The sequence below is a fragment of the Glandiceps talaboti genome, chromosome 2 (genome assembly GCF_964340395.1).
Source record: "Glandiceps talaboti chromosome 2, keGlaTala1.1, whole genome shotgun sequence".
In the NCBI taxonomy this organism is placed as follows: domain Eukaryota; kingdom Metazoa; phylum Hemichordata; class Enteropneusta; family Spengelidae; genus Glandiceps; species Glandiceps talaboti.
Genome location: NC_135550.1, coordinates 32,525,976 through 32,590,874, shown reverse-complemented (window position 1 = coordinate 32,590,874; position 64,899 = coordinate 32,525,976). Strand labels below are relative to the sequence as shown.

At 35.4% G+C, this 64,899-nt stretch overlaps 2 protein-coding genes across 5 annotated transcripts; one reads left to right on the top strand and one right to left on the bottom strand.

Moving 5' to 3' along the window:
* Positions 1 to 4,442: 4,442 nt before the first annotated feature.
* On the bottom strand, positions 4,443 to 7,995 carry LOC144453476 (lysophospholipase-like protein 1). Its single transcript, XM_078144787.1, has 5 exons — positions 7,899 to 7,995; positions 7,474 to 7,573; positions 6,640 to 6,809; positions 5,173 to 5,288; positions 4,443 to 4,728 (listed from the first exon to the last, which is right to left on the bottom strand). The coding sequence occupies exons 1-5, from the start codon at positions 7,993 to 7,995 to the stop codon at positions 4,510 to 4,512; spliced, it is 702 nt and encodes a 233-aa protein (XP_078000913.1). The 3' UTR covers positions 4,443 to 4,509.
* Positions 7,996 to 8,103: 108 nt separating this feature from the next.
* LOC144448786 (tubulin polyglutamylase TTLL5-like) lies at positions 8,104 to 64,015 on the top strand. Of its 4 annotated transcripts, none has more exons than XM_078139087.1 (29): positions 8,104 to 8,263; positions 12,368 to 12,683; positions 20,541 to 20,647; positions 21,338 to 21,420; positions 21,914 to 22,020; positions 22,687 to 22,750; positions 23,156 to 23,222; positions 23,701 to 23,783; positions 25,150 to 25,219; positions 25,637 to 25,721; positions 26,139 to 26,240; positions 26,578 to 26,669; positions 26,946 to 27,053; positions 27,377 to 27,458; positions 27,802 to 27,863; positions 28,140 to 28,228; positions 34,005 to 34,216; positions 34,738 to 34,800; positions 40,143 to 40,315; positions 41,101 to 41,488; positions 42,139 to 42,250; positions 44,314 to 44,460; positions 44,995 to 45,110; positions 45,492 to 45,697; positions 49,416 to 49,490; positions 50,577 to 51,289; positions 52,433 to 52,554; positions 55,192 to 55,313; positions 63,478 to 64,015. In XM_078139087.1, exons 2-29 carry the CDS (start codon positions 12,484 to 12,486, stop codon positions 63,498 to 63,500), a joined length of 3,873 nt encoding a protein of 1,290 aa, XP_077995213.1. In that variant the 5' UTR covers positions 8,104 to 8,263; positions 12,368 to 12,483; the 3' UTR covers positions 63,501 to 64,015. The 4 variants fall into 4 exon arrangements, with proteins under 4 accessions (XP_077995213.1, XP_077995230.1, XP_077995205.1 ...); XM_078139104.1 differs by lacking the exon at positions 49,416 to 49,490 and adding an exon at positions 48,239 to 48,436 and having other exon boundaries at positions 50,577 to 51,010; XM_078139079.1 differs by lacking the exon at positions 49,416 to 49,490 and adding an exon at positions 48,239 to 48,436.
* Positions 64,016 to 64,899: the final 884 nt, after the last annotated feature.

Sequence of the window (64,899 nt, the reverse complement as noted above, 5' to 3'; positions counted from 1 at the left end):
TGCCAAATGCTATATTTCTTTTTCAGAGACGACGTCGTGCGATACAAGATTGGTGAAAAATGACTTATATTGGTTCCCTAGGCATCACTGAACGAATACAGTTAGAAACGCAGCTAAGAAAAAACAAGCCCCCCACCACCACCCCTAGTTTTAACGGGTCTATCCAAACAAGGAACGAATAAAAATTGTTTATTTGTTTCTTCCCATCTCTTCCACCCATCTTCTGATAATTTCTCCTAATAACCAATTTTGAAATTAGAACAACAATTATCGTACCTTATAAATTTGACTACTGGCATTTACTCGCAATCACTTATACATATATTTATATACATGGTAGTGTACACAATGTATTTGGCATGTCTTTTGTAAAAAAAGAAAAAGAAGTAAGTTACGTAATCAGATGACGAAACCTTATTCCTTGAATGTAACACATTGTTAGTAAATCAAAATTCTGTACAATGTGGAATAAATGCCACGTCGTCCGAGATCGAGAATGTTCATCAAGAACGTCCACATCGATCTACAAGTCTTAGATCTAGGCCTAATAGCTGCATTCTGGTTCTGGAGATGAAATCATCTCTAGTTCGTCGAAGTCTACGAATGTGCCGTTGTAATAGTAACCACATCTTGAGGGCGGTCTTTCCGTAGAGTTGATGTCTGAGTCGACCTTATGTGTATATCCTGAACTTCTTGATCCGTCAGTGTGTTTCGTATTACTTCTGTTTTCAGTCGTCGTACGTTTTCCTCTGTGTCGGGACTTCTTATGTGACCGTTTACGTCTGCGGTCAGCACCAGATCCATTCTCTTCGTGCTTCTCCTCTAGGGTTGTTAGTGTTGCGAAGAAGCAATGATCTGAACGAATACAGTTAGGGGATCTTAGTCCAAGATCTATTAAATCCTGCTGTGGATCATACCCCAAAGTCTGCCCACGTGGACGAAGACTGTTAAGTCGAGGGGACTCAATATGTGCAGTGCGTCGCGATTTCCTTGACAATGTCTCTTTTTGACGATATTCTGCGCCCGATTCATTTCTAGAACTCAACATGTTGTCGTTTTTAGCGATTTCTTTTAAAGGTTTTCTAGCTAATCGTGCTAATGTGGCCGCTTCTGACTTTACCTCTTTCATTCTGAATGTCTCCATCCGAGCTACTCTTTTGTTAGCTTCTAGTTCCACTTCTAGACGGTGCTCCTCCATCTCTCTATGTCTGCGTTCCACAAGTGACATTTGTGACTGGAAGTTATTCTCAATAGACTCTTTCAATTTCTGAAGTCGCCGCTGTTCTTCCCTGACGGCCGATGCCGATGACAAATTTAATATTTTCGGCAGCACCGGTTTATGTAAATTGTTAAAACCATCCTTTGGACGATTGCTTTGCTGATCCATCTTGTCGTCAGAAATTGTAATACTTGTTTGTTGGCCGTCAATCGTATACTATTAAATGCATTATTATATGTTCTACACACTTCGTTCGGTCTTCGAGTGTAGTGAAGAACATACGCGTGTTCATGTCACCATGGTAACAATTATTCGACAACGAGAATATCGCGCAAACCTCCGAATGGCGCGGCATAAGCCTACTGGAAAGTTGAGCGAAGTGGTGTAGCCTAGCACATGCTCTGGCACTGATGTCTTCCGTACATGTTCTAGTTATCTTTTACCCCCCCCCCCTCAGCGTAATTGTTTTGTTTAATTAAATACGTTTATCATTATTCTTTGTTTTTAAAGAAAGTGTAGTTTGTTGTTCAACTTATTTGTTTACCTCCTATAAGGGAAGGTTATGTTATGTTTTTGTCTGTCTGTCTGTCTGTCTGTCTGTCTGTGGACGTACCCGATATCTCAAAAACTACTCATCCGATTATTAATGAAACTTGCTACACATCTCTCATATAATGACAATAACATCAGATTTTGGTAAACATCCAATTAACATTAATTACTCATTTGCATAATTATTAGGCTACAACTTAGCAATGCATACTTCAAATTCAATATAATTTGGTGCAGAGGGTGTCATTCAACTAATTAAATGTAGAAAAGGGTGTCATCCTACTGTTTACACACCAGTATTACTGTAAATGTTGTCATTCGTTTTAGGGTAACTTTATTTTCAAAAAGAGTGCTCACCGTTGGCTGGGGACACTCCCTAACAACTTCCCCGATCATGGCGATGCTGTTTATCCCCAAAAACAAGATTAAAGGGTGGAGCCCTGCTGGCTACGGATGGGGTCAGAATTTGTGGAGAGGGGGGGAGGGGCGTGAAAGAAATTGAGGATTCAAAGGGGGCCATAAAAATTCTGGTGGTCTGAAAGGGTCCTCAAAATATTTTGCTCTTGATTTGAATCAAATTAAACCTCAGGAGCGATCGTTTACCTACTAAATTAAAACAATCCTCGTGGTTTCACCGCAATACCTTCTAAATCCTATATTCAGTGATGAGTTGGGTGATGGCCATGCAAATGTATTTGTGTATGCATTCCTCTGTCTGTCTGTGTCTCTCTCACCCTCTCTTAGCTCTGGGTGTATATGTTGCAGGATTTTGACACGTCTTCTCCCCTCCATGTCGAAACCCCCGCAGTATATACATCCAGAGCTGTATATGTTTGTCTGTCTCTGTCTCTCTCTCTAAAATGTAGGTAATATAGCCATACAGTTGCGCCATGTATAGTAATGTATTGACTTGAGTAAAATTGGGGTATTGAAGACAATTTTCAAGTAGTCTATGGCTTTCGATAATGTGTATGGTTTGAAATTTTACGCCATTAAATGGCCTCCTACATGTCCATATATATTTTTTTTAAGTGCATACTGTGGGAGGGGATACCCCCTCCCCACTAGCTATCATGGGGGATTCTGCTTCTGCCAAGAATCAAGATTGAAAGATAAAATGCTGCTGCCAAAATATCTCAAAGTGCAATCCAATGTGAACCTTTTTCACAAAGCCTACATAGATTTGTAAAGAAATCTTTCATTGTTATGTATGGACGCTGAAGTTGATTTCCACTGTTAGTTTAATGTAGTGTACATATACTGTACATCTCTAAAGTGGAGGGGGGGGGGGTGCTGATGAAGACGACAATGATGATAACAATATATCAGTAAAATCGCTGCTGAAAACACATCATCATCTGAGCAATTCATAGAAAGCACATGACATGTTTTTATTTCTTTATCTTATTAGTATAAATTTTATTTAAATTATTATGAGACATTGTACAATTATTGTATCATATTTTCTTTCTTTTTGTTGCCCAGTTACACACTTGTATTTTTCCACTGTACATTTAATTGTCAGGGTCACAGACTAGACTAGTTCAGATCGAATTATTCCTGTGGCCCTCACCAGATATATTCTGTCAACCTCCTTTTTTGAAATGTACATAATTGTTTTTCTTCTGTTTCGTATCAGGTGAATAAACAATTCAATTCAAAACTTTGATATGACTTTAACTGTATTGGTAAGTTCTTCGTAGGATATTTCACTATCAAGGTAGTCGCGATCCAGGTCAGTAAGTGGTGATAAGTTTTCAAGCAGAGTATTCTGGGTGATTGGATCAGTTGGTTCGGGTATGTATAAGTTCTGGTAATAGTTGTATATGATGTCTCGTATTTCGTGTTGGTCTTCTGTGATGTGTTGTCAGTGCGTTTTAAGTGGACAATGGGTCTTGATTTCCCCTTGTCTTGTTCGAGAGTGAAGAAAAATGTACTGGGCATGTCGCTGTCTTGGAGGAATTGATGACATGATCAGACGGCTGCATCAGGTGAGTAGTAAGCTTTTCTTTTGGTTGTATTTATTTCGTAAGTCATTGTCCAAGTGCATTCTTTCCTCAATGCACTGGATGTCTTTTTCCAGTTGTAGTTTGGGAGGCTGGCATTTTGAGTGGTTATTGTTCTAATGCATGTTTTCAAGCATTTATGTATATAGATTCTGTTGAGTCATGCTTTTGTATTGTTTCTGTGCCAGTTGTAATTGCAGTTGTTGTTATGGTGATGATGCCAGGTGTCGATGAACTTGTGTTTACTTATCAGGTTACTGAGGCCACATACTGTATGGTGATCTGATTCACTCATAGACCCTCCACCCTTGGTTGAGGGTCTATGATTCATTAACTGCACTGTTGTTAGTCGCGTTCTTGATATAGTGTACAATTAAAGTCCCCTGCTAAAATAATAGGATCTTCATTAAGTTTTGGTGATAATCCAATACTTGTACTTGTTTTTCTTGATACCTTGTTTATGTGGTCTTTCCACGTGCTGGTCAATAGTAATGCCCAAAAGTCTGTCAGATTTGAGCTGTTATTGTAACTTACATCAAGGGTATCTTTAGGAAGTCTGGCAAATCTTTGTCTGGTACCAATTAGCATAGTCTTAGTTTTATCTGCATTAATCACCATTTTATCTATTTCTTACTTGTTATATATATTTTAGCAGCATTCTATTCTCAGTGAGACACAGGACTAAATAAGGAATTACATTTCGGCAAGACATAGATAATATCTCTCAGGTCATTATCGAGGTAGATGTGTTAGGATCCACTCTTTAAGTTTTACTATTTCATCTGTGCACATTTCATGAAACATGTTCTTGTAGACATGGAATTGAGAAGTGACACCTAGTTGTTTCAGCTGCGTGTGTGTCAGTTCTGCCCATTCCGGTAAAACCAATGGATCTGATGTTCCTTGGCACTGGAATAATGGCGGTGATGATCCTTGATGTTCTCTCAGTGCCTGCAATATGCAAATGACCAGTTCAGATAAGGGGATTGAAATTCAGGTTTTGAAATCAGTTGGCTGGTAGAAATATAGAAATACCCCGGTAATTGGTCCAGAAGAAAACAACTATCCTATCTATTCCACTGGTATGAGAACACTAATATGAGAACCTGGCAATGAATCATGGGCCTTTAAAAGCATCAAATCTGGACACTTTCAAGAACACATTGAAGACATGTCTGTTCAAACAAGCAACTGAGTAGTGGATTTGACCCTTTTAGTAGCATTCACTTTCTAGAACTGTGCTTTAGGAGTCTGGCACAATAGACATTCTTTTTGATGGATTAATTAATTGATTGAATGACTGTAAAACTCATATGACCATTCTTTTGCAATTTTTTTAATTGATCTAATGATTTTCTGTTTGAGTTGCATTGTAGATGTTGTTTGCTATTTTACCTTGTAAACCACAGAATTGATGTTGAGAAAACTGGACAATGAAAAAACACCAGCCACATCAGGATGGAAACGATATCCTAAATGCATGGCCATTGTTCCTCCCATTGAGAAACCACCTAAAGAAAGAATCAAGATAGTAATTTAAATGTTTTGAAACTTTCACAACAGATAACACCTCCTACAGAAACTAAAATGGTAATGAGCAGTTCATATCTTTTAACAGAAATTACAATTTTTTCAACAGAGTAGAAAATTAGTCTATGTACATTTCTCCAATGACTTGTTCAGTAGTAGTAGTAGGCTAATAACATGTGCTATATAGCTTTCAATGATTTGTCATAATGTTGCTGTATGCCCAGCTCATGCTATTGACAAGAAGCACACATTTTTCACATACTTGAAAGAAATTATGTTTCCAAATCATTTAGAGATGATGCACACATTTGCAGGGTTAGAGCATATACCCTCCATCCACATGGTGGGAGTAGTGCCTGTATCTTCTAATGATACCCTCCATCCACATGGTGGGAGTAGTGCCTGTATCTACTAATGATACCCTCCATCCACATGGTGGGAGTAGTGCCTGTATCTACTAATGATACCCTCCATCCACATGGTGGGAGTAGTGCCTGTATCTACTAATGATACCCTCCATCCACATGATGGGAGTAGTGTCTGTATCTACTAATGATACCCTCCATCCACATGGTGGGAGTAGTGCCTGTATCTACTAATGATACCCTCCATTCACATGGTGGGAGTAGTGCCTGTATCTACTAATGATACCCTCCATTCACATGGTGGCAGTAGTGCCTGTATCTACTAATAATATAGTATGTTTCCATAACAAAAATTTGTTTAAATCTTTTTACAAGAAATAATAAATCAGAAAACCATGTAGTATGTGACTAAGGCAGTATAAAAACAAAAATCAATATATTTGTACTTGAAAAGAAAAGAAAGCGTGTGTGTATTATGTATTCTGTTAAAATAGATGGATCAACTATGAGGATGACCCTATTTCTTTCAGTTTCTCATTACTTTTTCATAGCAACTATGGGTTGGTCAGTCAGTTTTAAAAAAAAGTAAGAAAAACATCTGAGTCATGTTTCTCTGCCTCTCCTTTTCTTCCTATCTATCTTCTTTTTACTTGATTCCTGGTAACAGGCCCTATACTAGCTTCTTTGGCATATTCTCAGCACAACTTGATATGCAGTTTTAAGTTCATCTCCATCATGAAAGAAATGGTTTGTTTGTGAACAAGCATCGCCACCACTGCCATGTCTGTAGATGACGTTGACAATACAAACACTTGCTTATTCTTGCCAGAAAGGGTGCTGTTCCACAAAATATTAGAGGTGGATGAAAATATATATTTTGGGGTTTCTTTTGAAGTAGAAGCTGAAAATTTGGGTCAGTTGGGTAATGAGAAACAGACAAAAAATAGGGTCACCCTGAAGGATTTACCAAGGATAATTCTTTGTTTTTGAATTCCTTCACTGACTTCAATATCAATTAGTTCTCCCAGTGTCTGTGCCATGGTATCAATTGTTTCTTGATTTTCTGGTACATTATTGGCTATTCTAAGCCTATCAAACCAAACTGTACTCATTTGTCCCATCATTGGAGTGTATGGCCTATAAATACAATATACAAATGTACATTTAAGACAATGTGTATTGGTATCCATACACATATCTACTTCCTCATTCACAAGTTACTCTTGAATAATATCTGTTTGTGGCATCTTTTGTTAATCAATCTTTATACATTGTAATTAATTGAGATAATATCAGCAAATATTGACTTATTGACAATTCAACTATACTATCAACAAGTGGTATCATGGTTGAAAATAAACAGAAATAACTTAAACTTTCTTTTTCAATTTATAGGGGCAAATTTCCATATTCTTGTTGATGGTTTAAAGTACCATGACTAGATAAAATATATTTTTATATAACTACATTAAATCACTGCTCAGTAATACTGTGATACCTGTATTATAATCCATGACTGTTCTATAAAGCTGAGTGCTAAGTATTGACATACAAATATTTTTGTCTCATTTTTTAAAATTGTATTTTTATTTCAATAACATTCAGAATGTTTTACATTGGTAGACATTTCACTAGGCAGTATAGTTAATATACATTGTGTTCAGCTCTATAAATCAGTCTTCTCTTTACAGTGCTGGCTTATAGGGCAACAAGATGCATCATATCTTGCACACTAGATTATACATTGACAAATAGTTCGAATTTCTAAGACTCTCCGAAGTTTCAATATTATGAATTTTACCTTGTTGGTGCAGTTGGATAGATTATCTTAATGTGTGGAAATGCGAGATCTTCCCCTAAAAGTTCCCGCAGCCATGCTCTCACGCCATCCCCGGTGTCACCTTTAGTGAAAGGAAAGGTAATAAAAACAATAGGTCATATTAATATGCTGTTTGGTGGCGCAATTTGTCCTCGGGGACAATTCATGCACATCATGTCAGCATGTTGGTTATCCGCATTGACAGTAGTAGCTAACACGGTGCTTTTTTAAACAAAGCAGCAGGAGTAGAACTTGTCTGTTAAAATTAATAGCCTGCTCTTGGGGAAATAATCGCACACATGCAAATAACGCATGAGAGCCCGCGCACCCACAGCTAGCTAGCCCGGGAGGTTATTCACTGAAATGTGTGATCCTTTCATTATAGTTCACAGTTCATATTTAATTACCTGATCCATGGAGAAATATCACAGAGGCTGTATGCTTTCGCTGTGTTTGTGCGACAATGCTTCTCCGTAAAATATTAGACTGCACGGAGGCTGCCATGTCCAGTCTGACGTTAGCAACACTCGAAGTTTGCGAGATTACAGTGCGAGATTTTGCGGGATTTGTCCCGTCTTCAATGCGCATGATCAACAGCGTCCGTAACAACAAATTGGTAACCGAGTGAGACGAGGTCAACTGTATAGATTTTCCATATTTATTTGCTGTATTTTAAGTTTCTGTTGCTGTGATACTGTTTTCTGATGTCTACATTCCATGTTTGGTCCAATTTAGTGTCGGGATTTTCAACGTATCTCTGCGAATTTTCTCGGTAAGTTTCTGTCCCAACAAGTGAGCTCGGTATTCAAACTTGAAGTTCAACCGGTGCTCGCGCCTTCCAGTTCCACCTTATGAATTACTATCGCCTCTGATTCGGTGAATGAATCATTGCCTTTTAAACAATTTGGACACATAATGGCTGAAAATTGTCATAATTTCTCGTTGTTCAGCAATTTGATAATTACCTTCCGTATTCATCTAAATTGATTTGTCTGTAGTCAACATGCCGAGCACGTATTTTACCATTCATACAAGTCACTACGTAATGTTGTTACTGTTAACGTTAGTCGTTCACTATTTTTAAAGCTTGAGTGAGCTCGTTCAATACTTGACTGTAATGCATTAAATGAACGTTTTAACATAGACTCGATTCCTCCCCAAAAATACAGCAAACTTACCAATTATACTATAGAAACTGTAACGTTATCGATCTGATGTTGATACTTATAAATATATATATACTTTACTTATGCCATACCGTCTTGATAGGTCTATGTTTTATCCATTCTAAAATATGTGCTTTGTCAGAACAGTTATGACGTGCATCATTTGAGATTGGCAGTTGATGGAATACCCCACCCAGCATATGGCTATACAACAGGGAAATAAACAACAGACAGAGGGGTCCTGATAATTTTAGGGTTTTCTTTATTGCTTTGTTATTGTATACGTTTTCTTCATTCTATTGAAAACAAGTGTGAATTATAAAAGTAAACAAAATTCCAAACTTAATCATAATTCATATTCATATGAGCAATTCACAAATGGTAATGTACTTTAGTGCTGTACCAGCTTGAATATAAACTCTTTAGGGATTGATTTTTTTTTCAAGATGTGAAAGTGGACATGCTTATCAATGATACTACTTACTAATTGCATAGATGAAAGGATATAGTGCTCATCTCAGCTCACATTGTTGTATTCAAATTTCAATTGTGCATTGTGCCTGTTCAGATTTGAGAATAGTCATGATTATTCAAAATAGTAAAAAGGATACAGTGACATGATGTATAGTATTGGTATTTTGTTGGAGTTTTTGATGGTTAAGTCTCCATTACTTACATCTATTGATACTACAAGTAGATAGTGCCTCTGAAACCTTGTCATATTAACCTACATGTACATGTAGATCAGTGTCAGTGACACACTTATTACTTGTAATGCTGATGGCATTTTACACAGCTAAATTTACTGTCATGAGAACAATACCTTAACTTGAAAGTTTTAGGAGTCCATTGGCTATTGAATCCATAAACTTAAATCAGTAAGGCAATGGCATTGTTCATCACATCAACAATCACAACACTAGTATCTAATCATGACATTGCCTATTGTAGAACATCTACTTAATGCTAAATTGTAATGCTCATAAAATAAATTCAACTGTTCATGTTCATTACCCATGGGGCCCACAGACTATCAACCTACTAGTGTAGGGAGATACTAGATATCATACATAGGTGTAGCTACCTGCATAGCATAGCAACTGCAACTAATCAAAATCTAACACTTGAGTCAAGAACTACCTGGTACTTAAAAAGTTCCTACTTCAAAAAAACCTATGAAACTATATAGTTATCACCCTGGACAAATCCTTCTAAATTCTATAGTATAGGTGTAATCCCAGTCTTTTCCAATATGGTAGACTAAAGCATTGCTGTAGTTTTGATTACATGTATGTGGAGAGGTTGTGAGTGTCCTGCAATTGACTGTTTCATTTTGATTCCACCAAATAAATATGATGCACTGTAGAATGACTAGAAACAGTGACAGCTAGGGTTACAATTTTTGTGTAACAACTTCATGATTGAAGTAGAGGTACAATATACACCTTCTACAATGACTGTTACTACAATGACTTACTAGCAGTCAGTCAAGGTTAACAGCTCTTATTGTTTATGATACTGTAACTTCACAACCCAGTGAACACTTGTATACACATTAAAATGTTCACAACATACCAGTATGTGATGCTAGGCATTTGGGATTTAAACACAGTTGTCGATCAGCTGTAATTGTATGGACACTTGAATGCCATTGCCAGTCCATTTGTGTGTGTGTGCATAATTAACACATAGTGTAAAATGTTTCTCGTATACATGTTCCAAAAGAGATATGGTGACCTTTTGTAGGATTTTCAATTACCGTATCAAAACAGAGATGCAAAGAAAGTGTATATATTACAGGTAATTGTTTTGAAACATGACTGTAGCAAAAATGAAAGGAAACGAATAATAGAAATTGGGAAAAGAGATTGCACAGCAAAAACAAAATATTTTGCTGAATGCAAATGTTAATTTATAATATACATATATATGTGTATAAAATCAACAAGTTTTATACTTTGAGGTACCGGGACTGTATTCTGAGATCAGTTACACAATGTAGGTTAAATAGCAATGAATAATCAACACTTTTACAAAATTAATGTTCCTTTTGCTATGATGTTCACATTGGAAATCTCTTGTAAGCTGAAAATCTGGACAACTTAACATTCCAATGCAAGATTAACCTATATCCTGCCTTTTTAACTATGTGAACATAACACAGGAATCTTGTTTCTAAGAATCTTAACAATGCACTTCATTATGAAAATCCTTGGGAAAGAATCATTTATACGATAACATAGGCATGTGTGTTTTAATTATATGGCAGTTAGTAGTATATGCATACATTTACATATAAATAACTGTATTTGTGATGTAAATTAGTAGTAAAGTAGTGAAACTAAGATCTGTCATATTCATTGAACCATTGCTAGTCTATACAAGTTGAAAACCACCTGTTGATTTCATGGTACTTCTTTACTCTCTCAACCATATTACTGTGTAACTAGTCAGTGTACTGTGATTTAGTGTGCCATACACTGTGGAGGTGTACATGTAATGAAGTTTCTGTCATTGGTATTATAGCTGCACAAGCTGTAACTGGGGTACTGTTTTCTTGACCAGATGACCATCAATACATTTGTTAAAATACCAATAGTTAGACATTGTACGTGTTATAGTAATTAAGGGTAAATTGTATCCTAAAGTGTTACAGCAACAGATCGAAATTGTGATCATGTTGGGAAACTAATTTTGGGTGTGGACCCCAAAATCAATTTGATTGTACCATTCTATGTGTACAGCTGCTTACCTTAGATACATTTACCCGCAGGTGATTCAATATTATTCAGGGTGTACAACATTATGAGTGAGTCTTTATATTTTACAAAACAGTTTTTAAAAATCGTTTCAGTTGCAGCTAGTGCAGCTTTAAACTGAAGGATTTAAAAAAAATACAAGTCAAAACATATTATTACTAGTAGTATAATTCAAGGTTTTAGACAACTATTCAAGTTTTGCAATGAGATTATTTTATAGCCAGTTTCACAAATACGGTGAACCAGAAACTAGTGTGGATATAAACCAGCCTTTGCACAAAATATTTATTATGTTTGCAATAAAAATATCCAATTACAAAAAATATTGACTGTTTGCATAAATCAATTTTCATAACACAGTTATCAAGAGAGTCTGTTGTAGGTAATGACAGATGTATTTCATCAGATATTGACTGATTTACATTAATTGTAACAATATGAATAACATTAGGTGTAGAGTTACAGTGTTACTATTTGTGTTATTCTCATACTTTGTATTAAGTGTTCAATTCCTGTGAATGATATTTCATACATGTAGGTATGACAACATGTTTATGTTTTATGTAAACAAACTGCATAATGCAAATGTTCCTACCATTGAAAGCATATTAGTATATTTGTGGTATCACACCTTTTCTTGTTTAAATGTATAGTGTCTATAAAATCTGCCAAAATCAATCCTCATGGGATAAGGAATTGAATTGATTATATTGAGTTGCAAAACTGGCCTGAATAGATCAATGTCAGTGCTTAATAGCCTCCCTCTCACAGAAAATGTTCATGTATTGTTGGACAACTTTATCTCGCTTTCTTGATATGATGACAGAGCTGATCCTATCGCTTGCTCTATAACCGTCAGTTGTGAATGCTGACTGTTGTGAATAAACCATTCAAAGTAGAGAATTGGTTTTGAATTGTTCATTCTATATGCCAAATTCTTTTCTATTACAGATGAATGTACCTCAGGTATTCTAGTTACCACTGTTTTACCTTGAGGCATGACATTACAATACTCTGACAAGAAAAGGTAGTAACTGCACATACAAACAACTAAATACCACCCTTATATGATGACTTCAACGGGAACTACACCCGATATCAGTAGTGCATCAGACTCTGATCCTGATGCTGTGTCTACGGCAAGTGATGTTTCCAACAAGTCCAAGAGTGATCACTCCGATGACAGCTCTGACAGAGGAAGTGATTCTGATAAAGATGACAGTGAAGAAGAGGAGGAGGAGGAAGAAGAGGAAGAAGATGATGTAAAGTGAGTATGATCATTGACAAAGATTTTGTTTCAGTTGCTACAACAATAAAGAAACAAGAAATTAATGGTTTTTAGAACTCTACTGTTCTGCTTGTATATTGTATATACTTGATTATTTATGTATGTGACCTCTATGCAATGATTTATTGGGCAGTTGATACATGTATGCAAAACTTACTATTCCTAGGGAATTTCCAAGGGAGAAAATGGCAGCTCATTATATTTCTATTAATATTTAAGGAAAGAGATTTTAGGTTTACAAGTTAGAGCATAGATTTTGGTGGGGACAGTCTCCTCCAAGATCTATGGTTTGAACAACCAATAATGTAGACATTTATTCCAGGATTAAATTTTGTGTCTTTCCAAACTTGGGTCGGTATTTTGTTCAGTAATTTTCAAATTTCCTGAATAAGCAGTAGAATTCATATGAATATACACAGACATCATACATGATTGATAGTTTAAGGGATATTTAGAGATGTTATTCCCCAATATTTTTCTTCATTCAGCCAAGGAAAATATGAGTCGTAATGGGGCCTTGTCACTACGAGTCACTAGACGAGTAGTGACAAAATCCATGTCATGAGTATTTTCTGGCTGAATTTAGAAAAATATTGTAGAATAACATAATTATACCAGACACAGTAATATCAAAGAAAAATCAGGGAAAGTAATGGCAATTTTGAACATTTTGACTCATATTTCAAACACAGCAGAACCAGTGACATAGACACGCATTGTTGTGTTTAGACGTGTGTTGTCGTAACGTAGAACAACCAGGGTATTCAAGTTCCATATTAATTTGTTCAAGTTGGCTTGTGGATGGTATGATAAATAAATGTTTGATTCATGTGACTGTAATCAGGCCATAATACTTATTGTAGCAGGTGATGTTGATGTTGATGTATGACTGTCATGGTGGCACAGTGGCACAGTAGTGTTTGACTACAGTCTAGACATACAGACTAGGTACTCTTGTAGAAGGAGTGTGTAAACTACTTCACTAGTTTCACTCCAATCAAAGCAATAATTAGTCTACTTTAGATGTGGAAATTTATGGTAAATAGGTTTTCAAATTAGTTATCTTTAAATAAGCAAAGCTATTGTAACTAACTTATGAGTCAGGTATGTACTCTAAGTCTTGAAGAATTGTCAGGGGGTACATGTATATATTATAAATGTCAAGTTTCTAACCAAATTACCATGATGATCATAGATCTTGTCTATTTCAAGATGCAGTGTGTGCTCCACAACAATAGAATTCTATGATTGTATTCATTCTGTAGGTATAGGTTATCATGCAAACACTACTTCAACTTGTCATCTGACTGTACTCTGCCTGGATAAAACATGTCAAGAGGCTTTGACTTTGTTAAAGATGGTTGGTTTTTCTTTAAATTAAATAACAACAAAATGTGAACTATTTGATATTGGTTTCTGTTTATTGATCATTCATACTGTGATTTTGAATGTGATATAATCATGATGGGTCAAGTAATTGATGGGACACATCATCTCTGCATGCTACATGTATGCATTTTACAACATACGAAATGATAGTTCTGAAGTCAAAGTAGCTAAATAACAGTAGTTTAAAGTTGCTGATAAGTGCAAGTGCACGCATAATAATTTCATTTGTATACACATGAATATGTAGGTTTCCCCTGTAATTTCCCAAGGCACCACTCTACACACACACAGACACACACACATGCAGATACATACATACATACATACATACATACATACATACATACATGTATGATTGGATGTATATCTGGTAATATAGATAAGGTTGCAATAAATTTATTATTATTATTATTATTATTATTATTTTATTATTACATACATACATACATACATACATACACAAATATAGATAGTATAAATTACATATCTGCTCCGTCCAAGCAGTCTTCTCACAAAGTGAACAATATCCTAGTTCTATCAGTGATTAGTTTGATAGTGTATTTAGACACAGATCTATACTACCTTTATATTTGTATACAGGTGTGTGCCACGACCTACAGTGACCCCTAATGTCAGCTGCTATAGTAACTGACAACATAACAGTGGGCAACATACGCTGTTTATACATCAATGTTAACATGGCCTTACATGGTATAAACGTTTCATGTAAAGTGTATTTAGTCCATTAAATTAGCATTGGTCAAGTAATATACAAGAATTGACAGTTTATAATAGGTATGTTAATTGCAGTATCTGTTATGAACTCTAGTCTATCAGGGTTTGATTGAATTGAAATGACTCTCTCCTGATAGGTGTTTGAGGTTCTGTTATGGTGGGATGCATATCATACATGCAGACAACTGTATTGTATTCTTTAATGCACAACTTTGTAGAACAGTTATTGAATTTCAATATAGTACTGATTAATAATTTCTAATTTAAATTTTTGCTGGGGATGGGATGGGTGGGAGTGGGGTGTAATTACTGTGTAAATAACCAAGTTGGTTGTCTCTATTGAAACATGACAACAGAGAATGCTGTAGAAAACGTAATTGAATGAAATAATGTTTGCCAGGGAAGCATTATTTTTCCAATCATTTCCCCTTTGACTGTCATAGTTAGAAAGTAAATAAAAGAGATTTGAGATCATCAGAAATCACTTTCATTGACCAAGACTTGTATTATTTGTAATACACAAGAGAATACAAACATTGAATAGTAAATTCTCAAAAAAAAGTCTTTTCACTAATATATTTTCTTTCCCCATCACCACAATAACATTGCACATGTATGTTTGGACTTGATTCATTGTTCAATGATACTTGTAACCCAGTGTTTGGCTTTTGTCTTTTCTCTATTGTTCTCCAGAAAGGCAAATCGGAATGATGTAAAACCCAAACGGTACTTGTCAGGCTAAGTAACTTAAACTCCAATAGTGAAGTGATTTCTTTTCTGAAAGTAGAATAGAGTATGTAGTGACTAGACATTGAATTGATTCAAGTAATAAACTGACATTTCTTATATCTTTGGTTATTACAACCATGAGATACTCCTTTTCCGACAAGTTGTGAATCAGCAAATGTGCAGTACTAATCATATTAACATTATCTTTGCGTTCACTCTTTTCTGTTAGGTTCACACTTTAACAACTGTGTGTAAATTTAGTTAATCAATCCCATACAAGTTGAAGTCTATCTTTCTATCTAAATTTCTACATTGTAAATAAATGTGTACTACATTGATCAAAACGTATGATTTAAATCATGCTATATTCATGAAATGGATTTACAAAGTGTGGTTTGCATTCAGTTATATCTTTAGTCATGGAAGTAAACTGTTGTACAGTGATCAATTTTGAAACCTTACTACAACATGGACATCAAGACATCCTACTAGTTTTACACACTGTGATCACAGGAACACTGTACTGTGTACACCTTATATGTCTAAAGAAAAGGGTCAGTCATACATTGTTTGATTGACAAAGACCGTCAATTTTGTAAGACGAAGTGCTTCAGAATGAATTTCTTAGCCGATTAAAATGCTCTAATGGTACATCTGATATACTGTTATAGCATGTTATTTGCTTAAGAAATTATCATATGTTTTCATGTGTAGTCTTATTTTTCAATGTACATGTTGCCTCATGTCCTACAGTAAGTCATCATATATCATACACTTCCTTATCAGAGAGGGTTAAACAAACAGACTGCAACACAAATGACTATATTGTCCCTATTCTAACCCTAATTTAAAACTGTTTGTGTAGTCAGTATTGTGTGTAGACTATCAGGCTACTGACTTTCTTCATAAAATTGCATTTTTTGTTTTGTTTTGTTTATTTCCCACCTACAGTAGATACAGATGTGATTACATTGTCAGGTAAAGTTGTGTGGTGTGTCCAAACTGAATTTGTTTTATAAGGTTTCATGTGGTTTGAAATCATTTAGGGTACTCAAGTAGAAGAACACTTATATAAAATCACTCTGCAGTGTTCATGCTGTATTTGTGAGAGTGTATTTACAGTCAAAATTTACAATTGTACAAGTACATGGTGGTTTGAAATTAATCAAAATTGAAGCTGTAGTCCTAAAGCAGAGTTCATCTAAGTTTATATTTGTACTGGCATTTTCACTTCTGTATATTGTTAAATGTACCATATTTTAGAGTTCTCAGGTCTACAAAAAATACTTCTTTTGCCATTCAATATGGTGTGCCTTTGGATTTCACATGTATGATGTAAGTTTGTAGTGATAGCAAATGTTAATTTCATTGAAAACAATGTCCCCTACAAAATACATGACATATGTACAAAACACATGTATGTTTTTATTTTAAGTTAATAAAAGCACTTGTACAAAAGTTGTACATGTATGCTTAGCTATTTTCCCAACAACAGTCTATCAACTTTGATACTAATGGCAATATCCAGGCCTGTTGTCAAATGCTTCACATATGTGTCATGTTTATGTCACCGTTTAGTTCAAGTATTAGTTTTCTGATGAACTTTTAGAAATGTGTCAGCAAGAATCTCAACAGGTTCACTAAGTTGATACATCCAAATAGTGATGTTTTACAGTACTGATGCTGAAGCCAGTAGTTCAGACTGTATTCTTGGCATGTTACATGCTCATTCAGGATTGTCATTGTGTTCATCAGACAAAGTCCGTCAGAGCATAACAAGTTGACACTGGGGTTATATAAAACAAAGAACACTTTGGTCATTGTAACATGTATCTAACCAGTAGCTTGAAGGCATACATGTACACACAAGATAGAACCTAAATAGGGCTGATACAATAATGTACATGTATAACCTCAAAGACCACTATGTCACCACCAATCACTACAGTGGCAAACTTCTTACATCCCAACAAAACTTTTCTCTTTTTATTTCATTCTCATGTAGAGATAAATAACATGTATTATCATACACTTTGTTTCTATTGAACCTTGAGTATGTGTATAAACAAGTCTTTAAAATAAGAATTCTCTCACAACATTTTAGATTGACAGTTGAAAGATGTTAGATCTGAATCATCTGATCATAGTGTAGTCAGAACAAATATCATTGTTAGATTACTGTTAATACAAAATAGCACATCAATAATAGTGGTACATAACAATATAAATATCTTTGTAAACTAAAGTAGAAGCATAAATCCAAGGGATAATACAAAAATACTTAGTGTCTGAATGGTGTCTGAAATTGGAATTTTGACAATGTAACTGTGATGAAATAATTTGTCAATCTTGGTACATGTACAGGTATGGTTAAAGTGATAACACATTGCATACACTGCATGTACAAAAGAATATTAAACTACTACTAGTTTCTGAACTAATAGGGCCTAATAAACAAAATTGTGTGGTTCCGATTATGCTCAATTTTAGAATAGGTGGGGTAGGTACATTTTTTATTTTATTTTATTATATTTTTTTCATATGTGAGTGTCTAGTTCAGGTAGTTATGTTTTCCATTGTTTCTAAATGGTCTCTGTGTTATTGGTTTCTTCCAATCAGATCACTATTTCTGGCGAGACTTCACCATTTTCGCGATTTTATTATTTTTTTCTCGAATATGTAAAAGAAAGTTTAGGGTCAGCAGTGAAAAAGTAGGTGGGATCGGGTATTAGGCCTAAGTGAATATGTGCACTGAAAGATCACTTCCTATGGACTAAATACAATTTTAAAATGTCTCAAGAAACGTGATCAGCTTCTTAAGCCTAATTCCAATGCTGTATCAATCACCAGCTTTATAGAAAGTGTTTTAGGCTAACATTTATTTGAATTTCAATTAAATCAACTCCTAGCATTAATATAACACCATAAGCCTTCATAAATTAGAAGATATCCAACTGTGATATATTGATATAAAAATTTTATAACCTTCATTCTACAGCCTCTCTTTTCACCATCTAATGGGATGATGAATTTTAGAGAAAGTGATAACCTTAATTTTACGATCTTTCTTTTCACTATATCCAGTAGAGAGAACTGTGGTTGGATATGATTTCTCTTATACCTCCTGGGGCCATAGAATAAAGCCATTCATTTTAGAATAATGGATCTATTTGAAAACAGTTTGTAGTTATTAAGATGGATAGCCAGTGAAATTGAGTAAGAAGAACGGATATTGAGTGATTGAGCTAGTTTCATTACACCACCCATGTATACACCACAATGCTATTATGTTTCTTAAGTAAATGTACCCTGTCACTGACCTTTTTAGAGTGTCACCTTGGAAACAAGTAATATGCATATGAAATGTATGTTGTCTGTATGTGGTATCATAGCAACTGTTGCTATGCACAGTTGGTTGCTAGTGATGAAGGGTAAGAAGAATTCTCTGAAGGATGGCGAAATGATCCTGATAAAGTATTTGTAAGATTTTCCTCAGAAAATAATTGTATTGTATTAGTTGAAGCTCTGATAGCCAAAATCTTGAAGGATATGCATAAAAAATAATGTTTTTCCCTGGCCCATTCTCAATAACTGTGTGAAGTATAGTATTATTCAAAATAAAGATATTTCTCATGAATAGTCTACTAATTCTATCAAATTATCTTTGCATATATATATGTGTGTGTGTGTGTGTGTGTGTGTGTGTGTGTGTGTGTATCAAGTATTACATTACAAAGTCAGAGTATTATATTAGCTATTATATTGATACTTCAGTAAATGTGAAATGAAACTATCAATTGAGTGGCCTTGATCAAGTAGTTAAAAACCAATATTATTTTTACTCTTCTAAGTTGTAAATTATTCAGTATAAAACTAATCAGAAAGGTAAATGAGGTAAAGGAAATGATAAATATAATTTAGATTAATTCTGCAGACTATTCAACATCTCCATGCAGGTTTGGTATTGTAGTGGGTTTTGTATTCATTTCTTAGCACGCTACCTATTCTCTTTGTACCACAGGTATTGTGTGTCAACATGGTTTTCTTAATTAGACCAAGTGTTCTGTATACTTTAATGTGCCACCATTTACATTTTATCCCTGTTGATTAGATTTAGGTGAAATTAGCAGGGAAATTACCATAATCAATAAATTTCCACTCCATTATTCACTCATTTTAACATGTCAGCAAACCATATCAGTTACACCTGTTCTACAAAACATGATTTAATAGCATTTAAATGTCCAAAAGGAACTCAGTTGAGGACTATTATACCATTTTTATTCTCATGGTTCATCTTAGCTTTTCCAAGACTTTCTGTAGAAATAATCAAAGCTTTTAAGTGTATCTTGAGAAAAAATGTCAAAGTAATAATGTACAATGTAAGAATATTCCTGAGAAATTAAAAAAAAAAAAATAAATTGCAATAATGTAGTAATCACCATATGTACATGTACATGAAATATAATATTAACTGAGTGAATGTAAAATAATCAGAAATGTCTCCCCTTGAACAAAGCAACAAGTGTATACTATTGTTCAGTTATTTGCAGATAAACATCTATGATGAGCACAGAATTGTAGGTACATGTATATGTACATGTAATATACAACAACAAAACACAATCACATAAGTAAAAGTGCAAATTTCCATAATAAAATATAATGGTAAATATATATTGTAATATGGTGATTTGTGTGTGGGTGGAGATGGAGATGGAGGGGTGGGGGGTTGTTTTCGTAATGTATGTTCACTTTAAGTATGATGTACTGCCTCTTTATAGACAGCTGCCATCTTGTAATTACCCTCATTAATGTATTCTGCCATATATTACTTGGATACTAATATAGATAGAGCGTACTAGACAACACAATGTGTACATGTACATTATTCTCTCCTTGTAAGTTAGAATTTCATAGGATGGAAACTGAATTATTCAGGAGAAAGCTTGACACACTTTTATCATTTCTCTATGCTTGCAGTGATGACTCTCACATTATCTGGTCAGGACCAGGCAAGAAAGTACCAATCATCAGTTTCAGGGCAGATGCACTATTTACCAAAGTCAAGGGTCTATATCATGTTGGAGGTCAGTATTATGCATGAAATCAATGGTCACTAGCCCCATCTACACATAGGTCGTCCTACCTGAGGCAGTCCCAAGTCCTACCTGAGGTAGGATAGATTTGTGTCTACACGTAGGAAGGTTACAGCGGAGATGTCGCACCTTCCGTCCTGACAGTACATAGGACGAAGTCAGGAGGGTTTCAGGAAACCTCTCAAAGGTGTCCTAAGTCAGGACGGTTTCAGGACAGGTTCAGGACTCGTTTGCATCTACACGAGCTTCAAACTATCCTGAATCCTACCTCAGGTAGGATTTTTAGTGCCGTGTAGACGGGGCTAGTGTGAATTAACTCTAGTAGGTAAAGTTCTGAAACATTTATACATGCATATACTTGTAATGTATATTGATAGAGGACCACAATGGTACTCAATGGTATTCTAAGTATACATGGTACTCAATAGAAAATGACCTTTGGATTTTACTCAATTATTGCTACAGGAGAAACTTTAAGACATGTTAAAAAGGTCATTTTGTAAAAAACATTATTTTTTGAAGCCTAGAGCTTCAAGATTTAGCTGCATTTGCATATGAGTATGAGTACACATTGTAAAACTAAAAGTATTTTGTTATTGTTCCAGAGGTGTTGAATTTACCTGTTGAATAAGAAACAAAGCTTTCAAAGGTCACTCACTTTGTTCTTTTTTACTGCTACAGATAAATATCATTTAGCATATAAAATGGTGAAGACAGAATGCAGACTTATACGACAAGTTTTAGCTAAACATGGCTTCCATGAAGTAAGTACTAGTAGTTGATTGGTTGTGGTAAGCTGCATATTAAGCTGTAATGATTCAAACTGAAACTACACAATGTATACCCCAGTGTGTTACTAAATCACAAGTTTTATGTAGCAAGGACAATGTTTAAGTATTTGCTTCAAATTGCATGTAAAATTTGTAATTTTAGTCTCTTCTTTCCCCTCCTATGTTTTTGCCAACGATGTGGAAATTGTCATAGTATACTGTTACATATTGTTTATATCTGAATTTAATAGCAATAAGGCTTATTTAATCATTTGGTACCCATTTTGGTGAAACTGGGACAAATATTTAACTGTAATGTTAAATTGTTTGATATAATGCATCATATGTTATTGTAAGGCTTACATGTAGATTATAATTACTATTACGAATGTATGTTTGTAAAATACATTGTATCTTTAATGTGAAATCTTAAAGATAAAATCATCTGCATCATTCATGTTTGTAAATCATCTTCTTTTCCCCTCAGGCTCATCCAAATAGTTCAGATTTTAATCTCATGTGGACTGGATCCCACGTCAAACCTTTTACATTACGTAGTCTTACAGAATTCCAAAAAGTTAATCACTTTCCACGGTAAGCAAATCAACAGTTAACCTATATTGTTATCTAAATTATAAATATATAACACAGTACTATGTAGTATGGGAAAAGAAACTGCATTTTAGGTTCTATTATTATCAACAGACATTTTCAGACTTGTCAAAAACACAGTTTGAATTGTAACTATCTATTTAATGAAGGAAAGAGCTAGAAATACAATTAACGGATATTTCAAGTCTATAGTATATGCTGTGATATTATTAAGGTTAAGTAGGTTTAACTGTATATGGCTACAGATAAGTCACGTCAAGTTAGTTTCAGCTTTCTACTTCAGAACAAAGCCAATAGGGTGTCATATCATTATACAGATGATAACATTCATGCAGCCAAAAATTCATTTGAATTATTTAGTAAATTTTATCAATGTAGTAAATATAACTCTTAAAATGTATTCATTGTGTTCTTATGCTAGATTTTTGTTGTTGTTGCTATTTTGCTAGTTTTTCTCATTTTGTAATGTTCAGACCGCTGAGACATGTTTGTGTAGTGGTCTTTAAACAATAAATTAGTATTATATTATTATTATTATTCCATGTCATTCACTGTATGTGATACATACATAATTTATTCTTCCTATTGTATACTATTTTTAGACTGTCTTTGCCATAATAATGACGGTTTTTATTCATTCTCCTTCAGGTCGTATGAACTCACAAGAAAAGATAGACTTTATAAAAACATACAAAGAATGCAACATTCCAAGGTAAGCACGTCAGAAAAGATGTATTAAATGTATAATGTCATCATTTGAACATCATTGACTTTCAAATTTATATAAAATCATTTATTTGTGATATACATTCATAACATTCTTTATGATTTACTTGTTTCTGCTAGCTAAGTCATGGATAACACTTCAGCGGTTCTTTTATTGAAAGTATTTATGGGAAAGATTAGTTACATATACATGTATGTGAGACATAAATAGCTCCTAAAGGAGCCATGTTCTATAAAACTAGAAAGTGGTTTTAATGAACTTTTACATTGTCATGGTTACAGTCCTGCCATTAATTAGATGTTGATGAATAATATACTGAAAGTGAAAATAATTATAAAAAGATACATTATTTTCAGTTTCTGAGTTTTGTTCCTGTTCTTGTATTGACAGGGTATGAAGCATTTTGACTTCATTCCACAGAGCTTTGTCACACCTAGTGAGTACGAAGACTTTCATGGTACGTATTATCCAAATCAATCATTACCACTGACACTTTCTAATCAGTTTTAATGGCTATCTTTTAAATGTATGGGTATTGGAAAATGAAAATATTGTATCAGTCAATAAATGTGTTGGAGAGGGCTACTAGAAATCATTATTTTAGAAGTATGCTTTTGGTAAGTTATTAGGTATTGTTGAAATTTGAAAAAAGTCAATTTACATGAATGCAAAAAAATTGTTAATTGGTACATAAACATAATAATGACTAGTTTTTATGTTAAAATTATGTATAATTCAATGTCCTGATAATTACTTTTGCATACCTGTGGGATATAATAAATATCCATCAATTCATCTGACCTCATTAATTCTCATTCAGAATCAATCTTACTACTACAGTAATGAGATAAAGCAACTGTTACCTATTTCGTGCTATTTCTTTATGACTGGTTGATTTTAATTCCATGAAATTTAATTTTTCTGTCTTCATCCAGGTGCTCACATGAAGGAAAAGAGTACATGGATTGTCAAACCCATTGCATCATCAAGAGGTCGGGGTATATTTCTAATAAATCATGTAAGTTTCAAGATATATTCTTACCAAGTCAAATTATTATGCAGATTTAAAAATTGCAGAAAATATACATTGCATGTGTATTTGTAAGAAAAAAGTATGAATTATTGAAAATATGACAAAAAGCCGCAGTACAACAAACTTATTGAAGGTCAGATTAGAGGGCCCAAAATGTACAGTTGGGGGCCCAACCTGGGTCTGAGTCATATGTTTTATCACATACCAATACTATAAATAGTACCTACCGGTAGGACATTTTGTTGTTTTTTTGTGTTAAATATATGAATTGTGAAATGTGTCTGTATCTCATTTGGTCAGTTGGCAAAAACATGAAAGCTGTATCATGTATGGAGGGAAGGAAGGATGGAGGACATGATAAGAATGGACAGTTCAAAATATGAACATCCTCCTTATGACCATATACTGTAAACCTGCACACAAGACTTATTTATGCTTATTTCACTTGATAAGTAGTGACTAAACTGCTTTCTTGTACATGAAGACAGTATACCAGTCTGACAATTAGTTAAAATTAGTCATTGAGAACTAGCTGAAGACTCTAAAATCACAAAATTTTCTAGTAGCAAAAATATGTAGGTTTATAGTATATGTACTACTCTACTCCCACAGGAAGAGGATGAGACAGGAAGACTTGACAAGATAACAGATGTCCATCAGTTAGAGTTTTGATAAATTAATTAGAAACAGCTGAATACCTCAGATAAAATTACTGTCATTAATCATAGCATTTTATCAATTGTAATAGAAATTTGATGTACCCTTGAGATGACAGAAATTGATTACATTCACTGTAAGACATATTTCAATGAATGGAAATGATGAACTTATTCAGTGTCATCCCAAATATTTCATGTCAGCTGCTATATTTAGAAAATTTACAGTGACCAAATTCCATCATAAATTTCTTTGTTGTCAGACTAATTTATTACAATGTTTTAGGGGATGTAGTCAAAATCCTCATAAGCCAGACAATATTTTTCCACTGATACATTGAAAAACAATTTCATCAAGGGAGCATACATTAGTTATTGCTGTCACAAGAGGATAGTGGTGCATGACAATGTTTGATGCAAAATGTTTATGATTGAATTATAACTGACATGAATATAGCTGTGAAAGTGACTAGTTCTCATCATATTTTCAGGAATTCTCAAACTACTGAGAATCTCGTCAAGATATTGTAGCTATTAAAACACTCTATTTACCAAAAATCACATTATATGTATAATAATTTAATTGTCATTTTGAAAAGTTGACAGTTGAATGTAAAGATGGCTCTGATGTTTTCTGAGTACCACTTCTTGTGTTTGTCAGAAATTAACGATATGTTCATGGTATTACATTGCAGCCCCAACAATTACCATTAGATGAAACCCTATTAGTCGCCAGGTATATAGGAAATCCATTATGTATAGATGGTGAGTATGAACACTGCGAAGGGTATCAAGTCAATTTTAGTGAATGTGTGATGTAGAATAATTCAGTACTTTTTATGTGCTGTCTATCTTTAGAACTCAAACCACATTATGCATATGAATAGGTGCTGAAAGTGTTGTAGTCGAAACTAATGGTATTTAGTTTTAAAAATGTTCAAATGCATGTTTGTTTGATGGTAAATTGTTAAATATAACTTGAAACCCACAGTTGAATGTCAGTGAGACTGGTCTATATGTCATCGTAATACTATGTTAATATCACTGAATATAATAATACCAGTATTCAATGTATGGAATATTTGATGACATTGCTAGCAGTATAGGATGGTGTATGGTGTGTAAAGTAAGTTGGTTCCTAAATGCCAATATTAAATGTTTTTTCCCACCCTTTATTTGTAGGGTTCAAGTTTGATATCAGGTTATATGTAGGAGTCACATCGTATGACCCTGTCAGGATTTACATTTTTGAAGAAGGATTAACGAGGTATGAGCAAAAAAAAAAGAATTTGATGATATCCTCATTATAACATATACCACAAGTACTGTATTGTTGTTTGTGCATGTATTGTACTGTGTGTGTGTGTGTGTGTGTGTGTGTGTGTGTGTGTGTGTCTGTGTCTGTGTCTGTGTCTGTGTGTATGTATGTATGTATGTGTGTGTGTGTCTGTGTCTCTGTGTGTGTATGTGTGTATGTATGTATGTGTGTGTGTGTATGTATGTGTGTGTGTGTGTCTGTGTGTGTGTGTGTGTGTGTGTGTGTGTGTGTGTGTGTGTGTGTGTAAGGGAATAGAGGGGCTATACTGATTTCTAATTTTATTAATTGGGTAGCACAGACTGAATAATTTGATTTTAATGCTTCATTTCTTTGTTATGAAAACTGACACTATTTCTACATTTACAGATTTGCCACTGTACAATATGAGAAGAGTGCCAAGAGTATACGAAATACTTGTATGCATTTAACTAACTACAGTGTTAACAAGAAGAGTAGTGACTATGTTAGGTAAGTAGGCAAATGAATGAATTTATAGTGACAATATGTTTATGTTAGGTAAGTAGACAAATGAATGGATTTATAGTGACAATATGTTTATGAAAGATTTGTAAATAAAGTAATCATGTCTTATCAACCAATTATACCCAAGCTGTGTGAATGAAATACTTACATTTTCAAGACCTAGAAAGGAATGAAATAGATTAAAGAAAACTTTGGAAATGAAAGAACATGTTACATTTTGTGGTATGAGAATGCACCCTAGAGGATGAGGGTATCTTCAATGTCACTCGTCAGTTTATTTGAAATCACTGGTCCTATATACTCCTGTTTTGTCGTACTATAGGTGTGATGACCCTAACATAGAAGACTATGGTAATAAATGGAGTTTAGGTGCTATGCTAAGGTATATCAAGAAACAAGGCAGAGATGTTACTGGTGAGATTCTACAGTCTTTTTTCAGTATTCACTGACAGAAATGATGCATTATTTGTTATGTTATTTGTTCAAGCAAACTATTTTAATCAATACTATGTGTTGTATTTGTTCTTCCTAATACTAGGCTTGTGTTCTTGTTTATCTGTCTATGCTTTTCACACGTTCATGATTTCATAATGTGTCTTTTTTTTGCATTGAGATGATGTTACATCAATTTGTTTTACATAACTATTGATTTTATGAGTTTGTCATTTTTTGTTTTCCCGTTCTCTATAGGCCTGATGTCCAGAATAGAGGATTTGGTAATCAAGACAATCCTAGCAGGTGAACTTCCGATAGCCACAGCTTGTAAAATGTTCATGCCAAACAGAGGAAACTGTTTTGGTAAGTCAAACAAGGAGCAAATTGTATGTATATATGCTTTCATTTTGAGAAAGATCAAATTGTAAAACAGAAGGATGAATTCAATGGCTTACATTTTTATCCTAGCTCTCCGAGGAAAACTCTTAATCTGACACATTGACGGTACCTGACCCTATCATTTACATGGGAATAGACATCCAACTAAACGATACATGTTTAACTTTTCCAAGACAAAATGGACACCGACAGTCTACTAGTTTTAATATATACATTATATTGAATTACATACAAACTGTGTCAGAGATATTGTTTTATTCTTGTGTGCATTTTATTGTAATGAACAGAGCTATATGGTTTTGATATCTTGGTTGATGACAATCTCAGGACGTGGTTACTTGAAGTCAACCTCTCACCGTCACTAGCTTGGTGAGTATTAGAAGTTGTCTGTTAAAATTTGAATGTTCAGATTTATTCATGTATGATATCCTGTAATTGTCACCAATTATCATAACTTTGATCCAGTCTCTCATTAGGACCAAACATTGATAACTACAACACAGAAACAAGCATAATGTTTAACAATATACATATATGCACATTTCATTTCATTTAGTCAGTTACATAGCTAGCACAATGCTTGTCTAGAAACTGTTTAATGCAAATATGTCTCGATATGCATGATTTATATTTTCAGGTTTAGTTAATGTAATAATCACTAGAATGTAAATGATGTTACTTCATTTTTTGTACCATTTTTTCCAAACTCTAGTGATGCGCCCCTAGACTCCAAAATCAAAGCAAATATGATAGCCGATCTGTTTACCCTTACTGGTGAGTATACTAATTATAAAATCTATCAAAACCAATACTTATAGTGACTATGAAATGGCAACTTGACACAACTCCTCATCCTAAATTTTTACAAACTTTTGTTTCATTTGCTTTTAAGAAAAGAACAGTAGTGCAGAAAAGAGTGCAGAAAACATTCTCTTGTATTATCTAAGAATGGGAAATTAGACAGTTTAAAAGTCTTGAATGTATACCATGATGTACATTTGGATTCTTTTGATAGTTGTGACAATTTGTACACTGTATCATATTTGTCAGGTTTTACGGCTCATGATCCAATGATGAGGAAAACTCAACAAAGCAGAAGAAACCAAGAACTAGCTGCTTCAAGTGCACTTAGACAACAGGTAATAATCATACTTAGAACTATGAAAACCCCCATAACTTCATGTAACATAACTATTACTGGCTTTTGTATGCCCATCTTCATAAAATCAACTGGCAATGGTAACACTGGTTTTGAAGGCGCAGAAAAAAATTACTATGGCTTGCAGGCATGTCTTTAATCAATCTGATTAAAATCTGATGTGGTGAAAGCGGCTAGATGTCCTTATTTACCTCTATTCATCGTGTTGTGACGTTTGTTTTGTTCGGAGTGATCGCCGCCTTCCCACATCTGAACCGGTGTAATCTACAATCCCGTTTGAATCTCGCGCTTTTGAATAGCCAATTAGGACGAGCGTTGCGTTGGCAGCTTCAAACACTGGAGAAATTGAAATGGATGTTTTGCAAACAGCAGGACACCACTTCCCATTAAAGGACATTCCAAAGATTAGATCGGATGAAGTAACCATTTTCACTGGGTCGCAACATTGCAATTCAAATTGTAAAACATTTAACTGTCTCTGCAAAACATAGTTTCAACTAGAAATTGTATTTACCAGTTCTCATGCTTTTTAGCCTTCAAGTTGTTTATGTCGAGTCTATATATTCGCACGCTTCCGTAATTTATACAAGTTGATTTTGACTGTGACATCGCACCGCGACAGTGACGAACACGTTGACCATGCCTTTGACATGCATGTTTCAACTATCATCTACAAACATCTACAAATCCGTTTGGAATTACTAAACTATTACTGAATAATTATTTCAGGCGACCAAACTTTTGATTTTCACTTTAATAGAAGGATTGAATCAACATCAGTCGAACGATCAACTTGTTGCTAGTGCCGAAATAAACATTCGCAATACCACGCTATCTACGACAATTTAGTCCAAGTTTAGAGGTCACTTCACGTCACGTCAAACATGTGACATCTCATCGGTAATTTCCGGATTTACATTCGTATTAGTTTCACGTTATACCCCAACATGGCCTAACTTTAACCTTCGTGTATGTGGATTTTGGCAACGTCCATTCGAATCAATTATCATGAATGTACGTTCTTTAAAAGTTGCGACTACGATTGAACGATCGGCTCTGATCATGTGCACGTACCTACTGTACCTTCGTTAACTTTCGTTGACAGACAAGATCACATGACGTTACCTACGTATACGATATGCAAATGATACGTAGTGGAGTGCCGTATTTATATTTGTGTACTATGAATCGCATCGTGTCTAAACAGCTACCCGTCTAGTCTAGAATTTGGCATTTGGTAATCCTAAAACGTAAAGCTATATAGGACGTTTTAAAAACCAAGAGTTGTCGTACAAGTAAATGAGGTAATGTCTAATGTGTAATCAGTCATGACTTGCTTGGGTTGTACGCTTACTAGTATCGATCCTAGTCGCACGAAATTGGTTGACACGTGCGTTCGTCACGTACCATCATTTATAGTTGTGATGACCGAACAAACAGAAAAACAGTCTCTTGAATTCAGGAACTTCTGTTTAGGTGTGGGTGAATAATAAAATCATGTTTTCGCAGCATTCACGTGGTTGTTTTTGTCATTCATTAACTGTACACCACTCCCTGGCCAGCTGGGTTACTTGGCCATACGGTTATTTTTGAACAACATGCATCTCACTCCGTGTATGTCGGCAAAGTTTCTGACTGTCATTTTCAAGAGTAGCAAAATAGCATTGCCTCTTTTGATTCCATCTTAGTATGAATTGTAAATATCCCCGTAGGCTGTAGTGATTTTGACGCACGCGAAAAACGACAATCTTACCCCCCCCCCCCCCCCCCCCCCCAAGGAATTACGTTTGTATAATAAAATAAAATGTATAAAAACCATGTATAATAAAATAAGTAGTTGACTCGCTCATAAAGTGTACACACATGGTGCCATTTCCTTCATGTCGAAAGTCTACCTCAAGATCAAATGCACATGCTGATACAAAGAGTAACTACGGCCTGGCTGGGTGCCTACTAAAGGCTTCACTGTGTATATGACAAGAATCCCCCTGCCTGTTAGACTAAACATGATAACTTTAACTTGGCTGATGCGTCGGTGGTGGCAACTGTATCTCTAAATGATTTTGAAAGAAACGTGCTGATTGGTTGAGAAATCCTTACAATATTGTCCACGTTCAATGAGATTGTAGATTACACCGGTTCAGATGTGGGAAGGCGGCGATCACTCCGAACAAAACAAACGTCACAACACGATGAATAGAGGTAAATAAGGACATCTAGCCGCTTTCACCACATCGGATTTTAATCAGATTGGTCTTTAATATAATCTGTTGAATGCCATATAGATAGAGTGGCTGGTTTACAGTGTTTGGAGATTTCAGCAAAGCAGTGTCACCCTAGCTGTAGTATGAAAGTCCTTTTACTAGTAATAGAAGTGAAGAAATGTGAAACGGGCTGAGTGGTCAAAAGAAAAGTTATGGTACATTATTCAAACTTATTCACTATGTAAATGAAAATGAAACTAACATACAATTCAGGACAGAAATAACAAATGAATAAGTGCTGGTTATTAGGTTGATATGCTGTTAAACCTTCATACACTGGAAGTATCACAGAAATTGTACTGATGGATGGTATTCCCTGGATCAACTCTTGCTTAGTGCCTAAGGCTTCCAAGGAAAAGATATCCTGGTCTTTTCTTTTGAGATCTTGATTGTGACCTTCACCTGTCTGTTTGTTATTTTTGTCCTAAATAGTGTGTGTATATATGCATGTACAACCATTATTTTCATTTGAAATCACTTGTATGTGTGTCAGAGCTAAATCTTGTTTTCTAAAAGTTTAGATGACCAAGTGTCCTTTGTATGTATGTATATACATGTACATGTAACTTTTAATGACTATTCTTAGTATATTGAAGTGTGCTTGATGTAATATGTTCCATGTAAGGCATTCTTGACTGAAATGGTAAAATTGTATATTCATGCATCAGAGAAAATATTTTGCTAGAAGTGATGTCACCATTATAGTGTGTAGGCAAGAATGGGATTGTAAGTTTGGTTCATATGTCAGGTAGAATATCAAATGACAAATGGTATTAGATTAGAGGAAAAGCTGTCTTGTATGCTTCCCTCCTACAGACTGTACTATATATTGTAATAGCTATTTGTTATTTAGTTGTATTTGACAACATACATGTATATGAATGTTACAAGGTCACCTGTTTATGTTTGATGTTATTTCTTCAATACTAGAAGATACGTTGGTGGTGTTGTTGATGGTGGTACAAATACATACCTATTGATGATTGTAATAATTGTGTAGATGTAGTCCATAAAATGAGATGCATTCAGTACAGTTGAACATTTTAACAGATATTCAAGTCACAGCTTTTGCACTTTAGATTGCCCAGCCTTTAGAATTCCCAAATCCCAAAACTTATCTTACGCTGCGTTTCAAGAACGCATTGCTGTGCGTGCATATCAGATAGTGAGCAGTAAAACCACTTACCTTACCTGCAGTGCTTACCTACCTACATGTACACAGTAGAGCATAGATTTCAACCCTCAGTATACTTGCAGTTAGCATTATCACTTCTCTTCAACACCTTAATTTACAGAAGGAACGTGTAGGCTCAGAGTTTAGGGTAAGTCGTAGTGTGCTGCACACAATAAAATTGCACTCAACTAAAAAGTGTATATATGTGCTAGCTAGAGCTTCAGCTTGGCGTTGTCATTTCACTATCATAATATTAATGTAGAATAAAAGTAGGGGTAAATGGTTTATTTACATGTTTACCTAACATAAAGATCATTGTGTAATGGTATGTTCAAAGACAGAGGAAGGGTCATAATTTCATGTATGGTGAGCATGACTGACAAGAGGTCATGACCTGGAAAGAGGTCTTGACCTGGTCAGAGGTCATGTCCTGGGACATCATTGTGTATTGTTCGGGAAGGTGTATGTAGGTTTTCAGTTACACACTTGTAAAATTGTAAAATATCTTTCCTACACACAATATTAATGGAAGATTTTCTTTTTAGTAAGTTTGCAGGATTTCTACTTGAGTGAAAAGTTTTGCAAGTTAGAGATTTGGATTTTGCTGATCTGGTTGATATTGGGTCAGTCTCAAATTTAGAACATTGATCTTGAATTGTACAAATTCAAAATGTGTGTGCTAAACCCAAATTTACAAGCTGTGTATCTGTGAAATCCTACAATAGCAATGATATAGGAGCATACAGTGGTATGCATTGGTGTAAAAGGGTGTTGAGTATTATACACTAACCTTGCTTATGGTGCTTATGGCAACAAAGGCGGTGTTGGGTTTCTTTCTACACAGGGAGATGTAAAAGAGCAAAAACTGAAAGACACAAAGCAGGAGAGCAATGCTAAGACTACCACTGCCACGGTAAGGGCAGCTAGTGGGCTTTGTGCCATGGTCTGTCATCACATGCTGTGTAGTGTTATGAGTGAAAACACAGCTTGCACATGTAGAGTGAATGTGCATGCATCCAGGCAGTCATTGTTTTGTTGGACTAACCACATACACAGAAGGACAAAATGTTTTAGATAAAAACAGGAACAGTTATCAGCCAACATGGATAGGTTAGGTACCATTATCAGATGCAACACACAGATAGATGTATGCATGCATACACACCCATACAAATGGATGTGCACATAGAGACAAACTCACACATGTAGACATGCAAACTCTCATGAATCTACAAGGTTCATATCACACACACACACACACACACACACACACACACACACACACACACACACACACACACATAACTGCTGACACAAATTGTATGTCAACATTTCATTCTTAGAATTGTTAGAAAACTTTCTAGCATTGCCTTGATCACAGCATACTGTTTAAAAAACAAAGACCATATTTTCACACACATAAAGTTTCAGAAACAATAGACTTGATCACACACACCACTCTGTGCACATCAATGCACCTTGAAGTACAACCACCATAAAGAGTACCTTGTTGGAACTAATACACCAGTGTGATTTATGGTGCATGTGTCTAATCTTGTCTTACTAATTGACTGACCTATGTATCTACATATTGTGTACTCTATAATGAGGCATAGTTTGACACTGAAACGAAATAGAGAATGAATTTCTAAGTGTTGTATCTTTACTTGTATGCACTAACAATGTATACTTCCGTTAGATATTAATTCAATCACCTTTTTTTTTAAATTTTTCAAAGGCATTTTTTCACTGCTGTGGTTACTCACCAGTTTCTTAAGTTTCATTTATTCAAACTTCACAATAAATTCACCAGGCTGGTAATGGTATATTTTTTCAGACACTTCAATCATATTCATTGATTACATTTTTCATTACAGAAAGCTAAGAAGGATAATTCTGATAATGGTTCCAAGGTATATTAAGTCATAAATGATGCTTTCAGACACTTATTTTTATATTGCTATGTTCCTTCAATAATTAACAAGTACAAGTATTCTATGTTGCAGTGGTTTAAATGTATTGTGACACTGTTTGGTTATGTAATAACTTCACTGACATTCATTTCATCATACACCCAAGGGTCTATGATTTCATGCAAGGTCTTCATATCATGTGGGATCATCTGAAATATGAAAACCGATCATCAACTTCCACATGTATGGCAATACATTAGATGCATAAAACCGATACACTCAACAATCATACTACATGGTCTATGTGGGGAATTTTCATATTCTTGCAGTGAAATATTAACACAAAAATAAGTTCCTCATTTAATATCCCCAAGCTTAGTTAAAATCTTTGTTTGCAATGTACAGAGACAACGTCCACAATCAGCAGGGAGTATCAATCTGAAGAACTTCTCTTCAAACTCATCAAGACCAAGTTCAAGTTCAGGACCCAGATCCAAAGATGACAATCGACTAACAGGTGAAGAAGTTAGGATTGTAAGGGAAACCAAAGAAGAGAATGCCAGACGTGGTGGATGGGTGAGAGTGTTCCCGTCACCGGAGTCTTGGGATAAATACAGGTATCTGACTCAAATACATGTACTTTACATGTATATCATAAGAAAGCATTCGAAAGTAGGTTTGATGAAAGAGGTTGACAAGACCTTTAGTCATGATAACACTTTATATAAAGTGTTTTGACTTACCCTTGCCTACTATTGGAACTTAGATGTACACTATTCTACCCTGAAGAAGATCTCCTGATAGGGTTAAAAGGTTGATAAGTAAAATGTTAAAGTAGACTAAAGGACTTGTCAACCTCTTTCATCAAAATGCAATTTTACATGTACAATTTTCAAAGCCATGTTGCCCAATTGGTTCATCCTTGTACTAAGGTGGACTGATTGCAGTTTTTACATGAAACCTATTTGAAAGCAACAATGTAACACCTACTAAATACTTGTGAAATCTCAAAATTTCAACTGACAACTGGTAGATGTCATTAAGTGATCATCATACTTCTATATGTTGTCATAGTGTCCAAACACTTATGGCACTTCTTTTAACATTTTCTGATGTGGTTTTTCCATCCACATCACAGTTCTTTCTTGGAGAGCAGAACAACCAACAATGAGATGGTACATAAAAGACTCTTTCCAGACAGGTAAGAAATGATTCTGGTATAAAATCTACTCTTTGGTTAATGTCTACCTGCCTGTGTCTCTATTGTCTCTTGAACTGTCTGTTGCCTTAAATAACAATAAACTTCATAGTTGCACTATCAACACAATATGTTGCAAAGAAAAACACATTTTTACTACTGGAATGGCTGACTTTTAAGTTGTTGTATGTACATTTCTATGCATGTTTCAGTGTAATATACAGCTTTGATGTGTAGACTAGTGGTAGGGAGGTACGATAGGTTTCAGTGTAATATACAGCTTTGATGTGTAGACTAGTGGTAGGGAGGTACGATATGTTTTGCATGAAAGTAGTATCTCTATACCAAGTAAGATTACTGATATGCAGTTACTGAAAATATCACAAAACATTAGTGATCATATAGTTGATACTTTCTGTCTTTCTTTAGATTTGTCAGGTTTGTCCAAGTAGCTGTAACAACATGTTTTTAGTAATTTTATTCAGAATTGCAAAATTAAAATGAAAGCATGTATGAGGGTTACCAGGGTTAACCAGGGATGTGAAATTATGAATACCAAGGTTAACCAGGGATGAGAAATTATAAATACCAGGGTTAACCAGGGATGTGAAATTATAAATACCAGGGTTAACCAGGGATGTGAAATTATAAATACCAGGGTTAACCAGGGATGTGAAATTATAAATACCAGGGTTAACCAGGGATGTGAAATTATAAATACCAGGGTTAACCAGGGATGTGAAATTATAAATACCAGGGTTAACCAGGGATGTGAAATTATAAATACCAGGGTTAACCAGGGATGTGAAATTATAAATACCAGGGTTAACCAGGGATGTGAAATTATAAATACCAGGGTTAACCAGGGATGTGAAATTATAAATACCAGGGTTAACCAGGGATGTGAAATTATAAATACCAGGGTTAACCAGGGATGTGAAATTATAAATACCAGGGTTAACCAGGGATGTGAAATTATAAATACCAGGGTTAACCAGGGATGTGAAATTATAAATACCAGGGTTAACCAGGGATGTGAAATTATAAATACCAGGGTTAACCAGGGATGTGAAATTATAAATACCAGGGTTAACCAGGGATGTGAAATTATAAATACCAGGGTTAATCAGGGATGTGAAATTATAAATACCAGGGTTAACCAGGGATGTGAAATTATAAATACCAGGGTTTACCAGGGATGTGAAATTATGAATACCAAGGTTAACCAGGGATGTGAAATTATAAATACCAGGGTTAACCAGGGATGTGAAATTATAAATACCAGGGTTTACTAGGGATGTGAAATTATAAATACCAAGGTTAACCAGGGATGTGAAATTATAAATACCAGGGTTAACCAGGGATGTGAAATTATAAATACCAGGGTTAACCAGGGATGTGAAATTATAAATACCAGGGTTAACCAGGGATGTGAAATTATAAATACCAGGGTTAACCAGGGATGTGAAATTATAAATACCAGGGTTAACCAGGGATGTGAAATTATAAATACCAGGGTTAACCAGGGATGTGAAATTATAAATACCAGGGTTAACCAGGGATGTGAAATTATAAATACCAGGGTTAACCAGGGATGTGAAATTATAAATACCAGGGTTAACCAGGGATGTGAAATTATAAATACCAGGGTTAACCAGGGATGTGAAATAAATACCAGGGTTAACCAGGGATGTGAAATTATAAATATTGAAATGTAGATACCATAACATACAAAGATTTTATAGCACTTGTTTGTAAAGTTATTGACTTATTGAAATGTGATTTCTGCTAATTCTCACTTGCAAAACAATTGTTATTGTTACAGCCTCAATAGTGATGTTGCATGGTATAAAAAGTGGCATGACTTACTTTTGATGTTGTCAATTCTTATATTATGTAAATGAATGGTTAGAATAGTACAAAGCAGCTATTTTATTCTTATTGTATATTTACTTAGCATAGTCTCCATAAATTTATTAAATTATAATAATTGTATATTGTTCTATTTCCAATTGTAATTTCTTGAGCCAGCCCTGTACAAAATTGAGCTATGCAAAAGTCCATATGATTTAGACAGCTAAGAACTTATTATTAGAAGCCTAATTGTAGTGCAGGTATTGAATTAAACTGGATATTTACTCTCTTCTCAACTCTGCTCAGTATTAAAGCAAACAGATATATGCAACAACTTTAATGTCCTCCATTTCAATAAACTATATGGCTACTAAGTTAAAATGTATGTGCTTCAACTTTAAATTGCTTCATTTCACAAACTACACTAGCCACAAAAGTAACAAAAATCTGTATTCTGACTGTAAAGTCCTTCCTTACAATATACTCTGGCTATACTAAGTTAACAAATAGTGTAGAATAACAAAGACGTGGAGCTGAAATACATATAGTAAGTAGTGTGTCTCTGTCTTGCTTTGTGTGTGGGTGTGTGCTCTATCTTCTTTGTTTTCTGTAGTGTTAACATCAGAGAACTACGATCAAAGCAACATATCAACAGTTCTCAAGCTGTGGCTTTACAAACGTAAGTTTAAATTCTAATGTTTCCCACCCAAGATGAAAAAGAAAGTAGCCCCATTTACAGCATGCGAACTGTACCACTCCTACTCCTGAATTCTACCTCAGATAGATGCTGTAAAATACTGAAAAGTTTATGAGTTTCAAGAAGTTTGAAGGGAGACCTTGTGGTTGTCCACCATTAGGATATGTGGTATAGAAGGACACATTGTAGATAACATAGCCCAGTACACCTTCCACAGTTCTACCTGAAGTAGGAATCAGGAAATCATGTTGTTTATAAAACTGTAAATGGGGCTAATATCAGTCAAGCTACCATAATGAGAAGTCTCATTTCATGAAACAAGCGATCCTCTATCCCTAGTCATCCCAGTTTTGAGTAAACCCTTTCATTTATTAAAGATAGTTCCATTTAGATAAATCATTGATTTAGCCAAAAGTTCATGTTTTATCAATGTTGTAACTTTCATTATACTTCCATTGGAAAATTCTCATCTATAGCCATCATTTCAAAAAGTAATAATAAAGTTGTTCCCCCTATGCTTACTTAGTTAATTCACTTCTGGTACATGCTGTTCATAAAAAATGCCTGGTAGAAATCATAAAATCATGTCAATTATAAAATAAATATATTTTACAAAAGATTGAAAATCAAAATTTTATTTAAACAAAATTATATTATAACTTTTTAGTCTGTCTAAATGTAATTGTATCATGCAGTCGATATTCTAGCTTAAGATAGATACAACTCTGTTAGCAACCCACTTAGGACACTATTCCCAGTGTCAGCAAACAGCATTGCTAATTACAACATAATGACTATTATTTTTTCACCTGTCCTCTTGCATTACTTAATGCAAATGTAGTTTGTAAGCTGCTTTAATTTGTATAGTATTATACTATTAACAGTCAACAGTGAGCAGTGCATACATATTTATACTGACACAAATGGACAGTTACACATTGATATGTACAATGAGCAGTGCATACATATTTATACTGACACAAATGGACAGTTATACATTGATATGTACAGTGAGCAGTGCATACATACTTATACTGACACAAATGGACAGTTATACATTGATATGTACAATGAGCAGTGCTTACATATTTATACTGACACAAATGGACAGTTACACATTGATATGTACAGTGAGCAGTGCTTACATATTTATACTGACACAAATGGACAGTTACACATTGATATGTACAGTGAGCAGTGCATACATATTTATACTGACACAAATGGACAGTTATACATTGATATGTACAGTGAGCAGTGCATACATACTTATACTGACACAAATGGACAGTTATACATTGATATGTACAGTGAGCAGTGCTTACATATTTATACTGACACAAATGGACAGTTATACATTGATATGTACAGTGAGCAGTGCTTACATATTTATACTGACACAAATGGACAGTTATACATTGATATGTACAGTGAGCAGTGCATACATACTTATACTGACACAAATGGACAGTTACACATTGATATGTACAATGAGCAGTGCTTACATATTTATACTGACACAAATGGACAGTTATACATTGATATGTACAATGAGCAGTGCTTACATATTTATACTGACACAAATGGACAGTTACACATTGATATGTACAGTGAGCAGTGCTTACATATTTATACTGACACAAATGGACAGTTATACATTGATATGTACAGTGAGCAGTGCTTACATATTTATACTGACACAAATGGACAGTTATACATTGATATGTACAGTGAGCAGTGCATACATACTTATACTGACACAAATGGACAGTTACACATTGATATGTACAATGAGCAGTGCTTACATATTTATACTGACACAAATGGACAGTTACACATTGATATGTACAGTGAGCAGTGCTTACATATTTATACTGACACAAATGGACAGTTACACATTGATATGTACAATGAGCAGTGCTTACATATTTATACTGACACAAATGGACAGTTACACATTGATATGTACAGTGAGCAGTGCTTACATATTTATACTGACACAAATGGACAGTTATACATTGATATGTACAGTGAGCAGTGCTTACATATTTATACTGACACAAATGGACAGTTATACATTGATATGTACAGTGAGCAGTGCATACATACTTATACTGACACAAATGGACAGTGACATGTTGATATGTACATGATACTATGACAGAACCCCATGACACACAAGTGCAAGTGTGGCAATACTTGGGGTATTTGCATGAGTAGTTGCAGTGTTCTCTGTGTCCATACTTCATGAGCGTAGTGAGTGAAAGTGCAGCTGAAAACACTGCAACCATGAGTGCAAATACCCCTGAGTACCCACACTGGCACTCACACGGCATGGGGTTCTGTTATTATTACGTATGTTTATCTGAAATGGCAAATTTCCATAAAAGTCATAAAAATCATACAGCAATCATGTGATTTTGTGTATAGCAAATGATCATGTCATCATTTGCATATCATTTGCATGCAGGTATGCAATAATGTTTTCGTTATTGCACTGCAGTGAAAATACCACTAGTATGCACACGCACCAGTGCAAGTGATCTCTGGTACATGTGTAATTATATATATAAAACTTTATGTTACTGTTTAAAGAACTGTTTCAACATGTACTAGTCAATTGATGAATAACAAAAAATGGCTAGTAACTGAGAACAACCAAACAAATCATCTTGTCCTCAGATAGAAAGATATAATATAAAAATGTATGGTGAAAAACATGTAACATAAAATGACAAAAAACAGAGAAGATCATCTTTCATTCCTAGAATTTGTGTCTTTGTTTGATTCATAGGAAATTATCTGTAGTACAGGAACAGATGGCAGATTTGAGAAAAGAACACATGGTGCAGTATTTAAGGAAACTAACAACTGTTGACAACAGAATAGAAAGGAGAAAATTACTGATCAATGCTGGAAGAAATCGTACTAAGCCACCAACTGGAAGGCCACCAACATCAAAACCACGTAAGTTGTAACTACTTTTGGTATTCATTTCTGGTATTCAGTATTGCTGTTTTAATACTGATTTGAAGTGACTGAGTAGTGCAGCTTTTCAAAGGAGCCATCTTTCATGCATCTTTACACAGTGATTTGGTACCAAGTATGTGTTGTTTGGGGAAAACATTCACTGAGGTCTGTAAGGTCATATGTCAAGATTGGGAGTTTGACATTTGTTTGTGTGTAATGTAGTTTCAAATATGTCATAGTGTGGTTATCAGAAAGACAAAAGTTTGTATAGTTTATAATAATAAACTTTATTTAGACTGGATAGCCTCATAGGTAAAAGCCTTTTTTGTGAGGGTCAAGAGTTGGACCACTAGGAGTGCTGTTTGGAAAGCAGTTGTTGAACTAGAAATGAGGGCCAAAATAGTTGAGGACTGTAACCTCCTTTGAAAGCAGTTGTTGGACCAGAAATGAGGGCCATAATAGTTGAAGATTGTAACCTCCTTTGAAAAAAATTATCATTTCTCAGTATGTCATGGCAGTAGTTGGTTGTCTTCTTAACCAGTCAAAATATTCTTAGACTACTCAATTTGTTTCAAATCACGGAATTTGGGGGAACTCCTAGAGTTGTTTTAGCCACATTTTGACAGTTTATTAAAATACTGCTTCATGTATTGCCATGTAATTTTAGCCCTCATTTTTCCTTGTGTGGGGCACTCCCATGTGACACTTTCTTTAAAAAAAAAAAAAATTATTGCAAGGTGAGTAACCAGAATATTGCTTATTGATAATGTACTTCATCATAGCTATCACAAGAGAAAAGGCTACAGAAAGGAAGGATTCATTAACCAAGAATCGTAGAGAACCCCTTGCACAAGGAGAGCTAAAGGAAGAGAAAGCCAGGAAAGCCAGCACATCATCAACACAACAAACAGAAACAAAAACAAGTTCAACTGCCACAGCCACAGCCACAGCAAAAACAACAAATACAACAAAACAAGACTCTGACAGCAAAACAGAAAGTGATAGCAAAGCAAAGGAGAATATGCCTCCAACTAAGCCCAAAGCAGATAACACTGAGACAGGGAGTACTGACACTAGGCAGGTACTACCAGAAAAACCTCCACCTCCACCACCTCCCCCTAAACCAAAGGTCAATGTAGCAGAAATCATTGAGAATGGTGGTGAACTCAGGTAAGATGGATAAGTTATTGAAATTATTAAATGAAATAGTCCTAAAATTTCATGTATGGTATTTGATTTTAATGTATCATGATTGTCAATTTTCGTATATTTCCTGTATGTATGTGTCTTCGTATATTAAATTATTTGTGTGTGTGTGTGTGTGTCTCTGTCTGTCTGTCTGTCTGTCTGTCTGTCTGTCTGTCTGTCTTTGGATGTATGATGATGATGATGATGATGTATGTGTCTTTGTCTGTAAACATCTTTGTCAATCTCATTAAAATCTGATCACAGAGAAGGCTTGATTTGCTTTATTTACCGTATTTTACATATTCTGTGTTTGTCCTTTATGACCTCAGATGACTGCCTTCCTCATTGCAAGGTAGGAGGAAGGCAGACACCTGAGATAGTGAACACAAAGGACAAGAATAGAGGAGGTGAAATATGGTAAATAAACTAAATCAAGCCCTTTCTGTGATTCTAATCAGATTGATATCTTTGTATGTGCGTGTGTCTATGAAAATATTCAGGACAAATTATGGGAGGATGGGATGTAAATCTTTGGGAAGGCATCAGCAGACATGGCAGAATTTAGTGCATATTTGATTTCCATTATATTTGTTATCATGCACACTTTACAGTTTGATTCATTACTTTCATAGTAAACTTCAAGCCAGGGAGGCCTTTGCAGCTTACCTCAATAGGGTACAGAACCGTTTCTCAGAAGACATTCACAGTGGCAGAATTGAAGGCCAATCTGACATGCTACCACAGGTTGTTAGAAATTACAATAATGTCAATCTTACCCCCATATCTCTGTCTCTCTCCTTTTTTTCTTTCCAATCCCTCTCCTGCATGTGTTGCTGATGTTGTGCGTCCTGTGTGTGCATTTTGATTATAAAATATTGAAACCCACACAGCAAGCTTCAGGCAAGGCACGCCTTTGCGACCTACCTCCAGCGAGTTCAGGTGCGATTGATTGAGGAGACAAATCGTCCTGACAACAGACACGATCCCATCTCCCGCAACGATGAGCAAATGGTTAGTGCAGCTTTGCGGATCAGCAGTGAGGTACCCAACCACTGTTCATCATCCCAACATCGCACTGCCAGCAATACATGCAACATTTTCCAGAAAAAAACAACACAGCTGTTTAAAATATCACTATTTAGCACAACTGAACTGAGGTTCAGTCATGCCGTAGGCATAGTGAAATGTCTGTGTGTGTGCATGTATGTATATTTGGCTTTGTGTGTGTGTGTGTGTGTGTTTTTGTAAACCACTTTAAACCACCAGACCGATTGTCTTGGTATTTGGTAGGGACTTTACTTAGGTTGTGTAGATGAATAATCGTTCCAATGAAAGTGATCAGATCAGTGAAATGCAAGTTATGCCCAAATGAGTGATATTTCATCTGATCAATTTCAGTGTATCTTCTCAGGTATGTTACTGATAATCACTGTCAAAGTCCATTCTCACTGTACAAATATGTGTGTGAGGATGTTATTTTGAGGTCTCATTTAGATGGGGTTTTACTTATATTGATGGCATCAGAAACCTGCTGGACACTCAGTTGCCAATTTACCCAGATAGGCATACTGAAAATTTAGTTAGTAATTAACAAGACAACAGTCACTTCGAAAAAAGTTTTGCTGGCGTCACCACATGAGTCAAGTTACAAGTGCACTTCTCTACTGCCCGAGAGAAACCATTTCATGTTGAGGTTGTAGACAATTTAGTATTTAGTATCATTATATGTTCCTTTATTACCAGCTTTACTATCAACATATTTCAGTAAGCTTTGGTGACAATTCTCATTTTCCAGCATCAAGTGAAAATTCTCCTATAATTTGGGCATTTATATATTTTTTTTAAATCATAACCATGAAGTAGTCATTCCTCCAAAATAATTAGTATTTGAAGAAAGTTTATCAGATGTTTATGCAATCATTGGTGTGCATAGGACTTGATTTTTGGTAAAAAATTGAAATTGCAAAACTACTTGGTAGATCTACATACTAAAAGGAATACCTCCTTTATAAAATAAAAGCATGGATTTCTATATCAGTTGTGCACAACACCTTTGAAGCTATTTTTGTAGTGTGCTTTGTACTATTAGCTTTCAACAATCACATTCAGTGTGATTTGGTAAACTGCTTTACAACTATTTGGCTTCACTCACACACAGGAATAGTCACAAACGCTTCCCATTATTGGTATCAAATTGTAACTGCTGCTGAGTGCTGGCTTTTAAATTTGTTGTGGATGATAATAGTTGGTGATGGTACATCGTGATCCTTCCCTTTTTTTAATGTTTTCTTTTTTGTTGTTTTCTCATTAATTGGCTCTTTCATATAAAATTCCCAACAGTATAAGTTTATAGTTGCATTGCTTTGTATGTGTCATGTTGCTGTGTGCTTGTCACTCTCATTGGCTAGTTTAAGATTTACAGACAAACTCTGTCAAAATCTTTAGAGCACAGTACACAACCCTACTACACACAACAAAACACAATAGCAACAAATAGAAAGTGTGACAGATATACATAAATTCTGACACCCATTGGTTACATGCCAATACACAAGACAAATATATGCTGATAGATGTCACCAAGCAGGCAACCTGACAAAACAATGACTTATATACTGACAGATCAAGAGGAGAACAGACAGACTAAGAGATAGACAAGATGGATTTACAAAGTAGAACTTAGAAGAGACAAATGTTAAAGAGGAAAACAAAACAGATCTAGAGCTTTGAAACCATAATGTGATGTGTATGTTGATGTCTATTTTTGTATGTCTATCTATGTACTTTGTTCTTGTCAAATTACACAGGACCTGGTTCTGAGGTTTCTGAAGAGGGCAGCTGGTAACTTACAGCAACCCTTCAAAGTGATTGTACCCAGTAGAAAACTACCCATCAATGATAGGAGGAGAATACTGGCCAAACAACTTGGTGATTTTGTACACATCTATGGCAAGGTAAAGTGAATATCTATGGCAAGGTAAAGTGAATATGTATAAATTATCAGTCCTCTTACCAATATATGTATGGTAACAGTTGTAATTGTACTGTGGATATCAGAGACTTCTCTTGACAGCATGATAACTGTAGTTTGTGAAACAGTTATATACATGGGCAGATTCAATGTGTCATAAAATATTTATGTGGTTATTATTGTACATATTAGTTTGTTGCACTCATACATTATGCTCTATGATGTTGTTGTCTGAACTAATTAAAGGCATAGCCTAGAGGTACAGTCTCTTTCAAAGGTAATGTCTTTGAAATCTGTTTTGCTGGTCAAACGCACAACTGCATTAGTATGGCAATTTGTCTATTTTTACCTAAGTTATGGACTTTAAGAATATAGTTATTATTTGTACATTGATTCATGATATTGAGATATATGTAAAAGATATAAAGCATACAATAATATTGTTACAATGATTTCAAATAAGAGGGTACATTTTCAGTGACTAAAATATACTTTATGTGCCTATACAACTCTGTAGGAAACTGAACAACTCCAGCAAAGACGTAAACTGGAGAGGAAGTATTTGAACAAAGATGTTGATCAGATTGATGGTTATGATGAAGAGAAATTCAAAAATTTCATTATCATTGCCAGGTATGTAGTTATGTGCACATGTAATAGTGTATGTGTGTGTGTGTGCATACATGTATATGTGCATATGTTTATGTGTGGATGTGTTTGGAGGGGGTGTGATTGGGTGTGATTGGGTGTGAAAGGAGAGAAAGAATGTAATATATGGAGAAAAAGAGGACTTGTGTAACACAGGAAGCCAGAATATGGATACAGAATGATATTGTTTGTAAAATGTATGTTTTTCCTTTCACTTCACTTCAGTAATTAGGTATACCTTACTTGTCTCTGGCACATACTGTTTGTTGTTGTTGTTGTTGTTGTTGTTGTTGTTGTTGTTGTTGTTGTTGTTTTGCTGTCCTTAAAAAAACCATAATATGTGCATATATTTATGTATGATTTCAGTGAAAGTGAGTTGGAAGAAGTTCTGACAGTGTATACCAAACTGAACAAGTCAGCCAGCATTTTCCTTGGCACTAATAGTAAAGCCCCACCAGGAGATATGAAAACACACCCATCTAATGCTAGCCAAGGACAAAATCAGTCACTGCTACAGAGGAGAAGTAGCACCAGCGAAATCAACAAACTTGGTCTCGCAGACAAAGAGAAAGGTGAGACAGTAAGGAAGAGAGGGGATTGTAGCTGGGGGTAGAAGATACAGTATTCTGTCAGTATGTATTTTGAATATACAAGACTTATTATAATGTTAAGAAGGTCTTTGAATAGGGTGATTATAATTCACTCCCAAGCAGAAGAGACAGACTTTGAAAAGGGGAATACATTCTAACACAACTCATCCTAGTTTAAACCAAGCTGAATCATAAGTCTATTTTCCGGATAATTTTTAGTTCAAATTTTTAGTATTTCTGCATGGTATGGAGACCAGAACCCCAAAAGAAGTGACTTGTGAATTTCTTTGATTCATAAGCTTGTGGCAAGTTGTGGCTGGGCTGGGATCTTGGTCCAGCCCAACAGTCCAGCTCAGTGGCCCAGCCCAGTGGCCCAGACCTATAAACAGAAACCAAATTTAGTAGAATGAATTTAATTTGTTGCTCACAACTCTATTTATGGGTCATACTTCTCAGGAATTTATTGCTATAACCTTTTTTCACAAAGTTTTGATTTTCTTTCAAAATGTAATATGCATGCAGAGACTAGTAAACACATCTAAAAAAAACCTAATGAAATATTCAACATTCTTATTCAAAGCATGCAGAGATAAAATAATTTGTTTTGTTCTTATACTTCACAAAAATTGCAAACTGTGTTCAAGATAATGGAGTTGCATTTGTATTTTTTCCAAGTCTTGTCACTTGAACAATTACTCAGTGTATGAAAGTAATGAACTCAATATCTGGGTAGAATAAAAATCATGTCAGTGCACCATTATTTGACACTACTCATGAAGACTTTCAAACTCTGGTATCAGTAACCTTGACCTTGATGGGTTTATTTTAAAAGTTGCCTTTCCAAATTTTTGAAACCCTGATAAAGTAGTTATGTTTGAGTGATTGACTTAAATATGAATATCAAAAATATGAAACAAAATGTCAGCAAAATCTTGACACTATACTGGATGAGTTGTTTGTGTAGATTTATTGTACAAAACATTGGTCTTAGACATACACCCCTCTAAACTACTTGAAGCAATGGTTGTACTACTGACGGTTGCTTTTGACAGATTTAACAATTACAGTTCATCATTTTGCTATTTTTTATGTTTTGTATGGACTACTAAATTATATAACAGTGTTGATGCATGGCATTGGCTGTACAAAAATACATGACATGAAATCAAGACTACTGTACCAGGTATTGAGCATACTCTGAGATGACACTTGACACTATATATCTATGCCTGTTATGGTTCACCAGCAGATCTTGATGACTTATGTGATGACACAACTAGACAGATTAGAACACGTGCCCGACCCAAATCTGCCATCATTGTCAGGGCCAGGTCACATGACAGATTAGAAGGTACACAAACTGCATGTGTTGAAAGAAAGTGCGAAACACCCTCAAGGGCTAAGTTAGCATGATGGTTTTTTATTAATAATGTGATAATGAAAGGTTTGCTGTTCTGCATGTGTTTGATGATTATTAATTTAGCTGTAAGAAATGTGCATGAGTTTGACACTGCATTTTAGATTTCTTTTTCTTCAACACTAATCTATTGTAAAGTTCTCAGTAATTTATCACTTATTCAGCATGTGGGGTGTTTGCACTGGGGCTTGTGTATTGACTTTCTGGAAGGAGGAAAAATCTTTTGTAGATACTGTTTTAAAGAAAGAGATCTTAGAATCAGGAAGGAGGCCAGGTTTAAAGGCTGAATGATCTCCCTCAGCAAGGTATAAATAGAGCTTGTCCTTATGGTAAAGTGTTGGGAGAACACAGCATTGACCCCAGTACACATATATCAATATTTGAAATTTGAAGAAATTTTTTTGAAACACTTTCCATTTTCAAAGATTTTGTAAAGTTATGTTTATTTTATATTTTGCTCATGAAATTATGTAGATGATAGTTTTCCTTACCCTTGTTATCTTGTTCCTAATTTTTTGTTGAATTTGTATCTATAATTTTTCCTATTCCACACTGGCTATTGCAGTGGTTCAGCTTTAAACACTGTGTAATATGCTACCTTGTTTAGATACACTAACATTGATATTTCAGAGGTAATATGTACTTTACACATACATTGTGTCAACATGTAAATGGTGGTTCTAACAAGAAAAACGAATCTCTCAAAACAATAAAAAAAAACCTCCCACCTAAAGTATAAATCACATACAAAAAGTCTTTTGTATACAATAAGTAGGCTCTATACTATGTTGTAGACAGGTAGCTGTTTGCATGAGATGTTGTGGTTTTGGAGTGTTTTCTGACTTTATTATGTTAAATGATGAAAGGAATAGAATATATTCATGTTCCATTTGAGAAACAGTAGTATTCTTAGCAACATGCTACTGATGTTGAGGTCATCAGACTATAATTTTTTAAGTTTGTCTACTACAATTCAACAGACTACAAAGTCTGAGTTCAATGTTAGAACCACCTTGATAAACAGGTACATTGTATCTATGTCAAAGTGAAATAGCATCAATTAACATAGGCTGGCTAAACCTGTTACATGTATGCTTACATTGTAGGTGAGACCGGTACACAGGCTAGCAAAGCCAAGACCTCACTTGTAAATGTCAATGACGGTACTTACGTCCCCTTGTCTATGGCAACGGGTGTACATTATGCTAGTACAGCTAGTATCTACAGCACCAAAACAGCTGCCGTCCCACAACCAGCACAGCGATCTCGACCCTGCTCTGCCAAATCCACCCAATCTAACTCAGGTATTTGCTATACACAGCTGCTAGGTGTCCTGTCACATGCTTTATATGTTTGTGTTTTATGTGAATCCAAGTATCCATGCATGCTTCAGTTTTTAATATCCCCCTTTTTTGCAAGAATTATGATGACGTTAATCGTGAGCCTCCCAAGCTGTAATGTACTGTATATTGTTTTGTGGAGTTTAAATGTTGGTCAATTTGTCTGGGGTCTTCAATGTGTACTGTGAAATATCTTACTGTCACTAGATTGTATTATTTAAAGAATGAAAGATAGATTGTGTCATTCTGCCCTCAGCGGTCAACTCTTTCTGTGATAGCGGTTGGCTGATGTGTGAGGGCCCAGACATGGCACATCTTACAGACTATATTAATTAGCTGATGGATTTTTTTCCAAGCAAAAGTACATCTGACCTGTGTTTCTGCAAACATCAGTGTGATCAAATTATAGGATATCTCAGTGAATTCCAGTGTTTGTGAGAAGATAAATTCTTAAAGGCAATGTCAGATTAGGATTAAACTTTGGATGAGAAATCTGTTGTCTAGCTAATATTTTACCTTTAAATAGTTGATCCTGAAACAACGAATGATCCTTATGTCTCCATTGCTATATAGCAATGATGCCAGAATATGAAATTCACACATTATGGCTATAAAGTAATATATTTCACAGTATATTTAGTGGTTTTAATATGTTAAGATATCAAGTGTGTTATTTTTGAAATGCAAGCAATCCCTGATAATGTGTTGAATAAGCTCATCAAACAAATACACTGGTGAATATTTTTTACAGAATTTCTTTCTGGGTTCTTTCTGATATGGTATCAAATTGACACCATTAATTATGCTTGCAGTGAAGAGTTGTCCTTTCTGTAACCAATATTTATTTTAGATCACTCCATAATTCTTTCTTCCTATGGGACTTTTCTCTTTTTTGTTTTATTTTTTATTTTTGTTTCACTTTGTGTGAACACATCACCCACAGGTTTCAACCATAAAAGCTTGAGTCGACCCAGCTCTGCTGTTACAGTATATCGGGATAATACTGGTGGAGAAATAGGTACAGAGATCTACTAGCAATACTAGCAATTTTGTAAAACCTATTTTTCCAACTCATCTTTTCTATCTCACTTTTCCTTACTATTTTCCGGTCCATGGTGGCACTGATTGACCCCCTTGCTTCTTATAGATGATATTAGATTAATATTATTCATTTAGCTAATACCCAAGTATTAACTCCCCTGCCTTGTTTATACTAACCCAGGTTTTATTTACACGACAGATGTGGTGTGGTGTGTTAACCCTAATCCCTGCAGTTTTTTTTTTTTTTATGTGGGTAGTATGTATTTGTCTTGTCATGTAAAGTGGTTGTTTCATGACTTGGCTTGGCCAAACTGGTGCTATGTGCTATTGTCAGCTGTCATTCCATTGTAGTACTAACATTTCTACCCAGCTACCCCTTGTCCTGTCATATCTTGTTTGTATATGTTTTGTTTTGCTTTATGTTGTTAATGTTAGTAAGTGCATCCTTGTCCACTTCCATAACACAGAGTACTTTTTCCTCTCACAAAAAGCTTTGTAGCCTGTAGGGACATATTATTAAGCATTGCACAGTTATCTCTCAAGACATATGCTGAATCATTCAGTATTCACACAAACCTGTATTACTGAGTGTCTATAGTTCTACACTTCTGAACTGGAAGTATAAACCGTGGAAGAGAGCTAAGTTTGGTTTAGTCTCAGGGGCTGTGACTCAACCTTGCCAAAATTGTCTAAAATTCAATATCAGTCAATCAACATAAAATACCGTGCTGTGGGCTTATACAAAATGTAATCATCTGACATGGAGAGTTTCAACTTTCATGGAATAGAAGTAAAAAATGTCTAAAATCTATCATTTTGTGCTATAATCCAGTACCAACACCATGTTGATAAGACAAGGATGTACCTACTGATACTCGTGGCTGTATGTTTGATTCAGTCTAGTTACATTGATATAGGTTACTAGTTTTATTTCAGGTTGAGAATGTATTTCATATCATGTTTGGTTTCCATTGTGTTTGTTCATTAGTTTATGCATGATTATGTGCATGATTCCCATCCCTTTAGTTGTTCTGTATTCTCTTTACTCTTTTCAACTATTCAGCCGCAAGACATTTTTCTGAAGGCAGTGAGCAAGCCATACAGGAGGCATTGCAGAGGCTTGCACGTCGTCAAGCAGCAAGACAATATTCAGCTTCAAGCGCACAGAACCAGAACCTGGTAACCAGCCAGTATCTTGGACAATACTCTGGCAGTACTAGTAGCTTAGCTGATTCCTCAGCGTGTCCTGGTAGTTTGTCTGCTTCCCGCAGCACTTCCAGTATGGGTCAAAGGTCAAGAACACACAGCTGGGAAGGTATGAAGAGCCACAGTACTACCAGCGTCACTGGAACATATCCGACAACTGCACAGAATTACGCCACCAGACAGGTGACGTCACATGAACAGATCACACAGACTCAGTCTCAACTGCATGACTTGGCTAAGATGAGCCAAGAAAGGATGAAACAGCAGCAGCCAACAACTCAACAATATGAGGTGAGGGGGACTAGCATATCTGAACGAGGTAGTGCCAGTGTAGCACATGGCACATCCGACAGTCAAGGCCCAGAAGGGAGAGCCGAGTTAGCCCCTAGTGACCTAGCCAAAGCTTATAACACAGTGATAGGAGTGGCTCCACAGAATAACTACCAACCTACACCTGGTAGTTATCAGTTACAGTATGCTTTACAACAACAACTGCAAGCACAGCAACACTCCAGACCTTCCACATCTCAACAACAGTCTAGACCAGGCACAGCTGATAAACCTAAGGAGGTACTTTATGATCATACTAGAACTAGACATCAGGCTAAGGTGGGTCTCTGCTGGTGTGTAAACAAGCTAGAACTGCACTAAATGTAAAAATACCCAAGCTCTCATACTAATAGCTTGCATAACATAAAGGCATAGATTAAATAAGGGTGAAGTTCATGAACACTAATTACTTACATACAGTAATGATAAATTAACCTTTAGTTCCTAAACTTAAAGTCCATCACTTTTTACATGATAAGAATTTTGTTTATCTATTTTTTTATATATATATTTACCGCTTTTCATCTCCATTTTCTCTAAAGTTTTCCCTTGCCTTAAATTAAAACATTCCAACCATATTGTCAAGATTTGATCTTTAATCAGTTATATTTGCTGTAAAATGCTGTATTCTGAAATGGCTCTCGCATAAATTCTGTTTGTCTGACTCGGTGCAACATCAGATCCAGCTTCCATTCCATTGTCATATCATCCCAATTTCATTAATTTCTTCAGCACTAAATTCGATCTTGTAAGAGATGAAGATCAACTTTCTGTCTGATGTACATGTACCCACATGGTTAGCAGTAAAAATGTTACCACTGAGGGATTTTTACATACACATTCTGTGAGCCATTACAGGAGATAAAGATCTTTACCCTTAGTATAAATATATAACCACTGTCAGGGTTTTTGTAGGTTTTTAATTGTTTGCAATTAACCCCCTACTACACTTAAGGCCTGTTGACACTGACCACAAGACTAAGTATGAGTTGATGAGTTTAACCAGACAGTATATTATTTTTCAAAGACTAGACCCTGCCATTCACATAAAGCCAAGTTTATCTTGTAATACAACCTATATCTCTGATCTGTTTCTAGATATTCAGTTCATAAATAGATGCAAATGATGAGATATGAATAAAAGTCTTGTGGTAGGTGCCAAAGGTTAAATATAATAACAACTTAGAAAGTATGCTGTGCCTCTAATAATAATAATAATAATAATAATAACACAGTTACATAACCCAGTAACCAATAATAAATAGAGACAAGGTATGCATGAAGTTTTTTTTTTATCCAAAAACTGAATTTGTGAGAAGTTCTTCATGAATGATGATGTCACGAGTGATGAAAGGAATTGTTGATTGTTTTTTCACTCCGTAGATTGCCCAGGCACATTCTCATATGTCACAGCAATTTGCACCCCAACAGTTGTTAGTGCCTAAACCTCCTGTGTATACATCATCAGCAGCAAGGAAACCAGTTAGTGTACAGAGAATGGCAAGGTAAGATGAATATAATATATATGTATGTACAGTGTTAATATTAATACAGTGTTAGGCTAGAAGATAAGTTATAGTTTGTCTTCCTTGCCATTAATTCAAACTTCAGTCTATTGAAGTACTTCTGACAACTGTTAATTCAATCTACTGACTGCCACCTTACAATCTTAGTCTTAGGTGCAGGATAAGTTGGCCCATAAAATCAGACAACCTGTATGTAAGTTCTACTGACAGCCACCTTACAATCTTAGTCTTAGGTGCAGTATAAGTTGGCCCATAAAATCAGACAACCTGTATGTAAGTTCTACTGACAGCCACCTTACAATCTTAGTCTTAGGTGCAGTATAAGTTGGCCCATAAAATCAGACAACCTGTATGTAAGTTCTACTGACAGCCACCTTACAATCTTAGTCTTAGGTGCAGGATAAGTTGACCCATAAAATCAGACAACCAGTATGTAAGTTCTACTGACAGCCACCTTACAATCTTAGTCTTAGGTGCAGTATAAGTTGGCCCATAAAATCAGACAACCTGTATGTAAGTTCTACTGACAGCCACCTTACAATCTTAGTCTTAGGTGCAGTATAAGTTGGTCCATAAAATCAGACAACCTGTATGTAAGTTCTACTGACAGCCACCTTACAATCTTAGTCTTAGGTGCAGTAGAAGTTGGCCCATAAAATCAGACAACCTGTATGTAAGTTCTACTGACAGCCACCTTACAATCTTAGTCTTAGGTGCAGGATAAGTTGACCCATAAAATCAGACAACCTGTATGTAAGTTCTACTGACAGCCACCTTACAATCTTAGTCTTAGGTGCAGTATAAGTTGACCCATAAAATCAGAAAACCTGTATGTAAGTTCTACTGACAGCCACCTTACAATCTTAGTCTTAGGTGCAGGATAAGTTGACCCTTAAAATCAGACAACCTGTATGTAAGTTCTACTGACAGCCACCTTACAATCTTAGTCTTAGGTGCAGGATAAGTTGACCCATAAAATCAGACAACCTGTATGTAAGTTCTACTGACAGCCACCTTACAATCTTAGTCTTAGGTGCAGTATAAGTTGACCCATAAAATCAGACAACCTGTATGTAAGTTCTACTGACAGCCACCGTACAATCTTAGTCTTAGGTGCAGTATAAGTTGGCCCATAAAATCAGACAACCTGTATGTAAGTTCTACTGACAGCCACCTTACAATCTTAGTCTTAGGTGCAGTATAAGTTGACCCATAAAATCAGACAACCTGTATGTAAGTTCTACTGACAGCCACCTTACAATCTTAGTCTTAGGTGCAGTATAAGTTGACCCATAAAATCAGACAACCTGTATGTAAGTTCTACTGACAGCCACCTTACAATCTTAGTCTTAGGTGCAGTATAAGTTGGCCCATAAAATCAGACAACCTGTATGTAAGTTCTACTGACAGCCACCTTACAATCTTAGTCTTAGGTGCAGTATAAGTTGACCCATAAAATCAGACAACCTGTATGTAAGTTCTACTGACAGCCACCTTACAATCTTAGTCTTAGGTGCAGGATAAGTTGACCCATGAAATCAGACAACCTGTATGTAAGTTCTACTGACAGCCACCTTACAATCTTAGTCTTAGGTGCAGTATAAGTTGACCCATAAAATCAGACAACCTGTATGTAAGTTCTACTGACAGCCACCTTACAATCTTAGTCTTAGGTGCAGTATAAGTTGACCCATAAAATCAGACAACCTGTATGTAAGTTCTACTGACAGCCACCTTACAATCTTAGTCTTAGGTGCAGTATAAGTTGACCCATAAAATCAGACAACCTGTATGTAAGTTCTACTGACAGCCACCTTACAATCTTAGTCTTAGGTGCAGTATAAGTTGACCCATAAAATCAGACAACCTGTATGTAAGTTCTACTGACAGCCACCTTACAATCTTAGTCTTAGGTGCAGGATAAGTTGGCCCATAAAATCAGACAACCAGTATGTAAGTTCTACTGACAGCCACCTTACAATCTTAGTCTTAGGTGCAGTATAAGTTGACCCATAAAATCAGACAACCTGTATGTAAGTTCTACTGACAGCCACCTTACAATCTTAGTCTTAGGTGCAGGATAAGTTGGCCCATAAAATCAGACAACCTGTATGTAAGTTCTACTGACAGCCACCTTACAATCTTAGTCTTAGGTGCAGTATAAGTTGACCCATAAAATCAGACAACCTGTATGTAAGTTCTACTGACAGCCACCTTACAATCTTAGTCTTAGGTGCAGTATAAGTTGGCCCATAAAATCAGACAACCTGTATGTAAGTTCTACTGACAGCCACCTTACAATCTTAGTCTTAGGTGCAGTATAAGTTGACCCATAAAATCAGACAAAAGTTATTTTTGATGTCACCTTTGACTTCAGTGAGATATTTGTTGGAATTCTAGCTGTCGTCCATAACATGTACCATGAGAGGACCCTATCAATTTTCTATTCTGCATTCACATTACAGTGTACACATTAATAACTTTTACAAGTACTTTATAAAGTTAGTTATATTGCTGTCACTCTGAATGCATATTTGCCAGACAAGTGTCATTTTACTAAAGATTTATATTTATATATCAGAAATACATCTCATACCTTCCTATATATATATATAGAACCACACAGCTAGACAATGGTTATGCCAATGATACTGATTACTACAGCAGTTTGAGGTACAACACATCAAGTTCAGCTGGTAAAATAAGAACCCTCAGTAGCACTGGATATTCAAGTTCAGGTGAGTAACATAAAAAGGCTCATTTCATGTCTTTGTAGTGACAGTCATTTTTAAGGCAAATAAGTTGTAATTATGAGCAATGTCAGGAGTTAGTAAACTTTTCAGTTAACGCCCTCTAGTGGTGTATAGCAGTGAAGCCGTACTGCAGTAGAGGAAAGATTTAAGTGTAATACATTATATGCAAGATGATTTCTGACATTCACTAGATGTATTGTTTGTTGTAAGTTTGTACAGGAATGTCAGTATTCTACACACCATTGTTTGTCACAGAGTAACTGTAACAGACCAGACATACATGTCTACTGAGGATATCTTGAATTGATAACCCAACAATAACTAACAGTCTGAGCGAAGCTTATTAACTGCATGGAGTGTGTAACATGATGGGCTTACTAAAATTATATGGTTCGTTTGCCTTGTGAAATGACCAAAAGACTACCAGTAATGATGTTGGCCATATAAAACTTAAGTTTGAGATAGTTTTGACATCTTTCAAATTAAGTACCAAAACTCTGTGGATAGGTTAACTCTAAGATCTATGTGACATAGTTAACTGAAATTCAGATAAGAAGCTGGACAATGTGTTGATTAAAATCATGACAAAGTGTATGTTTCTGAAAACAAACTGGATGATACATGACATGAGGCAGTGTGTATAATATTCAACAAATTTTGGACATGACTGGTGATCGAAAGGAACATTTACCTTGTGTGTTATAGTAATATTGTTTATTCAGTACTGTAGGTCATGGGCCATAAATGTACATATCTGAATAAAGAATAATGGTTCATGGTCACAAAAGTTTGTTCAACATAGAATAAATAAACAAATAAATCATCTTATGTAGAGAGGTTTTCTTCCAAAAGCTGTTTACCTATTTTCCTGGCAAAGAATGTAAATTTTCCAAGGTTTTGAAGGGTGAAGGTGTTTGTTGACTGCATTAACAAAATAAATTTCCAATCACGTGCCAGTAAGAAATAAAATTCGTGAATAAACTTAGAGCGTGAAGGTGTCACCTTGGAAAAATTGAAAAACATAGATTATATGAAACGACTGATGAAATTCTCATGGCAAACTAAAAGGAAATGTCACTTTGTAATTTACAAAGAATACATTTTATATTTCCATTATCAAAGTGTAGACCATACAATGTTTAACCATTCAAGTTTTCATATTGTTGTTTATTTTGGATCTGTGAAATGTCATGTCATTCATCTTTGTGTGTTTTACCCATCACTTCACAAAATGAATATAATCTACTTGGAATGAAAACCTAGAAAACAAACCAGAGTTTGCAAACTTGTTTTATTTAACAGGTCATTACCTATCAAGATTGGCTTCACAATGGAAAGGAGGTATCCACCATGAATTTTAAAAACAATTTATCAATTTAGGAAAAAGAATCTATTATTTTTTTTGTAGAAGTGCTGCAGTCATTTTTAATAATAATGTTTTAATTCATGGTCATTTGTTGGCAAACATATTCAAACACCCTTTGTAATGCATGATGTATCCCTTGCACTTCACAATCCACTAGTGTGTTTTACTGCAAAATGCAATTTTCCTACAAATATCAACACTGCTTTGATGTGTCACATAAATATGAGTTCCTTGGATTATTTAGGATGGTTTGTATCAGAACACGGTATAATAAACCTGAAAAGTGAATTGTATGTATGAATAGGTGTACTTTCAAATCTATACACCAAGACAACGATAAAGTTAAGATGGTTTGTATCAGAACACGGTATAATAAACCTGAAAAGTGAATTGTACGTATGAATAGGTGTACTTTCAAATCTATACACCATGACTACAGCAAAGCATTCTGTATTGAATATCATTGCAAAACTATGGTATAGGTTTAACCATCTCACAAATTTCAAAGATTTAGAATTTCTCAATTGTATGGGAGTATATTTGCCACCGCTTACTACATCAAAAGGTGGCAGATTTCAAGTATTTATAATTTGATTAAAATCTATCTCTTCAGTGTAATGTATGTTAGGACCTGTAGTAGCCACTGCATCTCTCGACCAGGAGGATTAGTTTGAAAGCACAGCACGCCAGTCAATATGCAAAGCACGCGTCTTGGATTGCAGGGCTTGTGTAAGGGATATGAAACTCTTTCAAAAGTATTAGCTTCAGGGGTACAAATATGTATTACAAGCTGCAAAACCCTAAATAATGTCAAGAACTCATAAAAGACCACTTCACAATCACAAAACTAATTAACAAATCCACAATAATCAAATAATGCCTACACTTCATACCATAATTGTGATTTGCACATTGCTGTATCCTGATCGAATGATAATGCAGCCTATAAACAAACAAATCAAACAAACAAATCAAACGGTGTTTGGATGTTGCCCTAGCTAGGTGTATTTAACACTAACCATGAAATCTGAAAAAACTTTGCTTGACTAATCTACTATGGGTGCAATGAATGAATATCCCATATTGTGTGTGTGTGTGTTCTTTCCATATAACATCTACTACTCTACTCTACAGTGCTTTAACCTCATACATGTGGTGTGTGCATTTTATTCAATTCTTGGAACCTAATGTGATGGTTTACCAGTGTGTGTTTAATATTTACAGTTAATCAAGTAACACTAAATGTGTGTAATTTAGAAATAAAGTAATACCTGGCAAGAGGTAATTAAATCCCACATAAATGGTACTACCCTTGTCTGGAGTCTTAACGGGAAGAAAATTCACTCTAAAAATACGCAATCTAGTGAAAATCAGGAATGAAGAGTAATTATTCATAGCATTCCTTTCCCAAAATTAGACTGCAACCATTATTCCTGTACCATGTATCAGCAAATACCAAAATTATATTTGTAATGTACATTTTAACTTAAAGGGAAAGGATACCCTATGATTGAATGACTTTTAATAAAAATATGAATGTTAAACATGATAAAATGTGTTGGTTTCATTCACTTTCACTTATCGGTATGGAAGAAGACTTTGATCGAAACATCTCTGCCCGTAGGCAGAAGTGACGTGCGTACATAGACACTACTTCTGCTGTCTGCTATCACATGGCAGGAAGTGACGTAAGGACCCTTGAGAATTTTATGGTCAGTTCGGTTAGCAACTCTGACGCAAACAGAATGGCGTGTTGTCAAGCTTATGGGTGTAAGAATAGAGTTGGTAAAGTGTCGGGAAAGTCTTTTTCAAGATTCCTGATGCATCAAAAGACTATAAACTGGCAAAGAAGTGGCTTTGCAATATTGGTGTCAGTTCTGTTTCTAATTTTAAGTTTGAAAAGAACAGTCATCTGTGAGGATCACTTTGAACCAGAATGTATCGAACAAGATTTGAGAGCTGAATTTATGAATTGTCCAACGAAACGAAAAATATTGAAGAAAGGCTCAGTACCAACACTTACAATCTTCAAAAGGCTACAGGAAGATGATGAAAAACTGCGACAGGAAAATAATGAGGTAAGATGAGTCTGTCTTTTTAAATCCGGATCACTTGATTCGACAATAGCACTGACAGAGCCATGATGGATGCCGAAAGCAGTCCTGAAAGTACTGACATTAACTACAAACAAGATGGTATGGATAAGGTTATAAACTGATAACCGGCAGGAAAATAGAAATTTGAAAATATTTGTTCAGATAATTTTCCCAAATCACCAACATTTCTGAATTTGCAGACCCTTAATTAATATAAATATGTTGTATATATTTTGTTTATTCTAGAAAGAAGGCACAAACTCAAACACTTGAAGTGTAGAAATCCAGTCCAATCCAGTCATCCTATCATTATCAACTGTGTCCAGTGGTATTCACCAGTGTATGCAGAATGATGACAATGAAGAACAGGAACCACCAACAAAAAAAATAGCATTAATATTTATATTATCTTAATGATTTCAAAATAGGAAGACAGCTATTTGATCCGGAAGATGAAGGTCAAGGTCAAAAGTCAGTGTGCCATTAGAAAGCTCATCATTTATAACCACAACAAATAGGGTCTCTATCTCTTAAGCGTCGGCCAAAATGTGAATATTTATGACAAATATGGCCACCATTTTGCCAGTATCATAGGGGTTGTGAAACGAAGTGATGTGTATATGCAGACTATAGCAGCTGACATTTGTACAAGATTTGGTTGAGATCAGTCCATGCATATCTGAGATATATATACACACTTTGACAATAATATGGCTATTTGACCCTGAAGATGAAGGTCAAGGTTAAAAGTCAGTGTGCCATTAAAAAGCTCATGATTTATAACCACAACGAAGGCACTTGAATAGTGTCTCTATATCTCTTAAGCGTCAAGAGTTATAGACCAAAATGTGAATATTTATGACAAATATGGCCACCATTTTGCCGTTGTCATGGGGGTTGAATATATAGTATGGCTATTTGACCTTGAAGATGGAAGTCAAGGTCAAAAGTCAATGTGCCATTTAAAAGCTCATGATTGATAACATGGGTGAAGAAAGTCGAGGTCTCTATCTGTTAAACTTCAAGAGTTATTAGGCAAAGTGTGATTATTTATGACAAATATGGCCGCCATTTCGCTGTTGTCGTGAGGGTTGTAAAACCAAGTGATGTGCATATGCCCTCTATGACATCTGACATTTGTACCAAGTTTGATTGAAATTTGCGCATGCATATTGGAGATACAGGTGGATACAGACGGACGGACAGACGGACAGACGAACGGAGCCCAACGTAATAGCCCCATTTGGGCTTCGCCCTTTGGGGGGGCTAATAACGTTAAACCAAGTACAGTAGCAACAGACAGACATGTGGGTATCCGTAGTGTTATGATAAAACGTACACAGATATTTCCCATCAGTTCGATGTCAGGCATCTCGAAAAATCAATAAACTTGAAGAAAAAGATCATGGAAAAGGCCAAAACCAAGAGATATAGTGCGCTAATAGACTGGGCCAAGGCCATTGGTAACCATTTATGGTTTTGCGCACAACAATGTCAAGGTGACAGAGAACTTATTGTTGAAATGTAGCAACCATTTTGAGACACGTTGTCAATAAGCATTCTTGGAAAGGTGGTAAGCACTTTCATATGTTGCCACGGCAAATTAACACATGCGTCAACGTGCGTTAAAGAAATGGCTGAAACCAAAATCTGCAACTTTCCTAGTCTTGCTGCTAGACGTTCGGGCTTTCTTTCGATACTATAAGCGAACGAAGTTCGCAGTGAGGGCTTGCCCGATCCCCGATAGCGATGTTCGGTCGTGTGTCGTATTGTATCGGAAGAACATCCGAGGTCTAGCAGATAGACTACAGCTTTCCTAGCTTTGAAAGAAATAGTTCTTGACAAGCGTTTATTGAAGGATATACAACACCTTAGTGAATTTTGCCACACAGGGTCCCTATAAGTTTATCATTCAATAATGACGAAATATGTCCCGAAACGTCAAGAGTTTGATTTTAAACAAATGGTTGCGAGAGTTCAGTTAGCCACTCTTGACCACAAGCACAATGTCAATAGGAAACAGGCCGTAATTAAAAAACCTAGAAGAAATACCGCTAGTTTTGGCGAGTTACGCTTCAAAACTGTGTATCACAAAGTCAGTGGTAAATGGGTCGCCCAACCAGTGTATGAAAGTAAAATGTATTATTATTTGTAGCTAATGATGCAAAGGGGTATTGCAGAGAAAAGCACATTCCATCAGGTCAAATGTTGACGCAGATCGCGTCAAACTTCCGAAAAATGTCGCAAAGAAACAGAAACCTCTAAAGGAAGACCTAATTTGGCAACATATCAGTCGTTTTGGTGATATACAAATGGGCTAGCAGAAATGACTGAAACATCTAACATTATTGTCAAGGAACAAAAAAAATTATTCACAGTGAAATTCAAACAAAATGAAAACTTGAATGTTATAATGTTCCATTGTTACAGTACTTTATAACAATATGTATGTCATATTACTGACTATTGTAAATATGTAAATAAATGAATATAAAATATTATATTTTATATGAAAAGAAACGGCTTCTTGAAATTCTTTGTATCCTGTGTATCCAACTACAGCCAGTGAGAATCTACGTACGTATACGTAATATCTTAGCCAGCTCCTGCTTTTCGACATTTGCAAATGTATGCAGGCTATTAGATCGTTATAGCGTTTGAAATGGAAGGAACGGATACCATCATTGGGGTACAATTTTGAGCCAGAGTATGATGACAGTGACCATCCAGACGAAAACTCCACAGACTACGATACTGACAGTGAATCTGGCGCATCAATCTCAAGTAGAGAAAGTGAGCTGGTGGCAATTGGTGATCGTTCACGATCGACCGGTACATCATGGAGCATGGAGTATCAATTGTTTATTATGTTTCCAAAGTCTATTTCCTCGGTTATCCAAGACTACAAATTGCCTATACGCCATCATCAATCGCGACTGTCTTTAAATTAAATCACATTGTCATTGAGCTTATTACTATGTATATGCTATTATTGGGTTCGTACAAATACTGTATATACAACTCCCAAAACAAATCACGTGTAGACTAACTGATATTAAAGATCCAACCATACTGAAAACAATCCCAGATACTGACAACATATGAACACATCCTCCTGTACGTCTTTATATTTAGTATGAATACGGCCACAAAGGAACGAAAAAAAAGAAAGCGAAACATACATCGAACGGCAGGTGAAATAGACGCTAAAACATTTTATGATATACGATAATTTTACTTGAACGTACAATCAACACGCCCTGACATACGGAGTACCGAGAACGGCGTGACCCTGACAAATCTTTCCCATCTGTTATGCATGTCAGGTTCTGCATCGGATCTGATAATGATAGGTCTACATCAGTTACTTTCCCTTACAGTCGACATAATTTCACAGTTGCTGGATTTACACCAGGACAGTGATGGCGGGCAAGAACGATCAATGACTTACTAACTCTACAGCTTTGTTGTCACTTTTATTTCCCCCCCCCCCCCCTTCCCCGAGTCATTTGAATTGATACTGCTATTGGAAGACTCTGTCTCCGAGCTTTTATCTGTCCACTCAACATCAACTTCGACACTATTGTATTATACACGTACTCGGGATTATACATGTAGCCAACGATCGGTTCATTTTGGGGAGTGGCATAGTTTGGAGTGGCAATAATAGATCAACTGGTGTCTGCTATACATGACCCGACATTAACAATACAATGCTACCGGAGGCAGACAGCGGAAGTAGTGACAACGTACGTATGTCACTTCAGCCTACGGGCAGAGACGTTTCGATCGACGTCTTCTCCCATACCGATAAGTGAAAGTGAATGTGAATGAAATCAGCAATTTTTTTATCATGTTTAATATTCATATTTTTTATTACATGTAAAAGTCATTCAATCATAGGGTATCATTTCCCTTTAAGTTAAAATGTACATTACAAATATCATTTTGGTATTTGCTGATACATGGTACAGGAATAATGTTTACCATCTAATTTTTTGAATGGAATGTTATGAATAATTATTCTTCATTCCTGGATTACGTAAATGTATATCTCAAATATTTCAGCAATGCCATATATGTACATGTATTTGGATGGTGTATACTGCTATAATTTGGGTAAACAAATAACTATACAAACATTATATCACCTATGAAACGGACATGAGTCAGATCTTAACATTATCCCACCTATTAAATGGGCAGAGTCAGATCTTAACATTATCTCCCCTATCAAATGGGCATGAGTCAGATCTTAAACTTATCCCAACAGTTAACGGGGCATGAGTCAGATCTTAACACTGTCCCACCTATTAATGAGGGGCATGACTCAGATCTTAACAATTTCTCATCTATTGAAATTGGAGCAAGTTGAAATTGGGGTAAGCTGAAACTGGGGTGAGTTCAAAGGGGCAAGTTGAAACTGAGACGAATTGAAATTGGGATGAAGTGATCCGTCACCTTGTGGAGACAAGACTCCATGTAGAAATAACTATCAACCATGTCTTACATACACACAGAGTATATTCAGTCCCCTGTTACTTCCATCCTCACTGTCATACAATAGTAGAGTAAATTGAAATGCTTGTCTTATGAAAGCCATCCCTAGATGTGCTATAGCAGTATTACTAACAGACTATATTCTGCCAAACAAAATGTCACATGCATGTCTGTATTTCCTCCATAGGTTCTACCACATCAAAGCAGTAGAAGTTACCACAGGTGAATAAAGAGACTTTACAACATCACAGGAGAAGTTTTGTGTTTGCAGTCTACAATGTGATAGTCAATATTCATTCTACAAGAGAAAAGAATGTTAGATTATACACTTACACTTGGAACTATTTATGATAGTCTGTATTACCCAGAATAATGACAGATGCAAAACAGTGGAAGACTTTCTCAAATGCAAAGAGCTGTGTATTATGCTTTGTTTTAAGTCCAGTGTGTCAATTGGCCTTATATGTATGTGAGGAACATCTACAGCTGCAACTGGTAGTATCAGAACAAGCTACTCCCCACCTGATTTTAATGCATATGTAATGTGTACACTAAATGTGTGGACTATGCACAGTAAGGACAAAGCCATACAGCCTACTGGCCAAGTAACAATACATTGTATATGTATGTAATTTAAATTTCTTTGTTGCATGTACAAATTGAACTTATGGTTCAAAATTGTTATAGGTATAGGTATAAATGTCTGTCTGTTAAGCTGTGTGTGTGTGTGTCTCTCTCTCTCTCTCTGTGCATGTGTGTGTGTGTGTGTGTGTGTGTGTGTGTGTGTGTGTGTAATCATCGGTGACGATGATACTTAAAGCAAGGTTCTTATGCTCCTGAAAGGTTCTTGAATTTGAAATTATTCTTCCAAGAATATTTCATTCTGAAACTGTTTAATACTGAAAGCTCACATTATTCCAATGAGTAATGATCTGACTCATATTAGTCTAAAATTTCAAATTATGAGTCAGATCATTACTCATTGGAATCCAATGTGAGCTTTCAGTAGTAAATTTGGAAGAATGATTTAAAATTCAAGAACCTATGTTATGATTTTTTAGCACTACTGAACTTCAGCATGGTGAAATGTGTGTGTGTGTGTGTGTGTAAATGACTGAAAGTCAAAATCCACCAGACTGATTGCCTTGGTATTTGGTGGGGACATTACGTAGGGTGTGTAGATGGGAAATTTTTCAAATGAAAATGATCGCATCGGAGATGTGTGTTTTGGGTAAAAAAAATGTGATTTTTGGTAAAAAAACAACTTAAACTCCCAAATTACTGGGCAGATTGGCCTGAAATTTGGTGGGAATGTTCTTGGGGGTGTTTAGTTTAAGAATTGCTCATGACATGATGATCCCATCAGTGATAGGCAAATTAGGGCTAAAAATGTGTCTTTTTGCTCAAAAATCTGTAATACCAAACTACAGAGCAGAATTTACTGAAATTTGTTGGGAGGGGCCTCAGGGATGTTTAGTTTAAGAATTGTTCATGACGTGATGATCCCATCAGTGATATGCATATTAGGGCTAAAAATGTGTCTTTTTGGTCAAAAGCCTATAATTCCAAAATTACTGAGCAGATGGGGCTGAGATTTGGTGGGAACGTT

Bases quoted from the DNA above. Each gene is read 5' to 3' on its own strand.
- LOC144453476 (XM_078144787.1), bottom strand. From the start codon at position 7,995: ATGGCAGCCTCCGTGCAGTCTAATATTTTACGGAGAAGCATTGTCGCA. The intron at 6,810-7,473 runs GTAAAATTCATA...TTGTATTTATAG, and splicing joins TATCCAACTGCACCAACAAG to GCCATACACTCCAATGATGG. The intron at 5,289-6,639 runs GTAAATCCTTCA...TTCTTTCTTTAG, and splicing joins AAAACAAAGAATTATCCTTG to GTGGTTTCTCAATGGGAGGA.
- LOC144448786 (XM_078139079.1), top strand. From the start codon at position 12,484: ATGATGACTTCAACGGGAACTACACCCGATATCAGTAGTGCATCAGAC. The intron at 25,722-26,138 runs GTATGAGCAAAA...CTACATTTACAG, and splicing joins TTTGAAGAAGGATTAACGAG to ATTTGCCACTGTACAATATG. The intron at 45,698-48,238 runs GTGAGACAGTAA...CTTACATTGTAG, and splicing joins TCTCGCAGACAAAGAGAAAG to GTGAGACCGGTACACAGGCT.